The sequence below is a fragment of the Eriocheir sinensis genome, unplaced genomic scaffold (assembly GCF_024679095.1).
Source record: "Eriocheir sinensis breed Jianghai 21 unplaced genomic scaffold, ASM2467909v1 Scaffold47, whole genome shotgun sequence".
NCBI classification, from domain to species: domain Eukaryota; kingdom Metazoa; phylum Arthropoda; class Malacostraca; order Decapoda; family Varunidae; genus Eriocheir; species Eriocheir sinensis.
In genome coordinates, this window is record NW_026111798.1 from 1,034,523 (window position 1) to 1,102,022 (window position 67,500).

General features: G+C 44.5%; 2 protein-coding genes across 2 annotated transcripts; one reads left to right on the forward strand and one right to left on the reverse strand.

Annotated features, from left to right (window-relative positions):
- Positions 1-12,148: 12,148 nt before the first annotated feature.
- Positions 12,149-15,370, forward strand: LOC126992472 (putative nuclease HARBI1). Its single transcript, XM_050851221.1, has 4 exons — positions 12,149-12,406; positions 14,786-14,906; positions 15,004-15,182; positions 15,310-15,370. Exons 1-4 carry the CDS (start codon positions 12,297-12,299, stop codon positions 15,368-15,370), a joined length of 471 nt encoding a protein of 156 aa, XP_050707178.1. The 5' UTR covers positions 12,149-12,296.
- Positions 15,371-16,255: 885 nt separating this feature from the next.
- On the reverse strand, positions 16,256-29,975 carry LOC126992473 (uncharacterized). The gene is made up of 4 exons (XM_050851222.1): positions 29,955-29,975; positions 18,764-18,983; positions 18,296-18,434; positions 16,256-16,499 (listed from the first exon to the last, which is right to left on the reverse strand). The coding sequence occupies exons 1-4, from the start codon at positions 29,973-29,975 to the stop codon at positions 16,256-16,258; spliced, it is 624 nt and encodes a 207-aa protein (XP_050707179.1).
- Positions 29,976-67,500: the final 37,525 nt, after the last annotated feature.

Sequence of the window (67,500 nt, forward strand, 5' to 3'; positions counted from 1 at the left end):
TCCAAGTGGGGTCTGACTAAACTATTGTAGAGCGGAATTATTACATCTTTATTCTTGAATAAAAAGTTTCTTTTAATGAAGCCCAACATTCTGTTCGCTTTATTTGCTGCATCGATGCACTGATGTGAGAATTTGAGGTTTGACGCGATTTTGACCCCCAAGTCCTTGACGCATTGAACGCTTTTGAGTTTAACGTCGCGCATTTCGTAATCGAACTTCTTATTCCTCGTTCCAACTTGAAGGACCTGGCACTTGTCTACGTTAAAGGGCATCTCCCATCTATCCGACCAAGCTGAAATTTTGTGCAAATCCTCTTGGAGGTTTTGCCTGTCTTCGTCAGTGTGAACCGAGTTACCAATCTTTGTGTCGTCTGCAAATTTACTAATGCGATTATTGAGTCCAACATCCACGTCGTTGATGTAAATAATGAAGAGCACTGGGCCAAGAACCGAGCCCTGAGGGACGCCACTAGTGACCGGCGCCCACTCTGAGTTAAATCCGTCAATCACTACTCTTTGTTGTCTGTTGCGATTTAATTTGTAAAGTAATTTATGATGTGGGACTTTATCAAACGCTTTCAAGAAACCAAGATAGACTACGTCCAGTGATTTGGTTACGTCATAAACAGTGAAGAGGTCGTTATAAAAGGTTAATAGGTTTGATAGGCAGGATTTTTTGTTTCGGAAGCCATGTTGTGAGTCCCCAATTAATGAGTGGCTTTAAAGGTAACTCACAATTTTGTCTCTAATTATGCCCTCAAGTAGCTTACCTACAACCGAAGTTAGACTAATGGGCCTATAATTACCTGGTACTTTTTTGTCTCCTTTCTTAAAAATCGGTGTCACGTTAGCCTTTTTCCAATCTGAAGGAACGATGCCTTGTCGCAAGAACATATTGAATACGGTTGTGAAGGAGGAGAGTATTTCGCTCTTTGTTTCTTTGAGCAGAGTTGGATATACTTTGTCATGTCCAGGACTTTTATTTGTTTTAAGTGATTTGAGGGCTTTAAGGACTTCATCGGGTTTTATTTCAAAGTTAGGCAATGCATGCTCGGGATTTACATTAGTACTGGTGTTGGTGGTAGCGGGAGGTAGACTGTCAGTATTGAACACCGAGGAAAAGTAATTGTTTAATAGGTTTGCAACGTGTTGGCTGTTAGTCACTAGTGCACCGTCGCTGTTTGTAAAGGGTCCAATTCCACTTCTGATCGCCTTTCTGTTGTTTATGTAACTGAAGAAGGATTTCGGATTATTTTTACAGTTGGCTGCAATAGTTTCTTCATATCTGCGCTTTGCCTGACGTACTAATCTGTTTATTTGTCGCCTGGCATCATTATAGAGTCTAATGTTTTCGGGCGAGCTTTGTTCTTTCTTTAATCTGTAAAACAGTTTTCTCTCCTTGACTGAGTGTTTAATTTCGCTATTAAACCAAGGTGGGCTTTTATTAGTGTTAATTCGCTTCTCGCACAAGGGGACAAATGTATCCTGCTGAGTGAGTAAGTGATTTTTAAAGCTTAGCCAGGCGTCCTCTTCATTGCCATCATCTGACAGTCGCATTTCTATTAAATTTCGTCGGATTTCTACGAAGTTGGCTCTTTTGAAATTGGGCACCTTTACTTTATTTTTCAGTCACCGATGTTTGAGCTCTAATGTCAACGGGCACTAATTTATGATCGCAGGAACCGAGGTGTTCTCCTACCGTGACATTACTAACTAGGTTATCTTGGGTCGTTATAACAAGGTCGAGTATGTTATTTTGTCGAGTTGGTTCAGAAACCATTTGGCTTAGATAATTTTCTTCTAAACATTCGATCATTCTATGTGACTCACCTTCTGTACCTGACAGTGTCGCCCAGTCGATATGGGGAAGGTTGAAGTATCCTAATATCAGTGAGTCGCTGTTGTTAAGTGACTGCCTTAAGATGCTGTACATTTCAAGATCGGCATCGAGTGATTGCCCCGGAGGCTTGTAAGTGACAGAAATATTTTTATTGACTCTTGCTATGTTTACTCGCACGCACAAATGTTCAACGTTACTGTTTCTTGGTGTTTTGTCAGTGGGTTGCAAATAGCTTTTGACATAAAGGGCGACGCCACCGCCTCTACGGTTTACACGATCGTTGTTAAAGAGTCTGTAGCCATCTATGTTGTATTCGGGACTTAAATCAATATTTGTGGTGTCGATAAATGTTTCCGTTATAGCAATTACGTCAAAGTTTTCTGTCAGAGCAAGACATCGCAGTTCATCAAACTTGTTTCTTAGGCTGCGCGCATTGAAACTATGGACTCTTAGGTTATCTTTAGGCTTGGTAATAGAGGTGGTGGTATTGGCGGGTTCAATGTTACGAGTTTGTTGCGGTGTATGGTGTCTATTCAAACGGGTGGGATGGAAGGACGTGGCTGAGAGTCGTTTTTTGTTCGGACGTTACGTACGGCGTCGTTGAGGAGCCTTCCGAATCTGGCTGCCCCGATGGGGGACAGGTGTATGCCGTCCCTTTGGAAAAGTTTACTCTGGCCGTAGAAACGGTCCGAGGCGTTAAAGAGCACGATGTCAAGCTCTCCGCAGAGAGTCTGTAGGCGGTTGTTGAGGCTGAAGGCCTTACTGTAGCAGTCGCTCTTATCCCACGTCCGTGGTAGAATTCCTGAAATTAAAATATTTGGGGATTTAGACTTATATTGCTGGATGAGCCTACGGTACTTGTCCAGCAGTTCCTCAGACCGGGTCGTGGTGACGTCGTTTGTACCTGTGTGGAGAACAAAGAGTGAGTCATTAGAGGCCTCAGCAGAGACCTCGTCCAGGGCAGCTGTGATGTCGTCAACACCAGCTCCAAGATAACAGTAGTTACGCCTACGACGGGGGACTCTGCCACCAAATTCAACCACCTGGTGGCGAATCATAGAATCACCGACCAAGAAGGTGCTCTGTTCCTCGTCCTCCTCCTCCAGTATGGCAAATCTGTTGTAGCAATGAGTAGAATAAATGGCTCTAGGGGCGGGTCTGGCTCCTCCTCTCACGGGGTGAAGCCTTCGGCGTCAGCTCTACCGGTCCCCTGTGACATGTCTTCTTCGGAAGGTGGCTGGGCATCGACAGCAGGTGCGGAGGGTCATGAGGCATCACTTGCAGCAGGGGCGACGATGTTGGCCTGGATAAACTCCTGCAAGGTTTCAACAGTACTTGTTAGTTCGGTGATCTTCTTCTCGCCAGCGGTCAGCCTTTCGTCCTGTTGATGGAGTCTCGTTTCCATCTGCTGTGTCAACAGGCAGATCTTGCAGACGGTCGATCGTCCTGAGATGAAATGACCAGAGAAGTTTCCTGTGCAAGTCGAGCATTTCTTTAGCGCTATCTTGGTAAGGAGGAGAGAGCAAGTGAGTAGTGTTTATCTATTTATTTGCTTTTCTTTTTCTTTTTCGTAGGGCAGAGGGACGCGCGCGTGAATAAGAGAGAATAAGTGTGTGTGTGTGTGTGTGTGTGTGAGAGAGAGAGAGAGAGAGAGAGAGAGAGAGAGAGAGAGAGAGAGAGAGAGAGAGAGAGAGAGAGAGAGAGAGAGAGAGAGAGAGAGAGAGAGAGAGAGAGAGAGAGAGAGAGAGAGAGAGAGAGAGAGAGAGAGAGAGAGAGAGAGAGAGAGAGAGAGAGATAGAGAGAGAGAGAGAGAGAGAGAGAGAGAGAGAGAGAGAGAGAGAGAGAGAGAGAGAGAGAGAGAGAGAGAGAGAGAGAGACTCATAGATACATACATATGCACACGCAATACGGTATGTGTTGGGGGGGGAAGAGTAGGGGAGTAGATATAATATCAACTGATTAAATAATTACATAAGCATTATACCTGCAAATGGTCTCTCTCATTTATCTCTATCTCACTTTCTTTGGCTCCATGTTTATATCCGTAAAACTGATGTGCACTCCAGCATCTCGTTTTTCATGTAAACCTGTTTTGTATGTGTACATTATTAAAGTAATATTTAGTACTCCGCTCACACCCACCCACACGCACACCCATAACCCACCCACACCCACCCACCTACACCCATAACCCACACCCACACCCATAACCCACACCCATCCACCCACACCAACACCTACACCCACACCAACACCTACACCCATAACCCACACCCACACCCATAACCCATACCCACCCACCCACACCCACACCCACACCTACACCCACACCCACACCCACACCCATATCCCACACCCACCCACCCACACCCATAGCCCACCCACACCCACACCCACACCCACCCACCCACACCCATAGCTCACCCACACTACACCCACACCCACACCCACACCCAGAACCCCCACCCACCCACACCCCCCCCCCCCCCCCACACCCACCCACACCCACCCACCCACACCCACACCCCTCCACCCACATCCACACCCCACCCACCCACCCACAATCACACCCATAACCCACACCCACCCACCCACACCTATAGCTCACCCACACCTATACCCACACCCACACCCACACCCATAACCTACACCCACCCAACCACACCCATAACCCACCCACACCCACACCCATAACCCACACCCACCCAACCACACCCATAACCCACCCACACCCACACCCACACCCATAACCCACACCCACCCAACCACACCCATAACCCACCCACACCCACACCCATAACCCCCCACATACCCCTCCCCCTCCCCCCACACATACATACATACATATACATACATATATATATATATATATATATATATATATATATATATATATATATATATATATATATATATATATAGATATATACATACATATATACATACATACATACATACATACATACATATACAGAGAGAGAGAGAGAGAGAGAGAGAGAGAGAGAGAGAGAGAGAGAGAGAGAGAGAGAGAGAGAGAGAGAGAGAGAGAGAGAGAGAGAGAGAGAGAGAGAGAGAGAGAGAGAGAGAGAGAGAGAGAGAGAGAGAGAGAGAGAGAGAGAGAGAGAGAGAGAGAGAGAGAGAGAGAGAGAGAGAGAGAGAGAGAGAGAGAGAGAGAGAGAGAGAGAATGAATGCGGTGCTACGCTCCCCGAGGCCACGCCTGTCCGCTTTGCTGCATGGTGACGGAAGTGTGTTCACACTATCCAACACTGACAGGCTCCGGGCCGGGCCGTACTGGCGCGGACCTGCAAAATATTCTCTCCGACAATCCCGACCGGCAAGTGGTGGTGACGGTCCGCGCCGGAGACGTGCAGGTCCGTAGCGGTGTGAACACAACACTGGGTTTCCCACTGAAGAATACTTTGTCGTCCGGAACGGTGCGGTACGGACCGGTCATTTTACGTATGGTGTGAATCAGCCTTTGCCGACCCGAGATGACCCACAAACTACTTCAGCCCATTCTTTTTTCTTTTTTTTTGTCTTCTTTTCCTTCTCTTTTCCAACTTCTGTTTCTTTTGCTTTATTATTTCACCTTACTCCTTCCTTTAAACAACTTCTCTTATCTAATCTTTCATCAATCCATTTACTTTTTTTTTACTTTTTCTCTTTTTTTCAACTTTTTCTTCATCGTTTAACTTTCTCTTTTCACCCATTTTCTTCACCTTACTGTTTCTTCAACTTCACTTTTCTTCTGTCAATCAACTTATCTAACGTTTTCTCAACACATTTATTTTTTGTCCTCATTTTCTTTATATTTTATATTTTTTAAATTTCTCTACTATGTATTTTTCCTTCTTTTTCCTACCTGACTGTGCTCATCCTGAACAGCCTCGCTTCTCTTCCTTCGGATACTTCATCAACTGTTTCCTCATCGCATTACCTTTTTCCGCTACTCTTTGTTTTTTTCCTTTTTTTTATTTAACCAGTTTTTCCACAACGAGACAATTCGTTCATTAACTTTTTTCTCCTAACTGTTCTTCCTATTTTTAGTCCCTCCTTTCCCTCATCTTCATTTAATTAACGTTTAGTCTGATGGTTAAACCTCCTAACTTTTCCCCTGAGCTCTTTTCATTAGAGTTTCTACCATATCATTTGGTCGTCGTCATTACATATTAACCTTCCCGCGCCTTCCTTACCATAATCATTTAATTCAATCCTTCGTATTGAGCATCATAAAGTACGGATTAAAGATATGGGGATATAGTGCTGCATGCCATATCCAGCAGGTGCAAAAAACAACAGCCAAAGTTGCGCTTGGTGCAATAAATTTGACCATGCAACACCATATATAGGGGAGCTAAAGTGGCTGAAGATATGTGATATGTACAAGTACGAGTCGGGAATCACTGTGAATAATGTAATGAGTAAAAGATTGCCGGGTTGGTTGTTCTCGCTCCCTAAGGTGAGTGAGACTCGCGATGTCAACACAAGACATCAACACCAACTACTTGTTCCCAAAACTAGAACTTGTATAGGAGACAGGTCTCTACTGGTAGCTGGACCTAAACAGCCTACCTGATCACGTGAAGGACACCAAATATGTCTATTTTCAAAAGTGAGTTGAAAAAACTATCTTTTTTAGTTTTAACGAACAGACTTTCTCCAAGTCGTGACTACACTCATGTATATGATATTTTTGTTTTATTATACATTTTATGACAACATTCTTGTATATGGCTATTATATTATCTTACGACAACGTGTACGCACATTCCTATTTTATTAGTATTATATCATTTTATTCTTGTTTACGGAAAACCTTATGTCTTATATTTTCAAGATCTAGGTTTTATATTGCATCGTTTACTATTATCTTATTTCCTATTTTATCTGTATATCTTAACTTGATATAAGGTCCTAGTATAGAAACCCCAGTATGTTATTTCGCTCTGTACTAGGACGTTTTCGTCACAATGTATGCCAGTAATAACCAGGACAGTAGCAAGAAATAGTGAGCCCCCCCAATAAAAAAAAAATATATATGTGGGTCCCCATACAGACAACCGAGTTTTACATTTTTTTCAGCAATAGTAAGGAGTACAGCTATTAAAAAAAACAATGAATGATGATGTTATATATTTAAGTGGTGCTGAGCCGGGCACAACGTGGGGACACGACTGATAAGCAGGCCTATAAGAGTACAAAAATAATGTTTCTCATAACAAAGTATGATAATTTAAATGCAAAACGATCATTAAAAGGCTTTTTTCGAGCTTTGTGGTTTGCAAACTTATTAACCAAAGCATCAAAATCACGAGATCTAGTAACATCATGTTCAATGAAGATGATTCCTAGAGCAGAGAGCCTCTCATCTGACATTGTTGACCGCAAAATATTTTTTTTATTATTTTCATTCTACTAAAGCTCCTCTCTGCACTTGCAACAGTAACTGGAGTTGTTAACATAGCTCTCAACACAATTCCAGTGTTTGGGTATATTTCCTGAAGATTATTGCTACAAATATATGTTAAGAAATCTTTAGCAGTAGCAAGAGTTTTTTTCTCTACTGACAACAGCGATGAAATGTTTCAACTCCATTTCCAGTTCAGGTGCATCAATGTCTCCCATTATTTCCTCATATTTCTTGCATCGAATGTGAAGCTTGTTTTCGTCAATACACTGCTTGAATTGCTTTGTATTTTACAAAAAAGCCAAACAGGTTATGCCACTCCATAAGCTGACTAACTCCCGAGTTGACGGATGATATAACCTGATCTACTACAACAAAGAAGAACTGACATTTTTTTTTGTCCTCAGATAAGATACTTTCATTGCGACACATAGTCAAACATGCTTTTTTTTTCTTCGTGTACGCGTCTGCGGAAATACTTTGGCTACATCCACCTGCTCAGCTATTTCCGATGCATTAAGATTTTTAATTTTTTTTACAACAAAGGAGGCAGCTCAAGGGCACAAAAAAAGGAAACAATAATAAAAAAAAGCCCGCTACTCGCTGCTCCTAAAAAAGAATCATAAGAGGTGGCCGAAAGAGAGGTCAATTTCGGAAGGAGAGGAGTCCTGATAACTTTCTCTTGAAAGAGTTCAAGTCGTAGGCAGGAGGAAATACAGATGAAGGAAGATTGTTCCAGAGTTTACCAGAGTGAGGGATGAAAGAGTGAAGATGCTGGTTAACTCTTGCATAAGGGGTTTGGACAGTATAGGGATGAGCATGAGTAGAAAGTCGTGTGCAGCGGGGCCGCGGGAGGGGGGGAGGCATGCAGTTAGCAAGTTCAGAAGAGCAGTCAGCGTGGAATTATCGATAGAAGATAAAAAGAGAGGCAACATCGCGACGGAATTCAAGAGGTAGAAGACTATCAGTAGGAGGAGGAGAGCTAATGAGACGAAGAGCCTTAGACTCCACTCTGTCCAGAAGAGCTGTGTGAATGGAGCCCCCACACGTGAGATGCATACTCCATACGAGGGCGGACAAGGCCCCTGTATATGGATATTACCTGCGCGGGGGAGAAGAACTGGCGGAGACGACACAAAACGCCCAACCACGAGGAAGCTGATTTACCGAGAGAGGAGATGTGAGGTTTCCAGTTGAGATTTTGAGTTAAGGATATACCGAGGATGTTTAGTGTTGAAGATGGTGATAGCGAAGAATAGGGGATAGGTGTTTGGAGGTTTGTGTCGAGTTGATAGGTGGAGAAATTGAGTTTTTGAGGCATTGAAGGACACAAGGTTCCTTCTGTATTGATGAATAACACGAAAACATTGGGTGATAGGACAGAGCCCTGTGGAACACCACTGTTGATAGGTTTAGGGGAAGAACAGTGACCGTCTACCACCGCAGAGATGGAACGACCGGAAAGGAAACTGGAGATAAAGGACAGAGAGAGGGATAGAATCCAAAAGAGGGCGATTTAGAAAGCAAAGACTTGTGCCAGACTTTATCGAAGGCTTTCGATATGTCTAGCGCAAAAGAGAAAGTTTCACCGAAACGGCTAAGAAAGGATGACCAAGAGTCAGTTAAGAGAGCAAGAAGATCGCCAGTAGAACGCCCCTTGCGGAACCCATACTGGCGATCAGATAGAAGGTTAGAAGTGGAAAGGTGCTTTTGAATCTTCCGATTAAGGATTGATTCAAAAGCTTTAGATAGACAGGAAAGTAAAGCTATAGGGCGGTAGTTTGAGGGATTGGAACGGTCACCCTTCTTTGGCACAGGCTGTACAAAGGCATACTTCCAGCAGGAAGGAAAGGTAGATGTTGATAGGCAGAGACGAAAGAGATTGACCAGGCAGGGTGTCAGCAAGGAAGCACAGTTTTAAGGACATTAGGAGGCACTCCATCAGGTCCATAAGCCTTCTGAGAGTTGAGGCTAGAGGGCATAGAAAACATCATTTGGAAGAATCTTAATAACAGGCATAAAGGAGTCAGAGGGGGGATGAGTAGGAGGTATATGCCCAGAATCGTCCAAGGTGGAGGTCTTACAGAAAGTTTGAGCGAAGAGTTCAGCCTTAGAGACAGATGAGACGGCAGTGCTGACGTCAGAGTTAATGAGAGGAGGGAAAGAGGAAGAAGTGATATTGGAGGAGATATTTTTGGCTAGATGCCAGAAGTCACGGGAAGAATTAGAAGAAGTAAGGTGTTGACATTTTCTATTGATAAAAGAAGTTTTGGTAAGTCGGAAAATAGATTTGGCACGATTCCGGGCTGAAATGTAAAGGTCATAGTTAGCGGGAGTTCGAAGGCTCTGGAACCCTTTGTGAGCTGCCTCTCTATCTTTAATAGCACGAGAACAAGCATGATTAAACCAAGGCTCTTTAGCATGAGGAGTAGAAAAAGAACGTGGAATGTATGCCTCCATTCTAGAGACAATCACTTCTGAGATGCGTTGGGCACACAGAGAGGGGTCTCTCTCCTGGAAGCAGTAATCATTCCACGGGAAATCGGAAAAGTACATCCTCAAGTCGTCCTACCGAGCTGAAGCAAAATGCCAGAAGCATCGCCTCTTCGGTGGGTCCAGAGGATGTACAGGAGCGATAGGACAGGAAACAGACATACGGTTATGATCGGAGGAGCCCAACGGAGAGAACAGTTTGACAGAGTAAGCAGAAGGATTAGAGGTAAGGAAGAGGTCTAGAATGTTGGGCCTGTATCCAAGACGGTCGGGAATACGTGTAGGGTGCTGAACCAACTGCTCTTGGTCGTTGAGGAGAGCAAAGTTGTAGGCTTGTTCACCAGGCTGGTCAGTGAAAGAGGATGAAAGCCAAAGCTGGTGGTGAACATTGAAATCTCACAAGATGGGGGTTTCATCGAAGGGAGAGTGAGACAAGATGTGCTCCACTTTAGAATTCAAATAGTCAAAGAATTTTACATAGCTAGTTAGTAGAGTTAGGTGAGAGATAAACAGCAGATATGTATTTAGTAATAGAATGACAATGAAGTCTTAGCCAGATGGTGGAAAACTCAGAAGAGTCAAGGTCGTGGGCACGAGAGCAAGTGATGTCGTTGCACACGTAGGCGCAACATCCAGCTTTGAATTGAATTTTAGGATAGAGATAGTAGGAGGAAACAGAGTAGAGGTTGCTGTCAGTAGCCTCAGCCACCTGTGTTTCGGTAAGGAAGAGAAGATGAGGTTTAGAGGAGGAAAGATGGTGTTCCACAGAATGAAAATTAGAACGAAGACCGTGAATGTTGCAGAAATTGATAAGGAGGAGGTTCGAAGATTTATCAGGACACCTCTCGGGTCGGCAGCCAGAAGGGGAGTCCTTCCTGGGGGTATTTATGGTCCCCCCCCACAGGCGGCAGCTGTATTATACCCTGTATTGCGATACTGTTCAAAGAATGCCATAGTAGTAGTCACCCCTGCCTGCAACACACCAATTGTTATGTCTGATGACTGAATAAGCTTGCTGGTCTTATTGATATGAAATAAAATGTCATACCATAAGCAAACTGCTAATAGAAATGGCCATTAGCTCAATATGTCCAAGAGTGCAGCTGCTCCTGTGGCCACGCCATCTTTTTTCTCGAGAGCATATTCTCTCAGCACTGATAAGGCATTGTTAATTTCCTTCATATGATATCGGAGTGGTTTAACAGCTTCAATTCGTGACTCCCACCTGTTACCTGATGGACCTTTAACTGTAATAGGCAAACATTCTTCAAGAATAGCCCATCGAGATGTAGATGAGCTAAATATCACATACATTCTGTTCATGATGCCCAAAAATTCAATGGCATAATTTGAGGATTTCGCTGCATCTACAATCACCAAATTCAAGGTATGAGCCACGCAGTACATACAAAGCACGTTGATTCGGTTCTAATGTACGTGCTTGTACTCCTTTATTCTTTCCACTCATGTTAGCACCATGATCGTAAGCTTGTCCTCTCACATCAGATATATCTATCCCAACCCCATTCACCTTGTCAAGGAATGAGTTCAGTAAACCGTCACCAGTTGTATCATGCACATTCAAGAAACCAAAAAAGGCCTCACGAATTTTAATCTCTCTCTCTCTCTCTCTCTCTCTCAGGCAAAGGCAAAGCCTCCAAGAGAATTTGCACAAAATTTCAGCTTGGTCGGATAAATGGGAGATGCCCTTTAACGTAGACAAGTGCCAGGGCCCGTACTTATAAGGAGTATGTTTCGCTTATGTGAGACATAAATCAAGAAAATGGCGGACACCGAGACATAAGGGAAGCATAACCCTTATGTTTCAACTAAGCGGAACATAAACTGACTCGCCAGCTACGCGCGGGGTGGAGGTAACATTGCAATCCTTATGTCGACATAAGCGAGGCATAACAGTCAAGATGGCAGAGCTAGTGGGTGCGCGTCCGCGGCAGCTGAGGACTTTTCGGGCACGAAGAGACGTCCTTGATGAACTTCCGGACCCGGAATTGATCAAGAGGTACCGCCTGGACCGTGCAGGGATACTCTTCGTGACCGATTTGGTGCGTGAGGCCTTGACTGCTCCTACAAACAGGAACCAAGCCCTCTCCCCTGAGATGAAGGTCCTCGTAACACTGAGGTATCTTGCTACGGGCAAAATGCAGCAGTGTAGCAGCGACGACTTGGGGCCTTCACAACAGACCGTCAGCAGGGTCACCCGGGAGGCTGTGTACGCCCTTGCACAGCCTCATATAGTGAAACGCTTCATCAAGTTCCCCCTCACTCCAAGACACTCAGGTGAAGCGAAGTGAGTTTGAGGAAATTGCGGGATTTCCTGGTGTGGTAGGGGCAGTAGACGGAACACATGTGAGGATTGCTGCACCCAAGGAATTTGAGGCAGAGTATATAGACAGGAAAGGGCACCACTCTATAAATGTGTAAATCGTATGTGACACACACGGGAGAATTTTACACCAAACTGCAAACTGGCCCGGGTCTGTCCATGACGCACGTATCTTGCGTGAAAGTGCTCTGTTCACAGGGTTCGAGAGGGGTATGGTCCCTGCAGGATGCCACTTATTGGGAGACAGTGCCTACCCCTCCAAGAAGTGGCTCCTGACACCCTATGTACGACCTCAGCCGGGCCCACAGTCCGCCTATAATAGGTAAGTTTTTGTGCACACACACACACACACCGACATTCGTGTTGTAATTAATGTCTACTATGGCAAAGTGGTCCCTGCAGCCTCATCTGTTCTACCCGCGCTGGGCTAGGTTGCCAGTCTTATTCATTCTGTGCTGCAGTGTTACCTTGGTGTTACACTCACACTCCTCAACTCTACCAAGCTTAATAACCTAACCTTACCTATCCTAACCTAATCAAACCTAACCTAATTTAACCTAACATAATCTAAACTATCCTAACCTAACCCATCCTAACCTAACCTAATCTAACATAACATAACCTAAACTAACATAACGTAGCCTAGTCTAACCTAATATAACCTAACCAAACTTAGCGCAGCCTGGCACTCCTTGGGAGTCGAGGTTGTGGTAACACCAGCAGATAATGCATTACTGGCAACATAGCCCAGCGCATGTAGAGGAGCTGAGACAATAGGGACCACTTTGTGATAGGATTGCCGTAATATCTTTCATCATTGCTTATCATTTCAGGCTTAGGCCATGCAAACTACACTAATGTAGGAAAATTAGCTAAGTTGGGTAACAGTATTATGATTAGCTAACAGTGCTCTTATACATTCATCCTTTTTCCAATCATGGCTGTGTTTTACTTCTTAAAACCCCTTGTATGTTCATTAGAAAAATCTAGCATAACAACCCTTAACTGCAGGATTATAAATCTTACAGAAACAATATTGTTGTCCCATGACGTTGCATTGCTAATTTGAAACTTGACAAGGCATTGTCTAGAAAAGGTTGCTGCCATTTTAGGTTGTTACAGTTAGGCTTGATCTTTTTGTAATTTCAGTATTGCTAGTACATACTAGTCTATGAGGGGGAAAATGTAATATAGGTAGGGTTAATGAACTTAGTGTGAAACATGACATTCTTAAAGGAAAGTTTGATAAATCTTAAGAATAGCGGCTCCATTCCCTCCACCACCCCCCCCCCCAACCCCCAAGACAAGCCAGGGGTCCGGTGGGGGAGCGGGGTTTTGGGGGGGAACCCCAAATCACTGAAAATTTGGCCCCCACAATTTCCCCAGAAAAATCCCCAAATTAGGGAAAATTCCCTTGTCGAAAGTAATTAAAGTCCCTTACGCATGCTCTTGTAATCTATTCCAATATAACTTGGCAGCCGCTGCAGCCGGTCTGTTGACGAGTGTCGGGCGTGTCATTGGATGGCAAGCATAGTGACCCCCCTCCCAATCCGTCCCGCGTCGCATAATTTTTTGACGGGCCACACTGCATGTCGAGTATATTTAAACTACCCCAACCGAACCTTACGACCTAACAGCTAACTACCCCCTCTCGACTCCCCCTGGACCCCCCCTCCTTCTTAAATTATCCCAACCGAACTTTACAACCTAACAACAAAAAATATAGAATGCCCTCAGAAATACTTACAAAATTAAGAGGAAGTAGATGCAGCATGCGTCTCCTGTGGGTGGTTACAGGGGTTATATAGTGCAGCTGCCTCTTGAAGGAAGACATGCAAGCGTTTGTTAGGGTCATTAATGGCCATAAGAAACATGCACCTTGCGAGGTACCCCACAAAGTGCTTCTTCCTCCTGCCAAAGAGGGGCACTTTTCTCTTTGCTTCCCTCCACAACCGCTCGATATTGTTTGTGGCGAACACACAAGTCAAGCAAGTCTCTTGCTTTCCCGGAGTACCGCAAGCAGAAGTCAATGAGGCCATAATCGCAGTCGGTACACCTTTCCAATGCCATGACACAGACAGAAGTGACGGAGGTGAGGAATTTAAGGTATCCAAGCTGCAGGTGAGGAAACTGAATATCCCTAAACGTGAAAAATCCCTCAATCTGGGGCAATGCTCTTCAATGAGAACCCAAGCAGATTATGTTATGGCTTAGATTTCAACTTCATTTTCAATGTAATAAATTTGGGCAAGAGTGTCATGCCTTGTCTGAAGGCAGAAAGACGCGTAATAAATTACAAATACATTTTTCGTGTATAATTCGTTCTTCCTTGTCCTCCCCTCCTAACCCTACAAGTGTGAAAAGCTGCAGAATTTGTACGTGACAGTACGTCACAGTACCTGCACACACAAACAAACATATGGATTCCACCAGCCTCCTGCAAGCCAGTCTCATCGCCAATCGACTTGGAAAAAATCGTGAGGCCCGCGTGGAGAAATACACCCCTTGTGACAAACACGGCTGACCACTTGGCAAAATCCCGTCGTATGTGCTAGTAATGTTGTAATTACCACCATACTGTGCCCTTTATGCGCACCCGCTAGAGCCGCTATTCTTAAGATTATCCGAAAGTTGGTTTTAAGTTCAGTTGCAAAAGCAATTTTTACAGTATCACTACATTGTCATTAACTAAAAATTTCAGAGCACACAAAAGGACAAGGAGCACAGTGGAGAGGGGGATTGGCCAGTGGAAGCGGAGATTTCATGTGCTCCATGGTGAAATCAGAGTCAGCCCTCCTGCATATGTGTGTAGAATAATACAGGTATGTAGACAATCAAGTGATGATCACATCTCAATACTGTATCGTCCACTACACAACAATAATTTTTATTACTTGTTAATATTAACTCTGTCTGTAGGTGTGTGCTATTTTGCACAACATCTGCAAAGACAGACGCCTCCCTGTACCCGAGGAAGGAGAGGACGAGGGTGATGGTGCAGTTTTCCATGAGGACCCACCTGTCCCACTACCACCTGTACCTGGACGAGTTCGGGAAGGTCTGCTCTACAGGGATGAGTTTGTCAACCTTCACTTCATGTAAGTTACAAATATCAAAATTAAATGTTTTGTGTATCAGCCTGTATCTTTCCATGCTGCTCAGTATTTAATTTTAAATTTTCGTTTAAAGAATCTTACTATTGCAATGTTTCAATTTTTGTTGCAGTGACAGACCTCAACCTCAGCCTCGTGCAGCTGTGATGCTTCCTGACCCATCAACAGGTTAATTCCACACCTACTTCCAAGTATGTGTGTTTGTAATAATTGTGTGTGGATTTGATATATATATATATATATATATATATATATATATATATATATATATATATATATATATATATATATATATATATATATATATATATATATATATTACAAATCCACATTCGTATCACTAATAAATGCAGAAGCTATACTCAGTATTCAAATAAATTTATTACAGTATTTGGTAAGAAATTTTCACCAGTATGTATGGTTTAAAACAGCCAATATACTCATGATTGCCTTTACTTTTTTTCTAATATTAAGCAATAAATGATTTCCTTTTTAACAATAAATAAATAAATAAATTCCTTTATAATAAATAACTATGTAGGAAAACTACATAATGGAGATCCTAAGGAAAAATATATTACAGGAAAGCTAATGTAGAAGAGAGTACCGGCAGGGTAGAAAGGGTGGAGTGTGTTTGAGAGAAGAGGCAGGGTGAGGTGTGTGAAGGAGAGTAGAGGCAGGGTGGAGTGTGTGAAGGAAAGTAGAGGCAGGGTGGAGTGTGTGAAGGAAAGTAGAGGCAGGGTGGAGTGTGTGAAGGAAAGTAGAGCCAGGGTGGAGTGTGTGAAGGAGAGTAGAGGCAGGGTGGAGTGTGTGAAGGAGAGAAGAGGCAGAGTGGAGTGTGTGAAGGAGAGTAGAGACATGGTGGAGTATGTGAAGGAGAGAAGAGGCTGGGTGGAGTGTGTGAGTAGAAACAGGATGGATTTTGCAAAAGAGAGGAGAGACAGGGTGGAGTGTGTGGGGTAGTAGCGGCATGGTGGAGTGTATTTGTGTGTTACATTAGTTTTTTTACTTGAAGTTCGAGTAGGGTTTTATGTACTTTTAAATTTTCAGTTTCTTGTTTAAGTTTTTTTTAATTCTGCCTGTTTAATTTCTACTTGTAGCTCTGCAGCCTGCAGTTCAAGTTCCCTCTTCAGGCGGATGAACTGCAGCTCCTCCTCATCCACCAACATGGTGCAGGTCCCAACTGGTGTACTGGAGGAAGCTGCAGCGGCAGGAACTACTGGTGGTGGTGTGGTGGTGGTTTGAGGTGTGTCTGTGCTGGGTTGGGGAGGGACAGGTGGTGTGACATCCACCTGAAGACTCCTGGCAAAAATACATCCATCAGTACCTGCACTCATAATTTTCTTGTGTTATTTGACTTACATCCCCATTTATGGAAACAATACAGTTTAGGTTGAAAAGCCTTTGCAGGAAAGGAGTGTGTGTTCCAGAGGTCATTTCTTTGGTGTTCTGCTGTTCAGTACGTAATGCCTACGTCGTTAAGGACAACTAGCATGGTTCATGAGTAAGCAGACCTGACCGAGGTCAGACGTGGGTCACGGCGCTCCGAATGGAGTAGCCCGGGGCCAGCCTGTTGGCCTCTCCCCTGCCCATCCCTTCCCCTCTCCCTTTTCATCAAAACCCAACATCGTAAGAAACTATTGTGACATCAAGCTTAATCATGGTGACAGACAGTGAGTGCTGTGTTTGTGGTCCCGTGAAGACACTGAAGTTTAGAAATGGTCAGTGTGACATCGACACGGCCTTACTATCCAGCCGACGTCCCAGGTGCCCCGAGGTACACCAGCCCGACCATCATGCTGCTGGGAGAACTCTGTTCAGCCGCCTCTACCTGCACCCCTGCCATCAGCGGCGACCTGACCCTTTTTTGACCTATACCCCTTTCATATTGTAATTTCCCATTTTTTTCAAATATATTTCAAAATTTGTATTTTAAATGTGTATATTTTCAGCTTTACAGCTGCAATCACTTAATAGACCGTTTTATTTTATTATTACTAGGAAGGATGTCTCAACACATTATCAAGTCAGCTCTCGATAGCAATTGAATAAATTTCTGTACACATTGTTCCTCACTGTTTGATTCCATGAGTGCCCTAATATGGACTGCATACAGCAGCATGATAGTATTGGGTAAATAATAATAATATGTAATAGTATTCTATAATAATACTTTAAGCAGAAAACTGTGGACTTTAGGAGATGGAAAGCAATACCTCCTCCTTGTGTACTGCAGTTTTCTAAAAGGAAAGCAAATTATTTTCAACAGTAACAGCAAGACCTATTTTGGAGAACTTTAAATCTACAATCTACCTGACAGGCATTTCTCAGTAAAATGAACTAACACAACTGATAAATCATTTGGAAATGTCATGTACATGTTAGAGTAATATTTTTGTACATTTGAATTTAAGAATATTTATTCTTATTTTTGTAATGAAGTAATGTCAGACATATGAGACACACTTCATAAAGCAATACATTTAGTACAAATTAATGACACCTATAAGACATTTTAGGTTAATCCATATTGTCTGCTTGTAACCTTAATAAAAAGTTGGTACAGAATTCCTAAAATATAACAAATCAGTGTATCATACAAACAAGCTAAAGTAGACAAATACGACGATCATCAAGGAACGGAAATAACAAATTTTACTAATGATTGTACAAATAACGTTTAGTAAATATTCAGAGCCCTCACATGGGGGTGCGGAAGCCAGGGGTGGCAATTCTAGCCTGAACCTGCCGCCCACAAGGCTGACAAAATTATTTTAAAATCAATATTTTTCAGAAAATAACAATAACAGCCACACTGCAGTCTGAGGAATGCTTTTTCCTATTATTTATGAAAAAATAATTTTTAAAATTTCACTTAATTATACGGCACAGACAGCAAAAGTATCTTTTATTATGTATACCGGTATCCAATAATCACATTGCCCGAATTAGGGTCATAGGCAGTAAAGGTACGTGGTGGAGGTGGGAAGTGGTGATTGAGGGGAGGGGGGGAGTCACTGAGAACTTTGCTGGGGCAGCACTTAGGCATGTAAGGGCTCTGTAAATATTTATACATGACTAAAGTTTTATTTACCCACCCATTTTCGGGAACATCTTCAGTGTCAAGTGGAAAAGGGTCCACCACTGTCCTGTCAATAGAATTGACTGATACGTTCCCCTCTCCCAGCACATCAGCGATGATGACCTCTAGCTCCCCGAGTGTAGGCGGAAGGCCACCTAGAAGAATATATATATATATATATATATATATATATATATATATATATATATATATATATATATATATATATATATATATATATATATATATATATATATATATATATATATATATATATATATATATATATATATATATATATATATATACATGAGTGCAAGGCTAAGTCAATTGAATTCCCTTGATTGAAAAGAAAAGGCAATACATTACAAATGTTATTTCCATCAAGCACTTAATAAGCATTGAAATTTACAGGACTGTCACTTTGCTTGTTAGCCATTCCTTGCACTTCATGAATACCATTTTATTTCAAGAAAAATCTTACCTGTTCCATTCCTGGCCTTTTGGTAGGCACTAATTTTAGCTTTTGCTTCCTGCATAACAGTTTGCCAGCGTCTCTGGCACTGCTTTATGCATCTGCTGAAGCCAGGGTGGAGTGCCGCTAGGCGAGAGACAATGCTGCCCCAAGCCTTCGCCTTCGCCTCAGCAGAGCAGCCATTGTCGGAAAAAGTGCCCTTGATGATGGCTGCTTTCTCCCTGTAGAGCTGTACAAGGGAGAGCGTTTCAGCGTGCGTCCAATTGGCGTGGCGATGACGTGTCTGCCGAGGAGGCTGTAGCTGGGGCGGCGGCTGTTCCTGCTGCTGCTGCTGATGATGTGGCTGGGGGTGAGGCTGTGGTCCCTCCTGCTGCTGCTCCTGGTGTAGCTGCTGACCTCGATGGCCGCTGAGGGGCTGCAGAGGTCGTGGCTGGCTGTTGGCGGCCATGGCTGCTGCCTGCTAGCTTGAAACTCGGGAACGTTTGTTTACATGTTTGAGGGCTACGTCCTTAATTTTATCATTATTCCATGTGATGTTGGTCTATGCATCGTCAACAATACCCGAAAATACTTTATTTTATTTTATACATATTACCAATACGTCAATATGCTTTTAACATCAAAATTATACCAAATTCCAACATTTTATTTTGAGTTGGTATCCCTTTCATAGGTGCAGCGCAGGGGTTGGCAACGATGTACTAATACTCGCTTATGTCGAGCTGGTTATGTTGAGGGGGTGAAACATAAGGAGGGGGGTTATGTCTCGTCATTGTTAATACTCGGATATGTTTCAGTTTATGTCTCACATAAATTTCTTTATAAGTACGGGCCCAGGTCCTTCAAGTAGGAACAAAAAATAAGAAGTTCGATTACGAAATGCGCGGCGTTAAACTCATAGGAGCTCAATGAGTTAAGGACTTGGGGGTCAAAATCGAGTCAAACCTCAAATTCTCACAGCAATGCATCGATGCAAAAAATAAAGCAAACAAAATGTTGGGCTTCATTAAAAGAAACTTCTTATTCAAGAATAAAGATGTAATACTTCCGCTCTACAATAGTTTAGTCAGACCCCACTTGGAATATGCGGTACAGTTTGGTTTTCCCACCATGCAAAGGATATTGCTAAACTAGAAGGTGTTCAGCGTCGAGCAAAAAAAAAGATCCCTTCCTTGCGCAACAAATCCTACGAAGAAAGGCTTTCTACCCTTAACATGTTCTCTCTTGAGAAACGTCGCCTCCGAGGAAAACTGATCGAATGTTTTAAAATACTTAATGGTTTCACGAATGTAGACAGATCAACATTGTTTATGATCGATGACACTTTGCGAACGAGGAACAATGGCATAAAACTCAAATGTAGACAAGTAAATTCAGACTGCACCAAATTTTTCTTCACCAGCGTTGTAGTGCGAGAATGGAATAAGCTCCCACCATCAGTGGTCCAGTGTAACACGATTGACTCCTTCAAAAACAAGCTCAACCGTCACTTCCTTGAGATTAATATTAACTAGAGTAGAAAAGCAACGTTTTGGAGCCATCTGATTAATGTAAAATCACTTAGGTTTAAGGATAGACCACCTAGTCTGGACCATGGGGTCTGTGTGGTCTGATTTTCTATGTAATTCTGTGTAATTCTCTCTCTCTCTCTCTCTCTCTCTCTCTCTCTCTCTCTCTCTCTCTCTCTCTCTCTCTCTCTCTCTCTCTCTCTCTCTCTCTCTCTCTCTCTCTCTCTCTCTCTCTCTCTCTCTCTCTCTCTCTCTCTCTCTCTCTCCTTCCCGTCCTCCCCCCCTCCACAATGCATGGCTCTCAATGAAGACGATTGAACAGTTCCGAAGTTGCTGTTGTGTTTGCAAAGGTAACGATCCCCCTCTCGGCCTTCGGGAATAATTGATGTGAGAGTCGAAAGCGCCTGAAAACACCCACGTTAGAGCACTGGGGTCCGTCTGCAGGAGCCACCAACTACACGGTCAAGTCTCTGACATCCCCGGTGGCACCTGGCAGACCTGTGTGTCGCTGCGCCGCGGGTGATTTTAATTATCGAAAAAGAGAACTCGTGTCTCCTGCATTGTTCTTTTTCTTATTTCTAAGCAGGAGCGTGTGGCCGGCAGGCAGGCACGCATGACACACACACATACACACACGTCCCGGTAGCTCAGTTGATAGAAAGTCGGCCTTACAACCAGAAGGACCGGGGTTCGAATCCCAGCCGGGTGAAGATAAATTGGGTTAATCTTCTTTCACGTGTAGCCCTGTTCACCTAGCAGTGAGTAGGTACGCGACGTCAGGCAAGGAGTTGTGACCTCGTTGTCGCGGTGTGTTGTGTGAGTGGTCTCAGCCCTACCCAAAGATCGGTACTACGAGCTCTGTGCTCCTCCGTAGGGAAACGGCTGGCTGTCTCGAGCATAGCTGGGCGTTATCGCGATAAGTTATCGCGATACTTTATCGCTGATAACAAAATCGGGTTATCGGCCATCCGCTACTTATTTAAATATATATCGGTATCTTCGTTACTTTTGTAACCAAACTAGCGATAATCACTACTTTTCCGCCTCAGAAAAAAAAACGTCTCCTCCCTACTGCGCATGCGTGGCCGGGCGCCCGGTGTTGTATGAAAACTTGGGTATGAAATATCTTCGTGTGAAGATATTTCATACTTAGATCATCAACATTAAAAAAACTAAGTTATGTTTTATATTAGACTCAAAAGTCAATATATCAAAGAGAAAAATCATTTAACTTTGACCCCAAAATGATTATTCACTGCCTCAAATTTGATATTCAGTATTCGTTTGTGAGCATTTCATGGTATTGAATTCAACCGGTGTTGTGTTATTTGTTGTTACAGCGTCAAAAGATGGCGCTTTTGTTTACAAACACTGGTCTCTCGTGAACTGCGCATGTTCAGACCAGTAAGTGAAACCCTGTACAGTCTCACAAAGCTTTTTAACACATTAAGAGTTGCTGGAAGGCTGAATCAGACATACAGTACCACCATCCTCGCTGTTTCTAGAACGACACTCGGTACATATAAATACAACTCGTACAGAGTGTCGTTCTAGAAACAGCGGGGATGGTGGTAGTGGTACTGTATGTCTGATTCAGCCTTCCAGCAACTCAATTACGGTTAAAAAGCTTTGTGAGACTGTACAGGTCTACGCTTGCTGGTCTGAGCATGCGCAGTTCACGAGAGACCAGTGTATGTTGACGGTGGGGACGCCAAATAACACAACACCGGCTCAGGCGTTTCTAGTATTACCGTCCATAGGTACGTGTCAACGTGTGGTTTTCGGGTTTTGTAAGTTTTCTAAAATACAGATAATGAAAATTTGAATTCATCTATGTTTTTCTATTTGAAATATCAATATAGTATCGTTTTCACCTATCGGACTTATCGCTAGCTAGTATCAGAATTGTGGATTTATATCGGGTATCGGTTATCGGTTATTGGCTATATTTGTGTCTCCAGTTAACGAATATCGGTTATCACCGATAAGGTTTTTCATTATCAGTTATCGGTTATCGGGAATAAGGTTTTCTGTTATAGTGCCCAGCTATGGTCTCGAGAGAGACCCGCAGCAGACCAAGAGGTGAATTAAACACACACACACACACACACACACACACACACACACACACACACACACACACACACACCTCCACCACATTCCAAAGTCTGTCCTTCAATACTTTCATTTTCTATGGGAATTCTGCGTGCTAGAAGGGCGTGTGTGGAGCATCTCAAGGTCGCAGTGCGGGAGGGATGAATGTGTGCCTCTGAGCGGTGCGGCGGGCAGCGCGGTGTGTGTGTGTGTGTGTACGGTCACTCGGTGTGTCCAGACAGCCCGTCACTGAGGAATGCGAGGAATGCGGCGCGGGTGGACTTTAAACCGGGGTACGCGAGGGTCCGTGGGAACGCTTTTGAATGACGCGGCGCCGGCTATTTATAGATTTGAGGCCATTACTCGCGTGCTCTCAGGAGGGCTGCTGCCCCTGATGGTCCATGACGCAGCCTATTAGCGACATCAGCACGGCACAGGGAGTCTTCTTGCTGCTATACAGGCTAATCAGCAAAGTGTAATACCCGGGCCTGTCTTCCTAGACGTATCGGTGTCTCGGTTCGCCTGTTTGAAAAGCCTCTCGTTGACGTTGCTGGGATTGTCGTGGACTGTTTCGTTATTTCGGCGTTCCTTCTCCTCCTCCTTTTCATTCTCATCTTTCTATTTCTCATTCATCACAGTCTTCCTTATTCTGTCTTCCTCCTCCTCCTCCTCCTCCTCCTCATCATCATCATCATCCCCTTCCTCCGTCCACCTTCTCATTTATCTTTCTACTTCTTTTTCATATTGTCTCTCTTCTCTTCTCCCCTCCTCCTCCTCCTCCTCCTCCTCCTCCTCCTCCTCTTCCTCTTCTCGTTCCTCCGTCCACCTTCTCATTTATCTTTCTACTTCTTTTTCATATTGTCTTTCTTCTCTTCTCCCCTCCTCCTCCTCCTCCTCCTCCTCCTCTTCCTCTTCTCGTTCCTCCGTCCACCTTCTCATTTATCTTTCTACTTCTTTTTCACTCAGGAAGGCTTTACCATGACTCATCTCCTCTCTCCGAAAATAAGATGACTCAAAAGGAATATAGCGTGACTCACCTCTTCTCTGCAAGCATTATATGACTCAGAAAGACTTGTGTGACACACCTTCCCTGCATACACAAGCCGACTCAGGAGGGACCTCGTGTGACTCACCTCTCTGCATGCTTGAAGTAATGACTTAACCCCGTAGACTAAAGGAGAATGCATGCATATTTGTGAGTCATTGAAATATAGACTTTGGGAGAATTTGAGTCAGTGAAGGGAGGAAGGAATGGAGAGGGGGAGGAGGAAAGGGATGAGCCATGAGTCAGTTGTATAAGGTGGATGATGAGAGAGAGAGAGAGAGAGAGAGAGAGAGAGAGAGAGAGAGAGAGAGAGAGAGAGAGAGAGAGAGAGAGAGAGAGAGAGAGAGAGAGAGAGAGAGAGATTTACATAGATAGATTTACATAGATAGATTTACATAGAAAATCAGACCACACAGACCCCATGGTCCAGACTAGGTGGTCTGTCCTTAAACCTAAGTGATTTTACATTAATCAGAAGGCTCCTAAACGTTGCATTTCTACTCTAGTTGATATTAAGTTGAAGGAAGTGACGGTCGAGCTTATTTTTGAAGGAGTCAATCGTGTTACACTGGACCACTGACGGTGGAAGCTTATTCCATTCTCGCACTACAACGTTGGTGAAGAAAAATTTGGTGCAGTCTGAATTTACTTGTCTACATTTGAGTTTTACGCCATTGTTCCTATTGCGCAAAGTGTCATCGATCATAAACAATGTTGATCTGTCTACATTCGTGAATCCATTCAGTATTTTAAGACATTCGATCAGTTTTCCTCGGAGGCGACGTTTCTCAAGAGATAACATATTAAGGGTAGAAAGCCTTTCTTCGTAGGATTTGTTGCGCAAGGAAGGGATCATTTTCGTTGCCCGACGCTGAACACCTTCTAATTTAGCAATATCCTTTGCATGGTGGGGAGACCAAAACTGTACCGCATATTCCAAGTGGGGTCTGACTAAACTATTGTAGAGCGGGAGTATTACATCTTTATTCTTGAATAAAAAGTTTATTTTAATGAAGCCCAACATTCTGTTCGCTTTATTTGCTGCATCGATGCATTGCTGTGAGAATTTGAGGTTTGACGCGATTTTGATCCCCAAGTCCTTGACGCATTGAACGCTGTTGAGTTTAACGCCGAGCATTTCGTAATCGAACTTATTATTCCTCGTTCCAACTTGAAGAACCTGGCACTTGCTTACGTTAAAGGCATCTCCATCTATCCGACCTAGCTGAAATTTTGTGCAAATCCTCAAGAGACAAAGCAAGACAAAAAACTAGCAATTAGATTCCCTCGAGTACAGACGAAGGGAAGAAAGAGGGAGAGAGAGAAAGAGAAGGAAAGAGAGGAGAGGGGAGAGGGAGAAAGAGGGATTGTACTATGGGGCGAAAATTAGCTAAGGGGATGAGTCTGTGGTGAGGGAGAGAAAGGGATAGAAAGGGGAGAGGGTGAAGGAAAGCGAAAGGGGAGAGGCATAGACTTCACAACTAGTTGACGGGAAATCTCTTCAGTCTTGGCGCGCTGGCTTCGTAAGGGCCGATTGTTATGGCGACTTTCACTGCGACAACTCAAACACACTCTGCGTTCTTACTCCGAATTTAAGTGGAAACAGGACGAAATCTTCAAGTTTTAGTGCATACAAGCAGGCAGGAGTGTCTCTAGAGTGATTTGGTCGAGGATTCAAGGTAACTTATATAAAATAGCACCATGCGTGCACTTTGAAAACGTTGTGTAAAAAATGGCAAATTTGCGTAACTTTAGGTTGAAATCTTTACGTAAAATGAATGATAACTGTAGGATAGTGAAGTCCACAGTTTTACGTATTAGGAAACAAGAAATGTACGTTTAGTTAGTGCCTACATGGCAACTCAGCTCAGTTCCCGCGTCGCCTAACTCGCCTTAGGCACGCAGTCAGCTGGGCACTTCCCCTCTGTAAAGGATTATCGCTGTCCTGCCTCTGTTTACTCTCCAAGTAAAGGACCTACAGTTATTCATCGTCTCTGTACCCTTCCCCACAACTGGACGAGCGTGCAGAACTTCATGGTGAGCAACAGGTTGGCCCAGCGCCTGCATTTGCTGAAGCTCGTCGGGTTCTTCCCCGGGGACGTGCAGGCCGACCTGGACCGGGCCAAGGCAGAGGAGAAGGAGGACGACGAGGTGATCTTGGCCCAGCTTGCCAGGGAGCTGGCCGACGACCAGCCGGACCCGCCGACGGACGAGTTGCTCCTCGCCGCGGTCGGCAACTACGCCGGCTACCTGGCCAGGAAGGTCCAGACCAACTCCTCTGTGGCCGAGTGCTGCAAGCAGGAGCTTGCCCAGCAGGAGGAGATGAAGATTACCGTGGAGCTCGAGAGGGCGACCCGCCCTCTGTGATGTTCGACGCCCTGGTCGAGCTGGTCGACAGGGGAGAGCTGGAGACGGGCCGGGCGGTCCTGAAGCGGCCATCTCTCCCAATGGCCCACATGGCGTCCTTCGGGATGTCGCTGTGGGACTCCCTGATGTGCAGGGAGGACAAGAAGGAGCGCAGGTTGAGGTTCCTCTCCTTGCCATGCGCCACAGGGACGGGTTCAGGCACCTCCTGGAGTTCCTGGCGGCCTCAGACCCGACCTTGCAGGGGTACAGGTGCCAGGAGGGCACAACCTGGCCAACACCATCTTGCCGCACATCAGCAGGTCCCTCTTCAACTGTTTCGGTGCTAATTTCTCCAAGGACGTGACCTCAGAAGCGAGGAAGAACAAGGCCTTGAAGCAGCCGACCGGCAGGAAGAGGAGCAGTATCGAGGAGGGCAGGAAGGAGACGGCGAGGAACAGGGACGTGTACAAGTCCAGGAAACTGACCGGGGCCCACAAGTCATAGGCCAAAAGGCTAAAGTGATTGTTCAGGGACGAGGGCCAGATAGCCGGCAAGACGTGCTGCGGCAATAGTGACATCGAATTCAACCAAAATAAGTTGTGATTGTATATAGAAAAATGAATATTTTGCTTTGTTGAGTAAAATTAAGATGTTTCTGCATGATTTCCTCAAGTATTAAGTTTCTAATGTGAAAATTAAGTGATTTATTAGATGTTAAAATTGCACTAAATAAAAAAAAATAAGTAGCTATTTCGGGCAAAAACTTATAAGATATGCTAAATATTGCTATTGATTCTGAAAATATAAGTGATTATCTCTGCATTTGGTGATGTTTGTGCATCTAGCGTAAAATCTGAGGATTTTATAGCCTTTTTAAGTTTTGTTATACTTATATAAAAAACAATTAATCTGGATTTTATTAGGGAACGACTTTGAATTTTTTGATACCGCTGCTCATGGAGACTCATATATGCCTAAGGGAGGTGCCTGTTTTAGTTTCAGGTCGCTAGCTGCTTTGGTTTTGAAAATATTTAAATTTTAAATTTTTGAAAATCGGCCCCCTGCGAATCGGCCCCGCGCCCCGTTTCCCGTCAAGAGATTGTGAAGTCTATGGGAGAGGAAAGTAAATGAAGGGAGGAAGGGGATGAGGCTAAGACAGGGAGGGGAAGGGAGAGGAAGGGAGAGGGTGACGGAAAGCGAAGGGAAAGGGAAGGTAAGTATGGGGCAGGAAGGGAGAGAGAAAGGGAAGGGAGGAAGAGGAGAAGCAGAGGAGAGAAGAGAGACCAGAGAGAGAGAGAGAGAACTAAAGAGCAAGGTAGGAGGTGTTATGTACAAATGATGATGATCGTGAAAGAAACAAGATTCATCGATTTTAACAGGGCACTTTAGGTCTGACGTATGTTGTTGATTTTAGCTTTTTGGGAGTATATAGATCTTACTACTTAGCACACATATATACATATATATATACATACACACACATATATATATATATATATATATATATATATATATATATATATATATATATATATATATATATATATATATATATATATATATATATATATATATATATATATATATATATATATATATATATATATATATATACATACATACAAGTGGATATTTTCATATATTTTAGACCGTTTTGGGAGATTATTTTATTATTTTCTACCTGGCTCTCATACATACGTACATACATACATACATACATATACATACATACGGATGGTTGAATTCATGCACTTCTAGATATCGTTTTGGGAGTTTTTGTATTTTGGAGAGTTTAAAAAAGTTCGTCACACACACACACACACACACACACACACACACACACACACACACACACACACACACACACACACACACACACACACACACACACACACACACACACACACACACACACACACACACACACACACACACACACACACACACACACACCCCCAACGATCACCACCCAGTCGACCAACCAACCAACAACCCAGCATCACCTCCCCTTCCCCTCCCTCCCTCCCTTTGTTAGCTTCTAAAGACCCCGTACGTAAAGTTCTCTCCCATATTCCTTCTTCCGTTCTTTCATTGTTCTCTTACCTCCATTCCTCCTATCCCTCCCTCTTCTCTTTATTTATCTAACTTTACCGTACCTTACCTAACCTAACATTACCTGACCTAACCTAGCTTAACCCAATCTAACCTGACTCTTCCTTACCTTACCTAACCTTACCTAGCCTAACCAATCCATACCTCCCCTTACCTAATCTTACCTTACCTAAGTTAACCTAACCTTAGTTAGCCTAACCTTTCCTAACCTTATCTAATCTTATCTAACCTTACCTTACCCAGCCTAACGTAGCCCTTCTAACCTCCTACATCTGTTTTGGTGTCCCTGTTATCCTTTCTCCTTCATTTTAAGGGTGACCTCCTCCTCCTCCTCCTCCTCGTCCCCTACACACCGACCAATATTCCGACCCTTCCTTCACACGTCTTCCTTTCCTTTAGTGTGTGTATTCCCTCTTCTCCCCTTCTTCTTCCTCTCTCTCTCTCTCTCTCTCTCTCTCTCTCTCTCTCTCTCTCTCTTCTTCTTCTTCATTTCTCGTTTTCCCTCTTTCTAACTTTATCCTCTCTTCTTTTCACCTCAAAATATCTATCTATCTCTTTTACATCGACTTTTCTTTTCCTCTTTTTCCTTCACATTTTCCTCTTTTCCTTCGCACTATCCTGTTCTTTCTATCTCAAAACATCTATAATTTATCATCTATCTTTTCCACTTCCACTTTTTTCCTTCGCTTTTCCTCTTTTTATCAATATTAACATCTGCATTTTTTTCCACATGTTCTACTTCATTTATTTATCTTCCTCTTTTCTCTTCCCATTTTCCTCTTTTCTCATCTTTATCACTCGTCTTTCTACCTCAAAACCACTAAATTTTCTCCTTTATCTTTTCCTCTTCCTCTTTTGCTGCACTTTTATCTTTTTATCAATCTTAACATCTGCCTTTTTTTTTTTTTGCTTCTTCTATTTCATTCTTTTTCCTCCTCTTTTCTCTTCACTTTCTCCTCTCTTACAATCTTCTTCACTCTTCTTTCTACCTCAAAATAATTAATCATCTCTATCTACTGCTTCATCTTTTCTTCTTCCTCTTCTTCTTCTTCCTCTCATTTTCATTTTTCCTAGTATCTCCTCCACCCCTTTCCTTCACTTCTTTTCACCTTCACACTCGTCTCCCTCCTCCTCCTCCTCCTCCTCCTCCTCTTCCTCTTCTCCTCCTCATCCTCTTCGTTCCCAAGATTAGCTTTCGTCCAACTTCACATGCTATTCTCTCTCTCTCTCTCTCTCTCTCTCTCTCTCTCTCTCTCTCTCTCTCTCTCTCTCTCTCTCTCTCTCTCTCTCTCTCTCTCTCTCTCTCTCTCTCTCTCTTTTTCCTCGCTTTCCTGGTTCTTTCTGTCTCTCTCTGTGTCTCTATATATCTGTCTCTTTGTGTATTCTTTTCTCTCTCTCTGTATGTCTGTTTGTCTGTCTGTTTCTGTATCTGACTGTCTATCTTTTTCTCTGTTCTTATAGTTTCTTCTTCTTAATTTTCTTGTTCTTCTTTTTCTTGTTTTCTTTCTCCTTTGTCGTCATTATCAGGAGACTTATATATCTCTATCTGTCTATCTGTTTATTGGCCATTGTCCCTCTGTGTTCTTTCTGTCTGTCTGTGTTTTCTGTCTCTCTTTCTCTTGTTGCTGTTGATATTATAGTTTTCTTCTTTATCATCTTGTTCTTCTTATTCTTCTTTCGCTCTCTTCAGCGTCATATAACTTGTCACCTCCTCCTCCTCTTTCTTCTTCCTCTTTCTCCTTCTCGTCTTCCTTTATTATATTTTTCTCTATCATCTTATTCATCTCGTTTTTCTTCCTCCTCCTTCTGTTTCAGCATCATAAGACTCGTCATGTCTTTCTCTTCCTCCTCCTTCTTCTCCTGTTCCTTCCTTCCTTTATTTCCCGTACAAAGACTTTCGTTTCTTTATTCCGACACACAAACACACACACACACACACACACACACACACACACACACACACACACACACACACACACACACATGCACTCACACACTCACTCAGTAATTCAAGCGATGGATTCCTGCACGCCGGTCTCCCCTCACCCCTCGCTCCTTTGTTTTCCCCGTAAGTTTTCAAGCAGCACACCCTCACCCTAGGTATATAACACGACATGGGGATATTACTGGAACAGCGATACGGCGTATAACTCACTCTCTCCTGCAGATTTCCTTCCCTATATCTCCTTCCTCTTCTGCCAGGGGACCCAGACCAGAGACCGCTTTGATGTGCTTTCTTCTTCTCCTTCCCAAACTTGTCACACGAGACGTCTTCTTCTTCCTGCGCCAGGGTCGTATCACCCGGTTTAGTCTTGATCTAGAGAAACGGCGGATACGTGGTCAAAGAGGAGAGAGAGAAAAGATGCTGCGTGAGATGGAGAGGTAAGATGGAAGGAAGCATCATGGGTTAGGGAACAGAATAAGGCTGGATATATTACGATTAAGACTAAGGAGTGGGCTTGGGCACGTCGTGTTATGGGTAGAAATGATGACAGACGGACAACCAAAGATGCTGCGTGGGATGGAGTGGTAATGGAAGGAAGCGAGCGAGCGTCACGGGTTTTGAGACAGAATAAGGTTGGAGATGTTAAGATCGAGCGTAAGAAGTGGACTTGTGGAGGTCGTATTATGTGTAGAAATGATGACAGACGAATAACCGAGGATGCTGGGTAAGACGAAGAGATAGAAAAGAAGGAACAAATAAAGAAAAGAAAGAAGAACAGGAGGAAAGGAGGAGATAGAGAGAGGAAACAAGAGACAAAGACAGAGAGAAAGCAACAGAGAGAGAAAGAAAAAAAAAAAAAGAAGAAGAAGTAGTAGATGAAAGTCAAGTCATAGATAATTTGCCAGGACAGAATGGAGTACACTGAGAGGCGAAAGACAGGTAGAGAATGTGAGTTAGTTAAATACATATAAAACTGAATCTGTATATCTTAGCTTGGGAGTGTTAGCGTAGCAGCCACACACTATTACATTTGTTCACGATCTTAGGCAAGGGAAAGTTTAATATATATATGACTTACTGACACTCGTATGTTTTAAGCCCCAAATATTACCTAGAGAAAAGTTAGAAATGATGTTAATCGATAGTGTTTTGTTTGGAATAGTTAATCAGTGACCCATCGAACTTTTACTCTCCTGAACTAAAGAAAGTGAGAGTATGATGTAACTAATATTGTAATAAGCTTAACGCCTCATTGAAATATTGCCAAAATAGGAAAAAGTGATGACTTATATCAGTGGTGCTCAACATTATTGGGTGACAGGGCCACATTAGATGGGCAATGTGTGATAAGGGCCTCATATTTCCTGCAATGTGAATATGCATAGTAATTAATATACGTATTCTGCAGACTAATAATACTGATTATGTTGTGTATATATTGTAACCTTCCGGAAAGAGTCGTAATCAAAACACTTTTCACATAAATTGCAGGTCATGGGAAATGGGCAATTATAAAGTACAATAAAGTGAAGACCTATATACGAGCGACACCATTTAGCCTTTGGGCAGGGAGAGGGGAAACGTGGAGCTGAAGCTTTGTGCCGGGAGGGTGTGGCACTCAATTGGGTAGGGGTACAGGGAGGTGGCGTGGAAGACGATGGGTAAGGGAAGGCTAGGAGTGGATGGGCTACGGTGGGGAAGTCCCGTAAGGGAGATGTTGGTTTGGAGAGGGGTAGGGAGCCAGAGACCAGGACTGATTGAGAGGATGAGTGGGGATGAGAGGGCAGGGACATGAGCGAAGGAATAGCCAAGCAGGAGGAGTTTCCCCCAAAAAAAGCCTAGATTAGCCTGTTTTCAAGGGAAAATAGCCAAGGCGCCAAGGTCCCAGCTCAAAAGCCAAGATCTAGTAAAATGCCAAGGAGTGGCAACACAGGACTCACGTCAACAAAATCAGTGAGGCTAGCAAGCTTTCAGGCTGCCAGATGAGGAAGAGCAATTTTATCATTATAATACTATAACGTCATAAAGTTCACTTATAATAAGATATTCAGTAATATCAATCATAATATAATTTATATTGCTACATGTCATTAAAATTAAATGTGAACTAATATTATACGTATTATGATAGGGATAAGTAGGTTATTTTTTTGGTTACTTGCCGAGGGCCGCATTAAACTTTATTGAGGTCCACATGCAGCCCTCAAACATTGGGTTGAGAACACCTGACCTATATTATTGTGTATGCATTCCTTCACCACTCAACCATTAATAAAAGCAAACAGCATTATATGACTGACCTATATATCATGAAAGCCACACGAAATATTGTTAGAGAGAAGATGAAATTGTGACTGATCTTCAAAGTCTCGTCTAAATTTCCACCTTCCTATGACTTGTACTCTTTCTTACACGGGGGGAGGATCAAGACACCTGAACATAATCTTTTGGAATTCATTAATACTTCATTTTGGGAGTATTAGTTTCGTTTTTTTCCCGATTTTTTTATTTCTTTTCCTCTACTGCTTCTGATATATGAAAAAAACAAAAAACAGTTTCTTAGTCAACCATTAAACAAGTCCTTTGTTCAGGTAGTAAGGAGGAGTAGTTTTGCATTTTCTCTACGTGTTTTATTTTTTTGTTTTTTCTTGACTGCTTCTTCTGATATATAAACAAACACCTATTGGTGCTACTTTGGTTTGTCATGAATATACTTTGGTATGTGATCTACACTTTATATTGCGGTCTACGTGTCATGAATCTACTTTGGTATGCCATCTAAATGGTTGATGCATGGTCTAGATGGTCTAGACTCCGACTATAGAGGGTAATAGCGGTGGTAGAGGTAGTTGAGTCCCGGCTCAACAAGGTACAAGAACAAGAAAACCACGTGTCGTGATTACGAGAGAATGTCTGGTTAGAGTGTCGAAGCGCCGGTCCCGAACAAGGAAAACACTCGTCGTGGTTTCGAGAGAATGTCTGCTTAGAGTGTCGAAGCTCCGGTCCCGACTCAACAAGGTACATGTGGCAACAGCACACTTCATTCCGCCATAGACATCAATCTCGACAGCTTTGGTATGTTACCTGCAAGCTAGTTTGTTACATCATGGACTTCTTTGATAACTTCAATGGAGGTGTACTGCACATAACAGTTTTGCAGTTCTACGCAAGAAAAGAAATCCCCACACTCGAAAAAAATCATGAAGAAGTGAAGAACAACCTCTCATATCCTGGCAGCCGTGAAACACTGAGAAAAGTTCTGAAGAAAATCGGATTTCACCATGCAAAGGTTGATGGGCGAAAATTCCTCTTGGAAAATAATGATGTGCAATATGCACGAAGCAAGTTTTTAAGAGAAATAAGGAAACACTTAAGCTCAGACAAGAACATCGTATATTTGGACGAGTCGAGGGTTAAACAAAACTACACGGATTCCAAATTTTGGGTGCACGAAGAAAATGCAGGACAGGCTATAGGAGTGAGGGTGCCGACTGGGAAGGGAGGCCTTGATCATTCTGCACGCTGGATCATAAGAACATAAGAACTCAGGAGTCTACAAGAGGCCGGTAGGCCTGTACTAGGCAGCTCCTTTGACCCTAAGCTCCCGTGTATCTAACCCCACCTAATATCGCTGTCCATGAATTTATCTAGTCTATTTTTGAATGTGACAATTGTATTGGCACTCACCACATGACTGCTAAGCCCATTCCACTCATCCACCACCCTGTTAGTAAACCAATTTTTGCCTATGTCCCTGTTGAATCTGAACTTATCCAGTTTAAACCCATTACTTCGTGTCCTACCCGGTTCTCTTACCAACAAAACCTTATGAATGTCTCCCTTATTAAAGCCCTTCATCCATTTATAAACCTCGATCATGTCTCCACGCACCCTTCGCCTTTCTAGAGAATGCAAGTTTAACTGTTTGAGTCTTTCCTCGTATGGCAAGTTTCTCAACCCCTGAATCATCTTAGTCATCCTCCTCTGCACCGATTCTAACATTTTGATATCCATTCTATAGTAAGGTAACCAGAACTGAACCGCATAGTCAAGATGAGGTCTAACTAATGCTAAATATAGTTTGAGGAAGACTTCGGGGCTTCTGTTGCTTACGCTCCTTGAAATAAATCCCAGTACCCTATTAGCTCGATGATTTGTTCCCGGGGGCCGCCCTTGTTTTCCAGGCAAAAAATGTCGGGGATTACCATGATCAGATGAATGCAGAAACATTTGAAAAGTGGTTCACACATCAACTCTTACCAAACATTCCTTCAGCGTTAGTAATTGTGATGGATAATGCATCTTATCACTCAAGAAAAATTCACAAGCCACCAACATCTGCAAACAACAAAGCTACGATACGAGAATGGCTGGAGAAGAAGGGCGTAGCAGTGCCAGAAGTTATCCTCAAGACAGACCTTCTGCATCTTGTAAGTCAACACGTCTCTTCTGCCGACACAAACTACGTTGTCGACAAGATGGCTTCAGATCACGGACATAAGAGTAGTGCGCCTGCCACCATACCACTGTCACTACAACCCCAATGAGCTGGTTTGGGCTCAAGTTAAAGGCTACATCTAGAAAAAAAAAACATTCAAGACTGCCGCCCTAAAACCACTCATAGAAGAATCAATACAAAATGTTACCAAGGAAATCTGGAAGAATGCTGTCCGGCACGCGGAAAAACTGCAGTCATAGGATGCAGAGAGAGATGTCGTGATTGACAACTTCATTGATTCTTTCATCATCACTCTCACATCTTCTGATGAGCATTCATCCTAAGTCATCCAAGATGCAGTGAAGAGAGGAATAGGCCTATCGGGGATATATACCTCTTAAAAAAAACGCGCCATGACTTTTACCTCTCGGGTGGTGTGGAAATAAAGTCGGTTATATAATCTGTACAATACAATGGTAAGGACTAAAACCAAATTTATCGTATAAACCCACAATTTATGTATTATAACCTAATAAATCAGGTTGAATAAACGCGAGAGAGAGAGAGAGAGAGAGAGATTTACATAGATTTACATAGAAAATCAGACCACACAGACCCCATGGTCCAGACTTGGTGGTCTGTCCTTAAACCTAAGTGATTTTACATTAATCAGAAGACTCCAAAACGTTGCATTTCTACTCTAGTTGATATTAAGTTGAAGGAAGTGACGGTCGAGCTTATTTATGAAGGAGTCAATCGTGTTACACTGGACCACTGACTTTGGAAGCTTATTCCATTCTCGCACTACAACGTTGGTGAAGAAAAATTTGGTGCAGTCTGAATTTACTTGTTTACATCTGAGTTTTACGCCATTGTTCCTCGTGCGCAAAGTGTCATCGATCATAAACAATGTTGATCTGTCTACATTCGTGAAACCATTAAGTATTTTAAAACATTCGATCAGTTTTCCTCGGAGGAGACGTTTCTCAATAGACCATGTTAAGGGTAGAAAGCCTTTCTTCGTAGGATTTGTTGCGCAAGGAAGCGATCATTATCTATGCCCGACGATGAACACCTTCTAATTTAGCAATATCCTTTGCATGGTGGGGAGACCAAAACTGTACCGCATATTCCAAGTGGGTCTGACTAAACTGTTGTAGAGCGAGTATTACATCTTTATTCTTGAATAAAATGTTTCTTTTATTGAAGCCCAACATTCTGTTCGCTTTATTTGCTGCATCGATGCATTGCTGTGAGAATTTGAGGTTTGACGCGATTTTGACCCCCAAGTCTTTGACGCATTGAACGCTTTTGAGTTTAACGCCGCGCATTTCGTATTCGAACTTCTTATTCCTCGTTCCAACTTGAAGGACCTGGCACTTGTCTACGTTAAAGGGCATCTCCCATCTATCCGACCAAGTTGAAATTTTGTGCAAATCCTCTTGGAGGCTTTGCCTGTCTTCGTCAGTGAGAACCGAGTTGCCAATCTTTGTGTCGTCTGCAAATTTACTAATGCGGTTATTGAGTCCAACATCCACGTCGTTGATGTAAATAATGAAGAGCACTGGGCCAAGGACCGAGCCCTGAGGACGCCACTAGTGACAGGCGCCCACTCTGAGTTAAATCCGTCGATCACTACTCTTTGTTGTCTGTTGCTCAACCAATTCGCGATCCATTGGTTTACTTGACCGTCAATACCTATTTGCTTTAATTTGTAAAGTAATTTATGATGCGGGACTTTATCAAACGCTTTCTGAAATCAAGAGAGACTACGTCCAGTGATTTGGTTACGTCATAAACAGTGAAGAGGTCGTTATAAAAGGTTAATAGGTTTGATAGGCAGGATCTTTTGTTTCGGAAGCCATGTTGTGAGTCCCCAATCAATGAGTGGCTTTCAAGGTAATTCACAATTTTGTCTCTAATTATGCCTCAAGTAGCTTACCTACAACCGAAGTTAGACTAATGGGCCTGTAATTACCTGGTACTTTTTTGTCTCCTTTCTTGAAAATCGGTGTCACGTTAGCCTTTTTCCAATCTGAAGGGACGATGCCTTGTCGCAAGGACATATTGAATACGGTTGTGAGGGAGGAGAGTATTTCGCTCTTTGTTTCTTTCAGCAGAGTTGGATATACTTTGTCAGGTCCAGGACTTTTATTTGTTTTAAGTGAATGGAGAGCTTTAAGGACTTCATCGGTTGTTATTTCAAAATTAGGCAATGCATGCTCGAGATTTACAATAGTACTGGTGTTGGTGGTAGCGAGAGGAAGACTGTTAGTATTAAACACCGAGGAAAAGTAATTGTTTAAGAGGTTTGCAATGTGTTGGCTGTCAGTCACTAGTGCACCGTCGCTGTTTGTTAAAGGTCCAACACCACTTTTGATCGCCTTTCTGTTGTTTATGTAACTGAAGAAAGATTTCGGATTATTTTTACAGTTGGCTGCAATATTTTCTTCGTATCTACGCTTTGCCTGACCTACTAGTCTTTTTACTCGTCGCCTGGCATCATTATAAAGTCTAATGTTTTCGGGCGTGCTTTGTTCTTTCTTTAACCTGTAAAACAATTTTCTCTCATTGACTGATTGTTTAATTTCGCTATTAAACCACGGTGGGCTTTTATTAGTGTTAATTCGCTTCTCGCACAAGGGGACGAATGTGTTCTGCTGAGTGAGTAAGTGATTTTTAAGGCTTAGCCAGGCTTCCTCTACGTTGCCATCATCTGATAGTTGTATTTCTGTTAGTTTTTGTCGGATTTCTACGAAGTTAGCTCTTTTGAAATTGGGCACCTTTACTTTATTTTCAGTCACTGATGATTGATCTTTAATGTCGACGCGCACTAATTTATGATCGCAAGAACCGAGGTGTTCTCCTACCGTGACACTACTGACTAGGTTATCTTGGGTTGTTATAACAAGGTCGAGTATATTATTTTGTCGAGTTGGCTCAGAAACCATTTGGCTTAGATAATTTTCTTCTAGAAATTCGATCATTCTATGTGACTCGCCTTCTGTACCTGACAGTGTCGCCCAGTCGATATGGGGGAGGTTAAAGTCTCCTAATATCAGTGAGTCGCTGTTATTAAGTGACTGCCTTAAGACGCTGTACATTTCAAGGTCGTCAGCGAGTGATTGCCCGGGAGGTCTGTAGGTGACAGATATATTTAAGTTGACTTTTGCAATGTTTACTCGCACGCACAAATGTTCAACGTTACTGTTTCCCGGTGTTTTGTCAGTGGGTTGCAAATAGCTTTTGACATAAAGGGAGACGCCACCGCCTCTACGGTTTACACGATCTTTGTTGAAGAGTCTGTAGCCATCTATGTTGTATTCGGAACTTAAATCAATATATGTGGTGTCGATAAATGTTTCGGTTATAGCAATTATGTCAAAATTTTCTGTTAAAGCAAGACATCTCAGTTCATCAAATTTGTTTCTTAGGCTACGCGCATTGAAACTAAGGATTTTTAAGTTATCGAGAGGCTTGGTAATAGAGGTGGTGGTACTTGCGGGATCACGGTTACGGGTTTGTTGTGATTGGAGGGACGTGGCCGTGACTCGTTTTTTGTTCGGATGACACGCACCGCTTCGTTGAGGAGCCTTCCGAGTCTGGCTGCCCAGATGGGAGAAAGGTGCAATCCGTCCCTGTGAAAGAGCTCATTTTGTCCATAGAAATTGTCCCATGCGTTTAGGAACTCCACGTCAAGCTCCCTACAAAGAGTCTGTAAGCGGTTGTTTAGGCTGAAGGCCTTACTGAAAAAGTCGCTCTCCGCCCAAGTCCGTGGTAGAACTCCTGAAATCAAAATGTTAGGGGATTTAGTCTTATACTGCTGGATGAGCCTACGGTACTTCTCCAGGAGTTCCTTAGACCGGGTCGTGGTGACGTCGTTCGTACCTGTGTGAATAACAAACAGTGAATCATTAGTAGCCTGGGGGGAGATCTCCTCAAGAGCAGCAGTTATGTCGTCGATCCCAGCACCAGGATAGCAATAGTTCCGTCTTCGACGAGGAACTCTGCCGCAGAACTCAACGACCTGCTGTCGAATCATGGAGTCACCCACCAGGAAGGTGCTCTCCTGCTCGTCCTCCTCCTCCAGAATGGCAAACCTGTTGAAGCAATGAACAGGATAAATCGCTTGTCTGGCTGGCTTGGCTCCATTCACGACGGTGAAGCCATCATGGTCGGTGCCACTAGCATCCTCCCGTTGCGTGGTGTTGTCCGCTGGTGTCGACGGTACCGCTGAGGGCAAGGGGCGGTTGGAGAAGGGTTTGGCACCACAGCAACGTTAGCCTGGATGAATTCCTGCAAGGAGGCAACAGTGCGAGAAAGCTCTATTATTTTATTCTGACCTGCTTCCATCTTCTCTTCTTGCTCCTGCAGTCTTGTCTCGAGATGCTGCCTGGTGAGAGAAAGCTCTATTATTTTATTCTGGCCTTCTTCCATCTTCTCTTCCTGCTCCTGCAGTCTTGTCTCGAGATGCTGCCTGGACAGACACAGTCGACAGTAAGCAGTACGCAATGTAAAATAGTGTTCTGAGAATCTACCGTTACAAGTACTGAACTTCTTCGGCGCGATCTTAGCTGAAATTAAAGAGTTAAAAACAGAGTGAAGGGGATTAGGAAAGGGGTGAGGTGTGTTAGAGGTAGTTTAGTAATGGAGGAAAAGTGAGAGAGGAGGAGTAGGAAGGGATGTGAGGAGTAAAGAGGGGAAAGAGAGGTGTGTGAGATCAAGGAGGGTTAGGAAATAGGTGAGGTGGGAGAGAGGAGGAGGAAGGAAGGGATGGGAGTGAGAAGGGGAACGGGAGGCGGTGAGTGAGGTGTGTGAGATCAAGGAGGGTTAGGAAATAGGTGAGGTGGGAGAGAGGAGGAGTAGGAAGAGATGTGAGGTGAGTAAAGAGGGGGAAAGAGAGGCGGTGAGTGAGGTGTGTGAGATCAAGGAGGGTTAGGAAATAGGTGAGGTGGGAGAGGAGGAGTAGGAAGGGATGTGAGGTGAGTAAAGAGGGGAAAGGGAGGCGGTGAGTGAGGTGTGAGATCAAGGAGGGTTAGGAAATAGGTGAGATGAGTGAGAGGAGTTTGGGAAAGGAGGTAAGTGGGAGAGAGGAGGAGTAGGAAGGGATGGAGGTGAGTGAGGTGTGAGAGCAAGAAAGGTTAAGAAAGAGGCGAGGTAAGGTGGGTGAAAGGATGGGTAAATAGGATGTGAGGTAAGGTGAGTGAGGGGGGAAGGGCTTAGAAATATGTGGAGGTGAGGGAGGAGTAGGAAGGGCTAATCCTCTAGGGGATGAGGAGGAGCAAAAGGGATGGGATGTGAGGAGGTGAGCGAGGGTGGGGGCTTAGGTGAGGTGAGGAAAGGGGTGTAGGAAGTGTTAATCCTCTAGGGGATTTAAAGAGGGTGTAATGAGGAGGAGCAGATTGAATCCTCAGGGAATTCAAAGGGTGGGTTGTCGACACACCCAAATCACGCGTGAGACACTCGGGAACACAAAGTCACACTCGGGACACACGAAACACTCAGAAACCCAAGCACAAGCACGACTAAACACCCTCAAGTCACTCGCAAAAACACCGGAAGTACAACAGCACAATCAAAACACTCTGAAACCCACGCAGAGCACTATAAACATCCAAATCACACGTAAAAGCACTGGAAACACAGCACACTCAAAACGCTCTGAAACCCACGCAGTACACTAAGAAGCAGCCAAATCACACGCAAAAAACACCGGAAACACAACGCACTTGAATCACTCTGAAACCCACGCAGAACACCCGGAAACAGCCAGATCACACGCAAAAACACCGGAAACACAACACACTTGAATCACTCTGAAACCCACGCAGAACACCCGGAAACAGCCAGATCACACGCAAAAACACCGGAAACACAACACACTTGAATCACTCTGAAACCCACGCAGAACACCCGGAAACAGCCAGATCACACGCAAAAACACCGGAAACACAACACACTTGAATCACTCTGAAACCCACGCAGAACACCCGGAAACAGCCAGATCACACGCAAAACACCGGAAACACAACACACTTGAATCACTCTGAAACCCACGCAGAACACCCGGAAACAGCCAGATCACACGCAAAAACACCGGAAACACAACACACTTGAATCACTCTGAAACCCACGCAGAACACCCGGAGACAGCCAGATCACACGCAAAAACACCGGAAACACAAATCACAGAGGCAACCACAGGCAGAAACCACAAGCGAACACACACCAAACACGTGTCGGGAAATCACAGGCAACACACAAGGTCCACAAGCGAGAACACACAAACGCCCAAGAGCACGACGAAAACACAGGGCAAGCGATGTTGTGGGGCGCAGCGGGTGAGGTCACGACCTTCTCTCAGCAGAGGTCGGGTGTGAATGAGAGAGAGAGAGAGAGAGAGAGAGAGGTAACCAAGGTGGGGATAAAACGTGGCACCGCTGTACTGCTGCTTACTCCCTAGAGGCCTACGTCACAGCCGCACGTTTGAGCTAGCCGGAGTATAACCTCCCTAAATCCTCATTTATATTTCAGTCATTGACGCAGCCCTAAAGCGTGCACAATAATTCTACAACGAAATCAGCGACGAAACTAAAGCACAGGCATTTTTAAGAAGACATGGACTTTTGGATGAAGAACAAAGTGTTTCACCGTGTCATCGATGTGGCGGAGAGGTGAAGGACGCTCGGAAAAGAAGACGAAATGGCGAATTTATTCCCGTTCTTCGTTGCAGAAACCGTGGATGTCAAACTTTTCGTTCCGTTCGCAGAGGTAATGTATTCATCCACTTCACAGATTTAAATAACAAACTAAATTGCAAGCTCTTTCTTTGTCAAATTTTAGAACTGATCTTTTATTTTATACAAGACCTCTCTTATGATCTGGTTCAAAGATTAACTGGTAGAGGTACCGAAGCAATATGCGACTGGTTCAACATGTGCAGAGAAGTTTGTACAGCGAATGTTTCAGTCCAACATCGTGGTCAAATGGCAGGGACTGAAGAATAGCCTGTGCAAATTGATGAAGCACGCTTTGTAGGACAGCGAAAGCACAACAGAGTCCGAATGTTGCAAGGAGACCGGGCTCCAAATTCAACAGACGGTGAAGCTGAAGTGGACAGTAACCGTAACCATGGGAGACGTATTGATGGTGTTTGGTTTGAAGAGAGGCTCAGAGTGCCGATATTTTTACGTTCAAAGAAGAGACAGTGAGACACTTCAACCAATTATTCAGAGAGAAGTCGCTGAAGGCTCACTAATCCATTCCGACGACTGGCCAGCTTACTCTAATTTAAACCAAATCAATTTTCGTCATTTTTCCGTAAATCATCAGCAGTATTACGTCGATCCTAACACGGGGCACATACACAAGGAACTGAAAGGTCCTGGCTTGATGCGAAGACTCGGGTATTGAAAAACATGAGAGGCAGCAATCAAAGAACTTTTCAGTCGCACCTAGACTACTTCTGTTGGCGGATGATGAGAAAAGAAGCTCCTGACATACATTTAGCATTTTTAGCTGATATATGTGATGTTTACCGATATAATATTTTTAATAAAAAAAATGTTTTTATTATGTTTTACCATGTAGATATCATTACAAAGTAAAATATCAACGGTGTAGATACTTTTCCTTGTAGATAACAAGCCAAAGTACGGTGTAGATATTTTTTTCTTATAGATAACAAGCCAAAGTAGCACCCACCCATTTTTTTCAGTCATCCATTTAGTACCTTTTTTTTTTTAAAGTAGTGAGAGGAAATTTAAGTTAAAGAAAATGGAATGAGGTCAGTCTGTAGGAGGTGCTTGATACGGGGTCTAAAATTTGCCTTGAAGGGGGGCTGGATTTTTTTTTTACAACAAGGAGACAGATCAAGGGCACACACAAAAAAGTAAACAATAATAAAATAAAAGCCCGCTACTCGCTGCTCATAAAAAGAATCCAAAGAGGTGGCCGAAAGCTAGGTCAATTTCGGGAGGAGAGGTGTCCAGATACCCTTCTCTTGAAAGAGTTCAAGTCGTAGGCAGGAGGAAATACAGAAGAAGGAAGATTGTTCCAGAGTTTACCAGCGTGAGGGATGAAAGCGTGAAGATCCTGGTTAACTCTTGCATAAGGGGTTTGGACAGTATAGGGATGAGCATGAGTAGAAAGTCGCGTGCAGCGGGGCCGCGGGAGGGGGGGTGGCATGCAGTTAGCAAGTTCAAAAGAGCCGTCAGCGTGAAAACATCGATAGAAGATAGAAAGAGAGGCAACATGGCGCATAAATTAAGAAGTAGAAGACTATCAGTAAGAGGAGGAGAGCTGATGAGACGAAGAGACTTAGACTTCACTCTGTCCAAGAGAGCTGTGTGAGTGGAGCCCCCCACACGTGAGATGCATACTCCATATGAGGGCGGACAATGCCCCTGTATATGGATAGCAACTGCGCGGGGGAGAAGAAGTGGCGGAGACGATACAAAACCCCCAGCCTCGAGGAAGCTGATTTAGTGAGAGACGAGATGTGAAGTTTCCAGTTAAGATTTAGAGTTAAGGATAGACCGAGGATGTTTAGTGTTGAAGATGGTTACAGCTGAGTGTTGTCGAAGAATAGGGGATAGGTGTTTGGAAGATTGTGTCGAGTTGATAGGTGGAGAAATTGAGTTTTTGAGGCATTGAAGGACACGAGGTTCCTTTTACCCCAATCGGAAATGATAGTAAGGTCTGAGGTTAAGCGTTCTGCAGCTACCAGCTTGGAGTCATGTAATTCCTGTTGAGAGGGTCTTCTGTTGAAAGAAGCTGAATAATGCAGAGGGAGTCATCAGCGTATGCGTGGATAGGACAGTTTGTTATGGAAAGAAGATCATTGATGAATAACAGGAAGAGAGTGGGTGATAGGACAGAGCCCTGTGGAACACCACTGTTAATAGGTTTAGGGGAAGAGCAGTGACCGTCTACCACCGCAGAGATAGAACGGCCGGAAATGAAACTGGAGATAAAGGAACAGAGAGAAGGAGAGAATCAGAAAGAGGGCAGTTTGGAAAGCAAAGACTTGTGCCAGACTCTATCGAAGGCCTTCGATATGTCTAGCGCAACTGAGAAGGTTTCACCGAAACGGCTAAGAGAGGATGACCAAGAATCAATTAGCAGAACAAGAAGATCGCCAGTAGAACGCCCCTTGCGGAACCCATACTGGCGATCAGATGGAAGGTTAGAGGTGGAAAGATGCTTTTGAGTCTTCCGGTTAAGGATTGATTCTAAAGCTTTATATAGACAGGAAAGTAAAGCTATAGGGCGGTAGTTTGAGGGATTGGAACGGTCACCCTTCTTAGGCACAGGCTGTACGAAAGCGTACTTCCAGCAGAAAGGAAAGGTAGATGTTGATAGGCAGAGGCGAAAGAGTTTGACCAGGCAGGGTGTCAGCACGGAAGCACAGTTTTTAAGGACAATAGGAGGCGCTATATCAAGTCCATAAGCCTGCTGAGAGTTGAGGCCAGAGAGGGCATAGAAAACATCATTAGGAAGAATCTTAATAACATGCAGGCATAAAGGAGTCGGAAAGGGGGTGAGTAAGAGGAATATGCCCATAATCGTCCAGAGTGGAGTTGTTACAGAAAGTTTGAGCGAAGAGTTTAACCTCAGAGATAGAAGAAACGGCAGTGCTGCCGTCTGGGTTAAGAAGAGGTAGGAAAGAGGAAGTGAAATTGGAGGAGATATTTTTGGCTAAGTGCCAGAAGTCTCTGGAAGAATTAGAGAAAGCAAGGTGTTCACATTTGCTATGGATAAAGGAGTTTTTGGTAAGTCGAAGAATAGATTTGGCAAGATTCCGGGCTGAAATGTAAAGGTCAAAGTTAGCGGGAGTTTGAAGGCTCTGGTACCTTTTGTAAGCTGCCTCTCTATCTTTGACAGCACGAGAACAAGCGTGATTAAACCAAGGCTTTTTATCATGGGGAGAGAAAGTACGTGGAATGTATGCCTCCATTCCTTAGACAATCACCTCTGTGATGCGCTGAGCATACACAGAGGGTCTCTCTCTGGAAGCAGTAATCATTCCACGGGAATGGAAAAGTACATCCTCAGGTCATCCCACCGAGCTGAAGCAAAATGCCAGAAGCATCGCCTCTTAGGTGGGTCCAGAGGGTGTACAGGAGCGATAGGACAGAATACAGAAATAAGATTGTGATCGGAGGAGCCCAACGGAGAGAACAGTTTGACAGAGTAAGCCGAAGGGTTAGAGGTAAGGAAGAGGTCTAGTATGTTGGGCCGGTCTCCAAGACGGTCGGGAATACGTGTAGGGTGCTGAACCAACTGCTCTAGGTCATTGAGGAGAGCAAAGTTGTATGCTTGTTCACCAGGCTGGTCAGTGAAAGAGGATGAAAGCCAAAGCTGGTGGTGAGCATTGAAATCTCCTAGGATGGAGATTTCAGGGAAGGGAGAGTGAGTCAAGATGTGCTCCACTTTAGAGTTCAGGTAGTCAAAGAATTTTACATAGTTAGTAGAATTAGGTGAAAGATAAACAGCACAGTTGTATTTAGCAATATCCCATTCAGCTCCAAACTAAGTAAAAATGTCCCAGTTTCGGGACAAAACTAAAAAAATCACAGAAAAAAAATTTATTATAGTTTTCCAATTAATACCAAGGCACGTTTTCTTCAATCCCTCTAGCTCATTTTCTGTTAGAAAACGCGGCATGTTTACAAGCAGAAGAGCGGCGCCACTCAAAGGAACTGCATGTGGTGCTTGTCTTCTCCGCTCTCTGAAGGATATGGGTAAGTAATCCTTATTTACAGCCGTTTGCTTTAGGATTTTTAGCTTTTAATGGTTTGTAGGAGACACAGGAGAGTTGTTCATGTGCCTGAAGTCCGAAAACCCGAAAATCATTCCATTTTAAGCAGTTCAGGGGGGTGCGTTTGAGCTTGTTCCAATTTTGGGGCATCGGTGCTACAGTAGATCACAAATTTCTTTTAAGGAAGCATTAAAGACTCTGTAAGGTGATTAATGTCACTGAAGCTTACAGAGGTATTTGGAGCTACTACAGAATATCATACTGGAGAATTCACATCAAAAGTTAATAAGATTGTACTCGTTTTAATGAGTTTAAAGGAGTGTTTATGGGTGCACTTCAGCTTGGAAAGTCAGAGACATGTAGACATTTAATTTTGGGATTTGTTTTGACGCAGGAGAGTTGATCATGTGACTGATGTGTTAAAATCCTTTAATCATGCATTTTTACTAATTCTGTAGTGGATGGGTGCTGTAGATCTGGTTCTAAATTTGGGACATTGGTGTGCCTGCTGTTGAGTTGTTCCAAATTTGGGGCATCGGTGTTACAGAAGTTCACTGATTTCTTTTGAATGAATGACTTTGTAAAGTGCTTAAGGTTATGGAGGCTTACAGAGGTATTTGGAACTTCTTCAGAATAATGTGGAAGATTTCCTATTGAAAGTTGATGCAATTGTACACGTCCTAATCAATTTAAAGGGACTGTTGTGTGAGTTTACTGCAGCATGGGATTTAAAAAACATGAAGACATTTAATTAATGTAATAGGCTTTTAAAAAGCAAAGCAGATGTGAAAGAATTGAAAGCTGAGTTTCTGTAGCCTTTTATGGTTGAGTGTAATTGAGATTAAGGTATCCCAGTTGGTTTTACAGTAATAAAAGTAAATTACAAGTATTTAATTAAATCAAGCCAATGCATTTAAAAATGGTGTCAGGAATTAAATGTCAAATTACCTTAGCATTTCACATTGTTATATCAAACACATAATAAACTCCACCACAGTTATGATTAGTGAAAAATTTATGTTGTATAAATTACAAGCTTTTTCTATTGTAGCATTACTGTTCAACATTACTGAAGGAAAATAGAGGCTTTTGCACAGAGTTTGTGCATTCAGATCATAATTGACAGTGACTGGGAACATTTCTTGAGATGCATCTTATGTGAACATTCCTTGATCTTTTTTTCCTTTTACAGATACGGAGGAGATACTACACCTGCTTGAGGCATCTGATGGGGAGGAGGATCAAGTAGACGAGGGTGATGACTGGCCAACTGCTTCTCTTGAGGCTAGTGAACTTTTTCCTGATGGAACAATATTTACTGAGACAGACACATGATGAGTCACAAGTGGATGAAGTCGAGTCTTCATCAGATGCTCCAAGTACAAGTAGAACACAGCTTCTTGATGAGGGGGCAGTATCGCCATCAACAAGTCATATATCAAGTCAAACGAGAGAGCCAAGTAGATCTCACTTATTTCACAGAAATTCACATTTCAGGAAATGGTTTCTAACAGATACTGATGAAGCTGCAACACAACAGGTTACAGAGCCTACTCTTGTTTCTCCTGTGAAATATTTTTCAGGTTATATTTCTGAGGAAATATGGAATGCACTTACACTGGAAACACAGAAAAAAACATGTCAGAGACAGGCAACCCCTTAGCTTTAACTGTAGAGGAGATGAAAGCATTTATAGGCATAACATTTGTGATGTCTGTTCTTAAATATCCTAGACAGCATATGTATTGGCAGCAAAACTCTAGGATCAAACTGATTGCTGACTGCATGTCAAGGAAGAAGTATGAGGTAATTAGAAGCAATCTAGGGGTAAATGATAATAACCTTCCTACTCCAGCTAAAAAAAATAAAAAAAAGGATAAAGTGTGGAAGATAAAACCTTTGTTGGAGTCTGTGAGAGGTAGATGCTTAGAGTTAGAGAGGCCACACTCAGTAAGTATAGATGAGATGATGATCCCATTTACAGGGCGTAGTAAACTGAAAGTATTCATGCCCAGAAAACCCACTCCAAATGGACTAAAGATGTTTGCATTAGCTGCTCCTGATGGGTTGATTTTAAATTTGGAGTTTTATCAAGGAAAAGAAGAGCTAATTGCCAGTGTGGAGAGAACTGGGTTAAACTTATCCCATGCAGAAAAGATGACTGTGGGAGAGGCAGGGGTTTTGAGATTTATAAAGTCAGTGCCAGAGGGTACCAGTTTCTATTTTGATACATTCCTTACTACTCCTAGACTGCTAGGAATAATGGATTCTCTGGGCATGGGTGCTACTGGTACTCAAAAAAAAAATCTAGTCCCAAGGCTCTGTTCCCTTAAAACTGAGAGACAAATCAAACAAAATGAAAGAGGCACTGCAGACTCTATTGTTAGGGATGATCAAGTCTTTTCTGTTACAGTGTGGTATGACAGCAAACCAATTTTCATTGCACCTAATGAGCATGGTATAAACCCAGTGTCCCAGTGTAAACGTTGGTCAAAGAAAGACCACAAGCATGTGCAGGTACCCCGTCCTAGAGTGGCTGAGGCATACAACACAAATATGGGCGGGGTGCACATGGGCAATGCAAATCAAGTGTTATTCTACTACCGCAGTAAGTCTCGTACAACAAGGTTTTCAGTGATAATAATTCTTCGTCTCCTCGACTTAGCTTGTGGAAATTCTTGGCTAGAATACAGACATGACTGCAAGCTGATAGAAGAGCTACGGACAGTATGATGTTAAGAAGCAGATTGCAGAATCTTTGATTTGTGGTGAGCTTGGCTATCAACCTGATGATGCAACAGACTGACTGACAGATGAGGATCATAACAGGAAACATATGCGGCCTCTGCCTAACTTCCCACAGCGTACAGCACATGCATTGCATATGCCCACATCATCGCCAAAGTATACTGAGAGACGCATATGTAGGTATCCAAGCTGTCCTGAGAAGACAAGGTTTTCCTGCACAACATGCAAAATGTTCCTATGTCTTTCCTCAGAAAGAAACTGCTATAGCTTGTTTCACTTGCCCTGAACTAACATGAAATACTAAGTGTATCGTGTTCATTCCAACCTGAACCAAGGTGATGAAGCCTGGTGGTGAATAAACCTGAGTGAATTTGTAACCTTATTTTCACTACATCAGCTTGCTTCAGGTTGGAATGAAGAAATAACACAAGGATTTTCTTTTTAATGTAAAGGATATTTACTTTGCAGGAAGGAGCTCAACTACTATAGATATTGATGTAGATGTTACAATGCAATTATGTACGTCTGTTAAACAATGAATTTTCAGTATCATAAGTGAAGCTCTATTACTACTCTTAAGTACTGATAGACTTCAGTTATTATTACAACATATTATGTATGCTACCTCAAAGCACTCACTTATAACATTAATATTTAAAATGCATTGTGTACCTATTAAGTTATTAGCATTTAAAATGCAGTGAAGAACTACATGTTTTGTTCTTTAATTTTAAGGAAATTTAAGGATATTAAAGGAAATGTGATGATTGTGCTAGTCATAAAATAGCAGTTCTATTTTGTTACCAGAAACTATAGTCTTTGAGTTTATATTACCTAGATCAGTGCCTTTGCTGTGATAAGCTGGAAAAGTCATGTGATATTAAGTTACTTTATTTTTTTTTATGATAATGTATCTTTTCTACGAATGTATAATTTTCTATAAAAATACAAAAAAAATTTTTTTAAGAAAGCTAGAAGTTAAATTTTTCATTATTAAACGTGAAAATAAATTCCTAACAATAAACCATAAAACATTTTTTTCTGTCTCCCTCCCTTTCTTACTATAATGACATAATCCAGAACACTTGTAATTTTAAAAAGAGTGAAAACACTAATGTCCCAGGTTTGGGACAAATTTTCAGGTGCAATTATTCATCCCACAGGTAAAATTTTGAAAAATACTCTTTATAGGAAGGATTTACACAAACTAAGGAATATATCAGAGAAGTTTTGCAAAAATCTATGAATTTTTTTTTTCTGGAGCTGAATGGGAATGACAATGAAGTCTTAGCCAGATGGTGGAAAATTCAGGAGAGTCAAGGTCGTGGGCACGAGAGCAAGTGATGTCATTGCGTACGTAGACGCAACATCCAGCTTTTTATTGAAATTTAGGATAGAGATAGTAGGAGGGAACAGAGTAGAGATCGATGTCAGTAGCCTCAGAAACCTGTGTTTCGGTGAAGAAGAGAAGGTGAGGTTTAGAGGAGGAGAGATGATGTTCCACAGAATGAATATTAGCACGAAGACCGCGAATATTGCAGAAATTGATAAGAAAAAGGTTTGAGGAGTTATCAAAACACCTCTCAGGTCGGCAGCCAGAAGGGGAGTCCTCCCTGAGGGAATTTATGGCCACCCCACCAGGCGGGGACTCCGAGGCATTGTTGTTCAACGCCATTTTGAATTTTGGGAGAAGGTGTGTGTGTTGTGTGAATGTAGTGTGGTGTAGATAGAGAGAGTATCTGTCTTTTGAGAGCATGCTGAGCTACTCTCTGGTGTAGATGAGACAATAGTGAAACGGTTAGTGAGGTAATGGGAAGGGTCTTTGGAGGGCTTAAGCACCCATCTCACTTCCCATATATACCTCACCGGGAGTGGTTTGCGCCCGTTCGGTAGGTGTCTTCCTACCTAATTCCTACCTACTCCGAGACGGCAGCACTGCTGTCTCGTCTGTCTCTAAGGCTGAAATCCTCGCTCAAACTTTCTGTAAGAACTCCACCCTGGACGATTCTGGGCATATTCCTCGTACTCATCCGCCCTCTGACTCCTTTATGCCTGTTATTAAGATTTTTCCAAATGATGTTTTCTATGCCCTCTCTGGCCTCAACTCTCAGAAGGCTTATGGACCTGATGGAGTGCCTCATATTGTCCTTAAAAACTGTGCTTCCGTGCTGACACCCTGCCTGGTCAAACTCTTTCGCCTCTGCCTATCAATATCTACCTTTCCTTCCTGCTGGAAATATGCCTTTGTACAGCCTGTGCCTAAGAAGGGTGACCGTTCCAATCCCTGAAACTACCGCCCTATAGCTTTACTTTCCTGTATATCTAAAGCTTTTGAATCAATCCTTAACCGGAAGATTCAAAAGCACCTTTCCACATCTAACCTTCTATCTGATCGCCAGTATGGGTTCCGCAAGGGGCGTTCTGCTGGCGATCTTCTTGCTCTCTTAACTGACTCTTGGTCATTCTCTCTTAGCCGTTTCGGTGGAACTTTCTCTGTCTTCTAGACATATCGAAAGCCTTCGATAGAGTCTGGCACCAGTCTTTGCTTTTTAAACTGCCCTCTTTCGGATTCTATCCCTCTCTCTGTTCCTTTATCTCCAGTTTCCTTTCCGGCCGTTCTATCTTTGCGGTGGTAGACAGTCACTGCTCTTCCCCTAAACCTATCAAAAGTGGCGTTCCACAGGGCTCTGTCCTATCACCCACTCTCTTCCTGTTATTCATCAATGATCTTCTTTCCATAACAAACTGTCCTGTCCACTCATACGCCGACGACTCCACTCTGCATTATTCAACTTCTTTCAATAGAAGACCCTCTCAACAGGAAGTACACGACTCCAGACTGGAGGCTGCAGGAGGCTTAACTTCAGACCTTGCTATCATTTCCGATTGGGGCAGAAGGAACCTTGTGTCCTTCAATGCCTCAAAAACTCAATTTATCCACTTATCAACTCGACACAATCTTCGAAACACCTATCCCCTATTCTTCGACAACACTCAGCTGTCACCGTCTTAAGAAGTAAACCTACTCGGTCTCTCCTTAACTCAAAATCTCAACTGGAAACTTCATATCTCCTCTCGCTAAATCAGCTTACTCGAGGGCGGGCGTTATGTATCGTCTCCGCCAGTGTTTCTCCCCTGCGCAGTTGCTATCCATATACAGGGGCCTTGTCCGCCCTCGTATGGAGTATGCGTCTCACGTGTGGGGAGGCTCCACTCACACAGCTCTTCTGGACAGAGTGGAGTCTAAGGCTCTTCGTCTCATCAGCTCTCCTCCTCCTACTGATAGTCTTTTACCTCTTAAATTCCGCCACGATGTTGCCTCTCTTTCTATCTTCTATCGATATTTCCATGCTGACTGCCCTTTTGAAAGGAGTCACCTTATCGTGGTGACGGGGCTTGAAGCGAGGTCGGCGGCACCACCTTCCGTGGTGGCTTGCCCACCGATAGGGCTCGATGTCCGTTGGCCTCGTGGACTAAGTGCTCCCCCTCATCACCGGTAGAGGAGGCCTACTGGTGATGTTGCCTTCGCCCTGCCTTGCCCTCTTACCACCCAGGTCAGGGCTACTCTCCCCACGGGTTTGCCGTGCGTGGCGTCCCGTATACTCCCCGTGCCCTCTCATCTGGCGGTTGGCAACACGCTAATTTGGTGGGAGGGCTGGGGTAAGACGGGCGGTTCAGTGTGGCCCCATTGAATCAATCGGCTGGTCATGCGATGGCTTGGGTCAAGTAGTCACTGCCGGGTGGGAGGTCGCAAAGGTCCCGCGGCTGCCGTCAAACACCTGGCAGTGGATGCGTATACTTCCCATTATCCCTGGGGCTGTTGGGTGCGGTCTGGCCCCAACATTCAGCCTCCTTGTTGGGCTCCGTGGTGGGTGGGTGGGGAGTGAAACACCTCCCTGTGTATGGGTAAATTTCCTTGCCTCGGCCTGCCTCTCTACCTGACGTCCGCCTGTCCCGATTACCCCTACACGGTCCTCTCGTCGCCACCTTGGAGCCTTTCACGGCTCCTGGTGGTGCCGCTGAAAAGTCCCTACCTCCTAGAGGGGTTGACCAAGATAAGTCCGTGCGACACAAAAGTCCACGTGTGTCTGACAAGGCTGCCTCCCATTCCGGGGGTAACTCTGATGTGCGTCCCTCTACCAAGCTGGACGCACTTCAGATGGTGAATATCGATCCATCGTTTTCCTACCGTGCCTTGCGCTCCTTATTCAAGCCATTTGGCACAGTCCTTCGTATCCGTCTCATTTATGATGGAGACTTCAAGTCAAACAGATGCTATGTGACCTTTTCCTCCAGCGCTGAAGCCCGGTCGGCGTGTGATGCTGTTGCGACTCTGCCTATCGCAGGTGCTGGATTTCAAGCGAAACTTCTTCGCTTCGGACAGTGACATGGACTATGTCCCGAACCTATTTGAAGACGCTTTGTTAGAGCCAACTCCCAGGGACAGCCAGGTCCTTCCCCCTCGTTGGTTTGTTGCATACTATAGGAATGGGCGTGGCAACTTCATTCATGCTGCTAGGTACCTCGCCAAAGAAATTGGCACGATCCCTGAGGGAGTCTGAAAAAGTATGAAAAGGAGTGTTAGTCAGGGCTAAAGATATTACTCAAGCTAAAATGGTGCAACATCTACCATGCCCTGCTGACAACATGTTTGAAACGGTCAAAGCACATCATACCTTCAATTATAGTAAAGGCAGTATATATAACCATGACCTCTATGAGCTCTCTGAGGAGGAAATATTTGGGATGTGCCCTAGTTCTGTTCATAAGGTGTCCAAGTTAAAGGGTTCAGCTAACATGATACTTCTCACCTTTTTTGGTTCTACCCTCCCTGACCGTGTCAATACTGGCCCTCCATCTAGATAAAGCAGACTGGCAGCGATTTACGGAACTTAGCTCCTCTCTTCGTCCGTTGGCTGACTTTGGAACTTCCGACGAGGTTGCATCCTATTTCACTGATGCCCTACATTCTGCAGCCCTTCAATCCGTCCCCAGGACGTCTGGCCAGTTCCTAAACGTCCTGTTCCTGGTGGAACGCCGCTTGCACAACTGCTGTGCAAGAGAAGCGTGCATTCTCTCGACTTCGTCGTCACCGTGGGGACCCCCAGTGTTTGGATGCTTTTCGGGGAGCGCGTGCTCGAGCACGACGTACTTTCAAGGAGGCTCGACGAATTTCTTGGAAGGCTTATCTTTCTTCCATCACTACCAGAACTACACTCACAGAAGTCTTTAACAGAGTTCGTAAGATCTCTTGGAAGTTTTCCCCACCACCACCCCCAGTGCTATCGCATGAATGGGAGACGGTGGCGGACCCTAAGATTGTTGCTGACCTAATCGCCAAGCACTTTGCCAGTGCCTCTAGGAAAGATCCTACTGCACCAGGGGCTCGTCATCGCCGGGATTTGGAATCACTCGGCGTTAACTTCGCTTCCACCGGAGGGGAATCTTATAATATCCCATTTTCTCTTTCCGAGCTGAAGGCGGCTTTATCCCAGTGTCATGACTCCTCGCCAGGTCCAGACGACATCCCTTATGCTTTCTTACGCCACATGTCTGACTGTGGTTTTACATTTTTATTGGATCTTTACAATTTAATTTGGCGTACCGGTGATTTTCCATCTCTGTGGAGTGTGGCTGTAATTCTCCCCATTCTGAGGCCTGGGAAAGATCATCTCCAAGCAACTAACTATCGTCCTATTTCTTTAACATCCTGAATTTGTAAAGTGATGGAGAAGATGGTGAATGTCAGGCTTATGTGTTACTTGGAGAGCCGGAATTTATTGACCCCGGTGCAATATGGTTTCCGAAAGGTGCGCTCCACCTCGGATGTTCTTTTATCCTTGGAATCCTCAGTTTGTGAGGCGTTTGCCAATAATCACCACCAGGTGACCGTGTTTTTTGATCTGGAGAAGGCCTATGACGCCGCTTGGTGTCATGGAATTTTACTTAACCTGTTTGAGTTTGGTCTTCGTGGCCGTCTCCCTGTTTTTATTCAGGAGTTTTTATCTCGTCGTCTTTTACGGGTTAGAGTAGGGAGTACTCTTTCCGAGGTTTGTCCACTTGAGGATGGAGTACCACAGGGAAATATTATCAGTGTTACGCTATTTGCTGTGGCTATTAATGGAGTCGTTGGTGTCCTGCCTGATGGAGTTCATAGCTCCTTATATGTAGACGATTTATCCATTTCGTTCTCTGCGGCAAGGATGTCGCTGATTGAACAAAAACTGCAATTGATAATTAATAGAGTCGCCAATTGGGCAAATACGCGCGGCTTTCGATTTTCGTCCTCAAAGACAGTTGCTATGTATTCTGTCGTCTTCGAGACGCTCATCCGGACCCTGACTTATATCTTGGTAATAGGCGACTGTCCTGTGTAGAGACGACTCGTTACCTCGGTTTTATTTGATAGCCGCCTAACCTGGGTGCCTCATTTACGTTACGTTAAGGCGGCTTGTCAGAAAGCCCTAAGATTACTCAATGCTAGCAAAGCTATGGTATTAACGTGCAATGGTCATCATACCAAAATATGTAGTAATTAATTATACATGTCAACCTACTTATTTTCATGAGATCATGGTATGACCACTGAAAAACATAGCTTTTTTTATCTTGGTTCCATTACAAAATCTTAGGTCACTTGGTAAAGTGTTCACCTAAGTCCGACCCAAGCTGACAACATAAACTTTTTTTTTTTTTACAGCAAAGGAGACAGTTCAAGGGCACAAAAAAAGCAAATATTAATAAAAAAAGCCGCTACTCACTGATCCTTAAAAGAATCCAAAGAGGTGGCCGAGAGATAGGTCAGTTTCGGGAGGAGAGGTGTCCTGATACCCTCCTCTTGAAAAAGTTCAAGTCGTAGGCAGGAGGAAATACAGATGAAGGAAGATTGTTCCAGAGTTTACCAGCGTGAGGGATGAAAGAGTGAAGATGCTGGTTAACTCTTGCATAAGGGGTTTGGACAGTATAGGGATGAGCATGAGTAGAAAGTCGAGTGCAGCGGGGCCGCGGGAGGGGGGGAGGCATGCAGTTAGCAAGTTCAGAAGAGCAGTCAGCGTGGAAATATCGATAGAAGATAGAAAGAGAGGCAACATTGCGGCGGAATTTAAGAGGTAGAAGACTATCAGTATGAGGAGGAGAGCTGATGAGACGAAGAGCCTTAGCCTCCACTCTGTCCAGAAGAGCTGTGTGAGTGGAGCCCCCCCACACATGAGATGCATACTCCATACGAGGGCGGACAAGGCCCCTGTATATGGACAGCATCTGTGCAGGGGAGAAAAACTGGCGGAGACGGTACAGAACGCCCAGCCTCGAGGAAGCTGATTTAGTAAGAGATGAGATATGAAGTTTCCAGTTGAGATTTTGAGTTAAGGATAGACCGAGGATGTTTAGTGTTGAGGAAGGTGATAGCTGGGTGTTGTCAAAGAATAGGGGATAGTTGTTTGGAAGATTGTGTCGAGTGGATAGGTGGAGAAACTGTGTTTTAGAGGCGTTGCAGGACACCAGGTTCTTCTTGCCCCAATCGGAAATAATAGTAAGGTCTGAGGCTAAGCGTTCTGCAGCCTCCAGCCTTGAGTCGTTAAGTTCCTGAAGGGTGGGTCTTCTATTAAAAGAAGTTGAATAATGCAGAGTGGAATCATCGGCGTAGGAATGGATAGGACAGTTCGTTTTGGAAAGAAGATCATCAATGAACAACAGAAAAAGAGTGGGAGATAGGACAGAACCCTGTGGGACACCACTGTTAATAGATTTAGGGGAAGAATAGTGACCGTCTACCACGGCAGAAATAGAACGGTCAGAAAGGAAACTGGAGATAAAGGTACAGAGAGAAGGATAGAAACCGTAGGAGGGTAGTTTAGAAAGCAAAGATTTGTGCCAGACCCTATCAAAAGCTTTTGATATGTCCAGCGCAATAGCAAAAGTTTCACCGAAACGGCTAAGAGAGGATGACCAAGAGTCAGTTAAGAAGGCTAGGAGATCACCAGTAGAACGCCCTTGCGGAACCCATACTGGCGATCAGATAGAAGGTCAGAAGTGGAAAGGTGCTTTTGAATCTTTCGGTTAAGGATTGATTCAAAAGCTTTAGATAGACAAGAAAGTAAAGCAATAGGACGGTAGTTTGAGGGATTGGAGCGGTCACCCTTCTTAGGTACAGGCTGTATGAAGGCATACTTCTAGCAAGAAGGAAAGGTAGATGTTGACAGGCAGAGGCGAAAGAGTTTGACCAGGCAAAGCGTGTTTGCAAGCTGAGTGCTTAGAATATTGGCATAATAATAAAAGATGCTGAAAACTGGATTCCACTACTTTATTTAATATATGAGTAATTATATACTGAATTTGTAATGGAGCCAAGATAAAAAATCTATGTTTTTCAGTGGTCATACCATGATCTCATGAAAATAAATAGGTTGACGTATATAATTAATTACTACGTATTTTGTTATGACGACTATTGCACATTAATACCATAGCTTTGAACCCAATGATGAATATCTTCAAGCAAGACACAAATAGCAACAGATTGGTCACCAATTCACTCAGTAAACAAATTCATATATTCAATAAAGTAGTGGAATCCAGTTTTCAGCATCTTTTATTATTATGCCAATATTCTAAGCACTCAGCTTGCAAACACGCTTAGGTTTATGTTGTCAGCTTGGGTCGGACTTAGGTGAACACTTTACCAAGTGACCTAAGATTACTCAATGCTACTATAGAGGTACACAACATCTTTGATTGTGAGTGCATCAGAGAGCACTGGAGAGCAGCATGAGTCTAATTAGGTGCTAATGAATATCCTGCCTGCATCACAGACTACATAAAATGCAAATATGATCGGTGCCTAAAGGTGTTATAAGCTAATGATGGTAAATATATATATATATATATATATATATATATATATATATATATATATATATATATATATATATATATATATATATATATATATATATATATATAAAACTGTCTGCCCTAATGTCCCTCCCACTTTTGAGGTCCAAATGACGCCCCTGATTGTAACAACGTATCTTGTAACATCCATGACTGGGTGCCGGTGCAAATCTTCTCATTGAACACCGAGAAATTAATCTAGGCTCTAGGGAACTCGGAAAAATCCAAGTTAGAGAGTGCTGGCTGTGGTGATTGAGCCAGGGACCTTCGACATACAATGTCTGTCAGTGGAGCCAATAAAGGTAAAGGTAAAGTTGGGGCATACGCTGTAGCAGCGCGTGGCCTCGGTGCTCATCTCTGTAACATTGGCCCTTGAGCCTGTGGTGGGTGGGAGCCCATTACCCCGGGACACAGGGCCAGTGTGACATCCGGGTTACCACAGTTTCCCCAGGTAGTCATTTATCGACCAGCCCGAGAGGGAAAATGATCAGCTGGGTGAGCTGCACGCCGACTGCCCAGGCCGGGATTCGAACCCGGGCCCGCGTAGAAGCCAGGCATGCTGACCACTAGACCACGGAGGCGTATTGGAGCCCAATCTCAAGTGAACCCACTCACAATGGCACACAATTTTTTTTCTGGAAAATTTTGTGCTCTGAATGAATTTGCTAACCATTTCTGTCGAAAAACAGCACATATTATTTTTCACCCCTTCCACCCCAACCTCCTCAGTAATAAAAAAAAAGTGACAAAATCATAGCCTTGAGGCAGTAATATTCAGCCCCAGCATCAAAAAATTATACTGCTGCCCTATGAAAGGCATCTCTTAACTCCGATGAAGTAGGTGGTGACTGGTGGAGCAGCTTCATTGTCATCCCTGGCAGTGGCTGGTGTCATTGGGCCAGCAGATGATGAAGCAGTGGCTGGTGTCATTGGGCCAGCAGATGATGAAGCAGTGGCTGGTGTCATTGGGCCAGCAGATGATGAAGCAGTGGCTGGTGTCATTGGGCCAGCAGATGATGAAGCAGTGGCTGGTGTCATTGGGCCAGCAGATGATGAAGCAGTGGCAGGTGTCATTGGGCCAGCAGATGATGAAGCAGTGGCTGGTGTCATTGGGCCAGCAGATGATGAAGCAGTGGGTGGTGTCATTGGGCCAGCAGATGATGAAGCAGTGGCTGGTGTCATTGGGCCAGCAGATGATGAAGCAGTGGCTGGTGTCATTGGGCCAGCAGATGATGAAGCAGTGGCAGGTGTCATTGGGCCAGCAGATGATGAAGCAGTGGCTGGTGTCATTGGGCCAGCAGATGATGAAGCAGTGGGTGGTGTCATTGGGCCAGCAGATGATGAAGCAGTGGCAGGTGTCATTGGGCCAGCAGATGATGAAGCAGTGGCAGGTGTCATTGGGCCAGCAGATGATGAAGCAGTGGCTGGTGTCATTGGGCCAGCAGATGATGAAGCAGTGGCTGGTGTCATTGGGCCAGCAGATGATGAAGCAGTGGCAGGTGTCATTGGGCCAGCAGATGATGAAGCAGTGGGTGGTGTCATTGGGCCAGCAGATGATGAAGCAGTGGCAGGTGTCATTGGGCCAGCAGATGATGAAGCAGTGGCTGGTGTCATAGGGCCAGCAGATGATGAAGCAGTGGCTGGTGTCATTGGGCCAGCAGATGATGAAGCAGTGGCAGGTGTCATTGGGCCAGCAGATGATGAAGCAGTGGCAGGTGTCATAGGGCCAGCAGATGATGAAGCAGTGGCAGGTGTCATTGGGCCAGCAGATGATGAAGCAGTGGCAGGTGTCATTGGGCCAGCAGATGATGAAGCAGTGGCAGGTGTCATAGGGCCAGCAGATGATGAAGCAGTGGCAGGTGTCATTGGGCCAGCAGATGATGAAGCAGTGGCTGGTGTCATTGGGCCAGCAGATGATGAAGCAGTGGCTGGTGTCATAGGGCCAGCAGATGATGAAGCAGTGGCTGGTGTCATTGGGCCAGCAGATGATGAAGCAGTGGCTGGTGTCATTGGGCCAGCAGATGATGAAGCAGTGGGTGGTGTCATAGGGCCAGCAGATGATGAAGCAGTGGCTGGTGTCATTGGGCCAGCAGATGATGAAGCAGTGGGTGGTGTCATAGGGCCAGCAGATGATGAAGCAGTGGGTGGTGTCATTGGGCCAGCAGATGATGAAGCAGTGGGTGGTGTCATTGGGCCAGCAGATGATGAAGCAGTGGCAGGTGTCATAGGGCCAGCAGATGATGAAGCAGTGGGTGGTGTCATTGGGCCAGCAGATGATGAAGCAGTGGGTGGTGTCATAGGGCCAGCAGATGATGAAGCAGTGGCAGGTGTCATTGGGCCAGCAGATGATGAAGCAGTGGCAGGTGTCATAGGGCCAGCAGATGATGAAGCAGTGGCAGGTGTCATTGGGCCAGCAGATGATGAAGCAGTGGCAGGTGTCATAGGGCCAGCAGATGATGAAGCAGTGGCTGGTGTCATTGGGCCAGCAGATGATGAAGCAGTGGGTGGTGTCATTGGGCCAGCAGATGATGAAGCAGTGGCAGGTGTCATTGGGCCAGCAGATGATGAAGCAGTGGCAGGTGTCATAGGGCCAGCAGATGATGAAGCAGTGGCTGGTGTCATTGGGCCAGCAGATGATGAAGCAGTGGCAGGTGTCATTGGGCCAGCAGATGATGAAGCAGTGGGTGGTGTCATAGGGCCAGCAGATGATGAAGCAGTGGGTGGTGTCATAGGGCCAGCAGATGATGAAGCAGTGGGTGGTGTCATTGGGCCAGCAGATGATGAAGCAGTGGCTGGTGTCATAGGGCCAGCAGATGATGAAGCAGTGGCAGGTGTCATAGGGCCAGCAGATGATGAAGCAGTGGCAGGTGTCATTGGGCCAGCAGATGATGAAGAAGTGCAGGGTGTCATAGGGCCAGCAGATGATGAAGCAGTGGCTGGTGTCATAGGGCCAGCAGATGATGAAGCAGTGGCAGTGTCATTGGGCCAGCAGATGATGAAGCAGTGGCTGGTGTCATTGGGCCAGCAGATGATGAAGCAGTGGCAGGTGTCATTGGGCCAGCAGATGATGAAGCAGTGGCTGGTGTCATAGGGCCAGCAGATGATGAAGCAGTGGCTGGTGTCATAGGGCCAGCAGATGATGAAGCAGTGGCAGGTGTCATTGGGCCAGCAGATGATGAAGCAGTGGCAGGTGTCATTGGGCCAGCAGATGATGAAGCAGTGGCTGGTGTCATTGGGCCAGCAGATGATGAAGCAGTGGCAGGTGTCATTGGGCCAGCAGATGATGAATCAGATGCTCGTGTCATAGGGCCAGCAGATGTTGAAGCAGTGACTGGTGTCATTGGGCCAGCAGAGGTTGAAGCAGTGGCTGGTGTCATAAACCAGCAGATGATGAAGCAGTGGCTGGTGTCATTGGGCCAGCAGATGATGAAGCAGTGGCTGCAGGTGTCATTGGGCCAGCAGATGATGAAGCAGTGGCTGGTGTCATTGGGCCAGCAGATGATGAAGCAGTGGCAGGTGTCATAGGGCCAGCAGATGATGAAGCAGTGGCAGGTGTCATTGGGCCAGCAGATGATGAAGCAGTGGCAGGTGTCATAGGGCCAGCAGATGATGAAGCAGTGGCTGGTGTCATGGGACCAGCAGATGATGAAGCAGTGGCTGGTGTCATAGGGCCAGCAGATGATGAAGCAGTGGCAGGTGTCATTGGGCCAGCAGATGATGAAGCAGTGGGTGGTGTCATAGGGCCAGCAGATGATGAAGCAGTGGCTGGTGTCATTGGGCCAGCAGATGATGAAGCAGTGGCAGGTGTCATTGGGCCAGCAGATGATGAAGCAGTGGCTGGTGTCATAGGGCCAGCAGATGATGAAGCAGTGGCTGGTGTCATTGGGCCAGCAGATGATGAAGCAGTGGCTGGTGTCATTGGGCCAGCAGATGATGAAGCAGTGGCAGGTGTCATTGGGCCAGCAGATGATGAAGCAGTGGGTGGTGTCATTGGGCCAGCAGATGATGAAGCAGTGGCAGGTGTCATAGGGCCAGCAGATGATGAAGCAGTGGCTGGTGTCATTGGGCCAGCAGATGATGAAGCAGTGGCTGGTGTCATTGGGCCAGCAGATGATGAAGCAGTGGCTGGTGTCATTGGGCCAGCAGATGATGAAGCAGTGGCTGGTGTCATTGGGCCAGCAGATGATGAAGCAGTGGCTGGTGTCATTGGGCCAGCAGATGATGAAGCAGTGGCAGGTGTCATAGGGCCAGCAGATGATGAAGCAGTGGCAGGTGTCATTGGGCCAGCAGATGATGAAGCAGTGGCTGGTGTCATTGGGCCAGCAGATGATGAAGCAGTGGCAGGTGTCATTGGGCCAGCAGATGATGAAGCAGTGGCAGGTGTCATTGGGCCAGCAGATGATGAAGCAGTGGGTGGTGTCATAGGGCCAGCAGATGATGAAGCAGTGGCTGGTGTCATAGGGCCAGCAGATGATGAAGCAGTGGCAGGTGTCATTGGGCCAGCAGATGATGAAGCAGTGGCTGGTGTCATAGGGCCAGCAGATGATGAAGCAGTGTGTCATAGGAGCAGATGATGAAGCAGTGGTGTCATTGGGCCAGCAGATGATGAAGCAGTGGTGTCATAGGTCATTGGGCCAGCAGATGATGAAGCAGTGGCTGGTGTCATAGGGCCAGCAGATGATGAAGCAGTGGCTGGTGTCATAGGGCCAGCAGATGATGAAGCAGTGGCAGGTGTCATAGGGCCAGCAGATGATGAAGCAGTGGCAGGTGTCATAGGGCCAGCAGATGATGAAGCAGTGGCTGCTGCCGAGCAGCTAATGGTATCTTTTCCACAAGTAATGAACAATGTGCTGGGATGGTCTCTAGCAATACTGATAAAGTGTGTATCTACAAAGAATATGAATGCAAGGGTAATTAATAAATTGTTTTAATAAGAATATAAAAGTTTTTGCCAAAAACATACAGGCCAGTCAATATTTCACTGCTGCTTGACTGTTGCTGCTGTCCTATCCCTAACACATCATGTCAATGCTGAATGGCTCTGGTACCCCTTCAAATACATGAGACGAGCAGCCTATGATGTCATACACCAGTTTATCTACCACAGTTAATGTCATAGTTATATAGGCAGGCGCCTGCGTATCTGTGGTGCCACACGTGTGGGGCACTCATGATGGGGCAGGGGTAAACCAGTGTATGCTGTGAGGCCTTGGTGTGGAAGTTCCCTGTCTGAACTGTGCAGCTAATCCCCCATACAGTGAGGGCCTTTTTTACTCTCAGGGGCTGTGCAGCTGAGAGAGTGGTGTACATGAGTGTGTGTGTGAGTAAGTGTGCCTGTCTTGGCTAAAACCCTTCATTGGGGGAAGACAACCAAGGTATTTAGATAGATTGATAGCCATTGACAGATGAGCATTAAAAAAATTTCTATATCAAATATGCAGTTCACTGCTATGAACTTATTAACTTTAAGCTGAAATAAAGGCATTGTGGCCAGTATAGCTGCATTCTGTGAGCACATAAAAAAACTAACTAATATAAGTCTTACATTTAAAGACATAACAACTAAAAAAATTACCAGTCTGTTGCTGCTCATTCTTGCACTTTGAAATGCAAGGCATTGATTTTGTTGTACGTTGTACCAACGCCTCTCACAGTCATCCTGCGTACGGGGTCCACTCCCAGGGAAGGCACTGTCAGAGTATAAATGTAAAGCAAGTCTCTTAATCGTTTCACTATGGCATGCTATTTATTTCCCATACCTTCTCCAATAACATTTAATACATGCTGTGATGGAAAGCTAAATCAGTACCAATATTTTATTTACATGCATCATAAGACATTAACTTTTTAGTTGTTATGAACATGGCCATAAATACTACTTTTCATTACCTACTTTTCTAAAATGCTTTTCTATAAGTAGTAGGATATTACACAATACAGCTATACAAAAAAATTCAAAGCATTAATCTTAATTCCATTCTTTTGAGTACTTCTAACCTAACATTATATCACCAGAAACTGTTTGACCAATGCTATCAAAATAATATTTTAATCTTACTTTACCATTCTCATCAAATCTACCTATTCCGATATAGTCTTAACATAAAATATTTGTAAAAGTGTTGAGAGCCTGGCATGCCCAACCCACCCACCCCCCAAAAAAAATCTAAATAAGGAATAAATAAAATAACAGGTAAATATGACTTGACTCTTATACTAACCCCCTTTCCACCCTAACAAACTTGGGGACCTACCATGTTAGGTTAGGACGTGTTTGGTAGGACATGTTTAGCAGGAGTTGGTTTAGTTATGTTAGATTGTTGAGGGAGTGGGGGTTGCAGCAGAAATGGTCATGATAATGCTATTCACATGGAGCAGTAGGAAAAAGTATGTCCTGTTTGGAAACTCTGTGGTTGTGTTTGTATACAAAAATACCCATTTGACGAGGTTAGGTTAGTTTGCAAGTTACTTGAATCATGGATATGTGAATATGTAACAAAAAAAATAAAAGCGTTAACCTTAATTTCATTATCTTGAGTACATTCCAATCTAACATTATATCACCATAATCTGTTTGGCCAATGCTATAAATATACTATTTTAATCTTACTTTACCGTTCTCACGAAACCTACCTATTCCCATATAGTCTTGACATAAAGTACTTGTAAAAGTGTCCATAGTCTGGCATGCCTAGCATCCCCTCCCAATAAAAATATATAATAAACAAATAAAAAATAAATAAAGAATAAAAAAAAGGTCAAATATGCCTTAACTATCTATAACAACCCCCTCTTCCCCCCCAACAAACTTGGCATGTTAAGTTAGGATGTGTTCGGTAGGACAGGGCAGGTTTGGCATGGTTAGGTTTAGCTATGTTAGGTTGTTGAGTGAGAGGGGGTTGTGGCAGAAATGGTCATAATGAAACTATTCAGATACAGAATGAAAAGGTATGTTCTGTTTGGAAGGTCAGTGGTTGTGTTATTATGCAAAAAATTAGGTTAGGTTAGTTTGTAAGCTGATTGAACCATGAATATGTGATTACCAACCTTGTTACAGCTTCTGCCACTTCAGTCCACGCTCTCTTCTTATCCTCAGGGGTGATGCTCTTCCCATAACACCCTCTGATTATACGTATTTTTTCTTGAATTTGATGTAAGAAGACCGTTTCATCTGGCGACCAATTAAACTTACACCTTTTCTGCGCTGGTTCTCCGGCCCGTAGATCATTGGGGCAGATGACGTGGTTATGGTGCGGTAATTTCAGCAGAGCAAGTCGTGACGCAGGCGGGGAGATAAGGGTATTGACGAGTGACGGAGTAAAAACAGCCTTGGAGGCTGCTTCTATCTGCCACAAAACTCAGTATTTTCTTGTGTTTGCCATTTATTATGTTTCTGTTGTACATTTATACATCTTTTCTTTATTTTTCTTTTGAAATATATACTTAATTCATGTCGGATGTTTACGTTTTGCACGGAGGCGTCCTTAGCAACGAGCCCGCCATAAAGAAGAAGAAGAAGAAGATAATAGTAGCCAGGATTTGCTAATACCTACACTCAAAGTTGACGAGGATAGCTTTTACTCTTAATAATTTGAAACTATTAACTTTGATAGTAACTTTAAGAGTAAAAGTTAATAGCTCTCGAGGATACGGGCCCAGGTCGCCATCTTTTCTCTGAAGAGTTCGGCTCTGCTCGAGAGCATGCGCCAATATACACTCCACTACAACCAGTCCAACGAGAAAGCGGGGGACACTATGGCGATGAGAAGGAGCCCAGCGGTGGCGTCAAGTTCTTCCTCGAGAAAAACAGCGATGACAGGCAGAAATTCAACGAAAACCAGCACTGCGTCATGCCTCTCAATCCACCTGGTGGGGCACAGAGAACAAGCTTTTCGCGCTTGGCCGAGGTAAGCTTGACAACCTCTGTGAAGCGGAGAGAGCCCATATTCCAAGAATGAACGAAGTTATACACCTCGGTCAGTGTTTGAAGAGCGATCTTCACTTCCTTGACGTCCCACGCCTTCATCAGCACTAGATTCTGCCGGTGGTTAAAGCAGTGGATTGGCTTGGCCAGGGTGTACTTCTTCATGAGTACTGCGGCACACCCTTTGAATTTTCCCATCATGGCACTTGCTCCATCGAAACCAAGTCCCCTGCACTTTGCCATGTCCAATCCAAGGTCTTCAGCGGTGCGCAAAACGAGCCAGGCTAAACCTTTACCGGTGAGGTCTTGGGTGTGCACAAAGGCAAGGAAGTCTTCCCTTATTTCCTCTTCGAAGTGCCGAATGATGAAAGTGCCTGCACTAAAACCTACTTTCTGCCTGCATGTGAGGAATGAGGTCACAAAGATTTTTTCCTAGGCCTTTAAATCTTGCTCTATAATATTCAATATACGATTCCGTAACTTAAACACTGAAAATATATAAAGAAAATCCTGAGTTCTCCAGAAATGCAAGAGAAAGGTACCAGTTTTCGTTTTGATTCTCTCAGAAAGTGGACATTTTAGCAGATGGGGGGAGGGGGGGGGGTCGTCCGACACTCCCGCCCCCCCCCTGGGTACGGCGTACTACGGCCCTGTACGAGTATAATATAGATTATTAGACGAGTGCGGGGCCCATAAGAGCGCGGGTCCCTGGGCACGTGCCCGTTGTGCCCTGGCCCTGTAGGAGAGTGAAAATTACATCAGACACCGAAAAAATAAAATCTTGCCTGAGCATCCTGTCCACCTCCACATAGTAAAGCCTAAGGAACCTATAGAGGAGGAGTTTTTTAAGTTTGAGGACAGCGTCCAGAGCTATCTAGCGGCGGCGGCTTGCCCCCAGCTCTCTAGCTTTTTAGGGTATCCTAAATATATTTTATGTTTTCTCAATTTATGTGTATTTCAAATATTTTAGTTATCCTAATATTTTTTGGGGGGCCCGCCATCTGGCTCCCACCCGTGTATCCGCGCCTGCATATGCCTACAGCCGACGACACATTCTGTATTATAGTTGCAGCACATTATAAGCGAGTTAGGTTTCTACTCACTATCCGCAAACACTCTAGATTTTCTGGGAGTGGCGGAGATTTTGGGGGCCATAAACATAAAAATCTGTTTACTAGACACCTTGAGGATTACAAAATGTAAGTGAGAAAATATATCACCATGGTGCATGGGGACCCATCTTCCGACTAGACTATCTTTAACCGAGTATGAAGCCGACAGCTGTAGCAAAAGTTTGAAAACGCTGTTCAAGGGAGGCTGCTGTTTAGTTTACTACTGGAAGGGATGAAAGAGTGGAGATTCTGGTTAACCCTTTCATTTGGACACGAGAAAGGAGGGGCGTGGAGTCGCTAGGGCAGGATAACGGGGCTTGACTAGGCTATATGGGTCTACCTCCATGATATGGGTCCTAGCGCATGGCGGCCATATTCCGCGCGCGCCCAGTCCCTCCTCCCTCCTCCCCAATCCCCGCTCTGGAGATACACAGTTGTTACCGGCGCCCTTCACGCGGAGATGAGGTGACGAGAGGATTGAGTAAATGATACAGTGCCGTGAGGCAGCGGCGGCGTGGGGCACAACGGGCGAGAGGCAGAGAATAGGACTTGGTGGAATGGGCGGCGGCGCGCGCGTGAGTGCGGCCCGTGATGTGATTGGTCAACTCGCGGCCAACCCCGACATTGTGTTCTCCAACAGTCACTGTTCCTGCCACCCTTCATGTACAGACGAGCCGCCAGCAGCCGTAAGTGATCGTTACCATGGCCACAGTGCGGTGACGAGGGGCAGGAGAGGCCAGGGCCGCGGAATGAGAGGCAGGGAGTGGGGCGCGGGCGAGGGAGAAGGACGGTGTCGCCCGGCGGCGGGCACGTCACCAGAGGCCACTTTGTGCTTTATCTGTCGCCCTTTACTGTGACGGTACTGGCGCCTCTCACACCGAGACGAGGTAATGTGAGCTTCAGGTCAATGGAGGCACCGCCGGGCAGCAGCAGGACGGGCAGGGCAGCGAAGGGTCGGGGCGGCGTGGCGGCGGTGGCGGAGGGCGGGGCGGCAGCGGCAGCCCGTGACGTGATGGCTGTTACGCTGCGACTCATTCACAGGTATTACACCAGCGTGGACGGCTTTCCTGTGTCTGCGGGCTGTTGGCACCTCCCAGTGGACGTCGTGTTTAAAACAAAATCAGTATGAAGATGACGTAGCAGCGGTAAGCATGTGAGAGCTCCGGCCGTGGCGGGGCAGCGTTTGGGCGGCTATTTTACAGTGTGAGGCGAGGCAGCGATGGAGCCGCAGGCGTGCAGTGCTCGCCGCGACCCGTCGTCGCCCGGTGATGTCAGCTGACCATCTCGGAGTGTCCTGGGCGTCCAGTGACTGTGTAACCTGCACGTTGATGGCGTAACACAGCAGCAGCCTTTGAACTCTACTTGACACCTCGTGAGGCAACACACACACACACACACACACACACACCTATACACACACACACACACACACACACACACACACACACACACACACACACACACACACACACACACACACACACACACACACACACACACACACACACACACACACACACACACACACACACACACACACACACACACACACACACACACACACACACACACACACTGTCGCCACCTCCGCCACACTCTTCAAAACGGACGAAACAATAATATTAACAATAATAACAGTAATAACAGCCTTCATAAAAATAAAAAAAATCCCAAACTCGGCGGCGACTCTGCCAGCCTGGTCACTTTTCGGCCTCCGTTGACTACCCCGCGCCCCGCCTCGCCGCTCTCTCCCGGCTAATATTTGAGCCATTTCTGGATACCACATCAACAATGCTTTCGACAGCGGCGGGGGCAAAATG

What these genes read in the sequence shown, in the direction of transcription:
- LOC126992473 (XM_050851222.1), bottom strand. Translation starts at nt 29,975, where the DNA reads ATGTCGTGTTATATACCTAGG. An exon ending in TGTCGTGTTATATACCTAGG is followed by an intron (nt 18,984 to 29,954) that starts GTGAGGGTGTGC and finishes TCCCTTGTACAG; the next exon opens with CTCTACAGGGAGAAAGCAGC. An exon ending in AAAGGCCAGGAATGGAACAG is followed by an intron (nt 18,435 to 18,763) that starts GTAAGATTTTTC and finishes ATATTCTTCTAG; the next exon opens with GTGGCCTTCCGCCTACACTC.
- LOC126992472 (XM_050851221.1), top strand. Translation starts at nt 12,297, where the DNA reads ATGGTCCCTGCAGGATGCCACTTATTGGGAGACAGTGCCTACCCCTCC. An exon ending in ATGTGTGTAGAATAATACAG is followed by an intron (nt 14,907 to 15,003) that starts GTATGTAGACAA and finishes CTCTGTCTGTAG; the next exon opens with GTGTGTGCTATTTTGCACAA. An exon ending in TTTGTCAACCTTCACTTCAT is followed by an intron (nt 15,183 to 15,309) that starts GTAAGTTACAAA and finishes TTTTTGTTGCAG; the next exon opens with TGACAGACCTCAACCTCAGC.